Source organism: Urocitellus parryii, chromosome 2, assembly GCF_045843805.1.
Source record: "Urocitellus parryii isolate mUroPar1 chromosome 2, mUroPar1.hap1, whole genome shotgun sequence".
NCBI classification, from domain to species: Eukaryota; Metazoa; Chordata; class Mammalia; order Rodentia; family Sciuridae; genus Urocitellus; species Urocitellus parryii.
Genome location: NC_135532.1, coordinates 86,572,316 through 86,638,259, shown reverse-complemented (window position 1 = coordinate 86,638,259; position 65,944 = coordinate 86,572,316). Strand labels below are relative to the sequence as shown.

The following is a 65,944-nucleotide window of genomic DNA, read 5'->3' as shown; positions in this document are numbered from 1 at the left end:
GATTGTTTCTTTTGCTAAGAAGAAACTTTTTAGTTTGAGTCCATCCCATTTATTGATTCTTGGTTTTAATTCTTGCACTATAGGATTCTATTAAGGAAGTTGGGGCCTAATCCCACATGATAGAGATTAGGCCCTACTTCTTCTTCCAATAGACGCAGAGTGTCTGGTTTTATTCCTAGGTCCTTGACCATATTGAGTTGAGTTTTGTGCATGGTGAGAGATAGGGGTTTAATTTCATTGTGTTGCATAGGGATTTCCAGTTTTCCCAGAACAATTTCTTAAAGAGGCTCTTTTCTCCAATTGGCACCTTTGTCAAATATTGTACTTTTGTGGGTTAGTCTCTGTGTTCCATTGGTCTATCAGTCTGTTTGGGGGCAAATACAATGCTGTTTTTGTTACTATTGTTCTGGTAGTATTGTTTGAGGTCTGGTATAGTGATAGCACCTGCTTCACTCTTCTATTCTGGATCTCTTATTTTTCCATATGAATTTCATGACTGCTTTTTTTTGTTTATTTCTGTGAGGAATGCCATACGGTTTTGATTGGAATTGCATTAAACCTGTACAGTGCTTTTGGTATTATGGTCATTTTGATAATATTAATTTGTCCTATCCAAGAGCAAGGTAGATCTTTCCATCTTTTAAGGTCTTTTTTAATTTCTTTTTTTAGGGTTCTGTAGTTTTCATTGTATAGGTCTTTCAACACTTTCCTTGATTCCCAAGTATTTTATTTCTTTTAAGGCTATTGTAAATGAGACAGTTTTCCTCATTTCTCTTCTGAGGATTTGTCACTGATATACATAAATGCCTTTGACTTATGATGTTGATTTTATATCTTGCTACTTTGCTGAGTTCATTGAGTTCATTTACTAGTTTTAGAAGTTTGCTGGTGGAATTGGGGGGGTCTTCTAGGTATAGAATCATATCATCAGCAAATAGTGCTGATTTCAGTTCTTCTTTTTCTATGTGTATCACTTTAATCTCTTTCATCTGTCTGATTTCTCTGGCCAGTGTTTCAAGACCTATATTAAATAGAAGTGGTGAAAGAAGGCATCCCTCTCTTGTTCCAGTTTTTCAAGGGAATACCTTCAATTTTTCTCCATTTAGAATTATATTGGCCTGTAGCTTAGCATAGGTAGCCTTTACAATGTTGAGATATGTTCCTGTTATCCCTAATTTTTCTAGTGTTTTGAACATGAAGAGGTGATGTATTTTGTCAAATGCTTTTACTGTGTCTATTGAGATGATCCTATAATTCTTATATTTAAGTCTCTTGATGTGGTGAATTATGTTTATTGATTTCCACATGTTGAACCACACTTGCATCCCTGGGATGAAACCCACTTGATCATGGTATACTATCTCTTTGATATGTTTTTGTATTCAAATTTTATTGAGATTTTTTGCATCTATGTTCAATAGAGCTATTGGTCAGAAGTTTTCTTTTTTTGATGTATCTTTTCCTGGTTTTGGAAACAGGGTAATATTGGCCTTATAGAATGAGTTTGTAAGTGCTGCCTCTTTTTCTATTTCCTGGTGTAAATTGAAAAGCATTGGTATTAGTTCTTCTTTAAAGGTCTTCTAGAACTTGGCAGGGTATCCACTGGGTCCTGGGCTTTTCTTGGTTGGTACACTTCTGGGATGGCATCTTCTATTTCCTTGCTTGAAATTGATCTGTTTAAATTGTGTATGTCATCCTGATTCAATTTATGCAAATCATGTTTCTAGAAATTTGTCGATGCCTTCAATATTTTCTATTTTATTGTAGTACAAGTGTTTGAAATAATTTCTAATTCTCTTCTGAATTTCTGTAGTGTCTGTTGTGATATTTCCTTTTTAATTACATATGTTAGTAATTTGAGTTTTCTCTTTCCTTCTCCTCATAAGCATGGCTAAGGGCCTGTCAGTTTTACTTATTTTTCAAAGAACCAACTTTTTGTTCTGTCAATTTTTTCAGTTTTTTGTTTCAATTTCATTGATTTCAGTTATGATTTTAATTATTTCCTGTCTTCTACTGCTTGTGGTGTTAATTTGTTGTTCTTTTTCTAGGGCTTTGAAATTTAATGTTAAGTAATTTATTCATTGACTTTTTTCATCTTTTAAGCTATGAATTCCATGCAGGAATGAATGATGTAGAAGGTTTGAACCCTACGAACCAATCTAACTTAGTTGATGTGAATATACTGGACTCTCAAACTGTGGAATGCACATTCTTTTAATTTCCCATGGAACTTCACCAATATGGAACATATGCTAGGCTGTAAAATAATAAGTTTTAAAAAGATTACTATATAGAATATGATGATAATGGAATAATAATAGTTTTAGATGATTCTCAATTATTGGAAAGTCAAGCAGTATCTTTTTACTCACTGTGTCAACGAAGAATTCAAAACAGAAATTAGATATTATTTCTAGTGGTAATTAAACACAAAATATCAGTGTATTTGTGAGATTTTGTTAAATGTTTAGAGGGAAATTTGTAGCTTTAAATGCTTATATTCAAAAATAAAGATCTAATATCATATGCACTTTGTTCATGTGAACTCTTAGTGTTGCTGAACAATATTGATATAATTTCTTAGTTTTGTTATTCTTATCAGAGTGCTTATTTCATATCTTCTCCTTAATCCTGTACTACCCCACATTGATGGCCACTCTGCTTATTTTATTGGTAAAACAAAAGCAATCAGGAAATCTTGACATCTGTGTTTTGACATATCAACCCACTATGAGGGCTGTGTACTGGTGTATCCTGCTCACCCTCCTTTAATGATAACTTGTTCCTACTCCTATCCAAACCATCTCTTTCACTTGAGCACTGGATCCCACACCCTTGTGCTCACTCTAGGACTACATTTACCTTACTTCCATCTTCTCTGCATCTTCCCCCAACCCCCACTTATATATATCCTTCCTATTAAATATAACATGTAGGGAATCTCCCAGCTTAAACCACAGATTGTCCTCTCCCTGTTGTCCTATTTCTTGCTTCCTTTCACAGCAATAGTCCTTCAAAAAACTATTTATTTCTCCAATATCTCTGCTTTCATTATTGTCGTTGTCCCAGTTAAAGTTTTATCCTTCCCACTCTTTTGAAACTGTGCTTGTCAACATTATTCGTGCCCTTCAAGTTGCTGACTCTAGCAATCAATTGCAGTCCTATAACTTAATCTGTTAGTAGCATTGGACTATTGATAACTTTCTGCTTTTGAAGAGACATTTTTCATCTGGCTTCTGAACTACCTCACTTTGCTGTTCTTTGTGCCTTACAGCTATTTGATATTACTTTCCTTTGTTGGTTGATCTTCCCAACCCCTCTAAGTTGGTGTGCTCCAGAGGTCAGTCATGGAAATTCCTCTCTGTCTGTTCCCATTCAACTAGGCAAGCTCTTCGAGTGTCATGGCTTGAGATACCATCTTTATGCTATGACTTCCAAATGTACATGTTCATTTCTGATCTCTCCCCTAGACTTCAAAGTCACATATACAGCTACCCATTTGATAGCATCTTGGATTTCTAATGGGCATCTCAGATTCAACTTGTCCAAAACTAAATTTATCTTTCTTTTCCTTTCCTTTTCCCCAACCCTTCTGTCTTAGCAAATGAGCACTCTACCAGTTGCTTTTGGATTGTCTCTTCTGTCTCTTAGAACAGATATCAAATCCAATAGCAAATGAGATCAGTTATATTCAAAATATTTGTCAATCTGTACACCTGCTGCCTGTCTCACTGCTACTATTCTAGTCTAAGTCACCATCACCTCTCACCTGCTAGTCAGGATCCTCCCAGATGGTCTCTTTACTCCCACTGTAGTCACCCACCCCTCAAAGGGGAGGGCATTTATTTTTCTTCTCCACCACTCACTGGCTTCCAGCCACATTGGCCACCTTGATATTGCTCACACATAAGCATGTTTCTGTCTTCTGCCTGGAAGATTCTTCCCCTGTATACTCCTATAGAATATCTTCTACCACTCTCTAGTCTCCTGCTGTTTTCTTCAGGGTGTTTGTTATCAGCTGTCACATTATCTGTTTAATTGTCTGTTTCCCCCAACTGTAATATGTGCTTCATGGGACTTTGACTGTGTTCACTGCTGTGTTTCTTCAGTCCACTGATATAATGTCTCTCACATAGTGTGTGCTTGATGAATGTTTGTTGAATAACTGAGTATGTTTAATAACCAGTGTTCATTAACTTCTTATAAAATGCTTAGAAAGAATATTGTTGAAATCCATGCAACATTTTTATGTGGGGGTAATTGGAACATAGATTTCTCAAGCTGGAAACAAGTTCATATGGTATGAATAACTCCAGAATTGTAACCTTTGCCAGTAATGAATGAGTAAATTATATTTCCCTCAGTATGGTTGCTAATTCAATCCAGAATTATTTTAGTTTAACTATTAATGGACTTGCCATTGAAAGAGTGAGTTAGGATTCTGCCTTTAAAAACTGTTGCTCTTTGCAAAAATGAAGACTATAATTGCAACACTTTATTCTTGTTCATCAAAAAATGCAACTTTTTCCATTTCCTTCCTCTTAGTCACTTGTCAGCTTTCGGCAGCTGGCAAAATATTAATTATACAAGTGTTTAATTTCTGTGTTTCTCTATAAATCAAGAGCTTCCAAGTGGAACTATAGTATCAATTGCCTGCTTTTCAAATAGAGCTATGCATTGATAGGAGAGGGCACATGTTACTTATCCGCTTCTGCTTATATAGCATCTAGCAGAGAGTACAGAGAGTTTTTCTCAATAATAGTCACAATTCTTTGCAAATGCTGTTATAACTCTTGCAAGAGGCTGTGACATACACCCCCATCTTTTTGGAGATCTATGTTCTCCCTCTAAATTAGTCTTCTGTGTAGTTAAAGGGGAAAGGACAGGAGATTGTGAGATTGCACTGAAATATATATGTATATATTTATATAAAATATGTAATGAATTATGAATTGTCAAGTAGGAAAACAAAAATTAGTTTCACCTGACTATGCCACATATTCAAAAATAAAGAACTAACCACTGGATACGAAAGCATTTGGAACATGTGCTCATCTGCAAGGCACCCAGCATTTACCAAGAGAGCAGTTCTGAGAGATGTGACTAGGTGTTTCTAAGCCAGGTCACTTTGAAAGCATGATATGCTAGAATCCTCTTGCAGATTCCCAGCACATGCACATATTAGCCTGTTAAAGATTTTGAGATGCCCTAAGGGATAGGAACATGTTTAATCTGTTTAGCTCAGCATTTTCCAAACTTCAAGCAGAGAACATTAGCTGGCTGTGTACTTGTTAACAAGAAGACACTGGTTTAGATCACTGTTTTTGCTCAGTGACAGAGAGTTTTTGCTCAGTGAAAGCAATATAGAGGTCAAGAGCTTAACTAATGCCCTCAAAGAGCTTAGGGAAGTAAAGACTAGAGTTATGAGAGTCATGGGATTGAGGTAGGATTAGAGTATTGTGGGAGCCCAGAGAAGATATCTATTCTTACAGACCCTAGTCTGCATCCTGAAGGGTCAGTTTTAAATTAACTGGGTGATGACTCAGTCAATGCATTTTTATTCATATATTCCAAAATATTTTCTGAAAACCTATGATCAAGGTGTGCTGTAGCCACAGGGGATTGATAGAGCAGTGCACAAAACTGAGGAGAATTCTTGTCTTTGTGGATCATATGTTTTAGTGGGGAAGACAGATGATAAATTGTGAGAACACATAAAAGTACCATACTTGATTGCATAGTAATAAGCACTAAAGAGAAAACTCCAGCAGTGAGGAGATGAGGGAGGGTGTGTGATGATGTATGTGATGAGGTGATACAGTTAGCTAGGGTTGCTAAAAAGTCTCACTTAGAAGGTGACATTTGAACATACAGCTGGATGAAGTGAGAGAGCTAAGCAGAAATGACCTGGGCAGAAGGAATAGGAAATGCAAAAGACTAGGAAGAAGGAGTAAACTGGCATGTCTGAGAAGCAGTGAGGAAGCCAGTGTATGGGCATGGAATGTGCGCGCAAAGGGGTATGGGAGATGAGGCCAGGAGAGTAAGTGGAGCCAGATCATGGAGAACAGTATGTCATTTCATGATCTGTGGCTTTTAGTCTAAGTGAGATGGCAAGGAACAGAAGGGACTTAAGAATGCAGAAAAGAACCAGGATCTAACTTAAGGTTAATAAGATGACTCTGCTGCTCTATAGGAAGTGATCTGAAGGGGGCATGTGTCTGGGTGAATAATGGGAAGTGAATTCCTTGGCAGTAAGTGACATCCAGAGGAAAGGTGAGTGTGACCTTGATCAGGGCGGGATTCAGTGAGGTGGTGCAGGATATTCAGGTTCTGGGTCTATTCTGCAAAAGTATGCTTGGGGAGGGTTTGCTGGAGAGTCAACAGATGGGAGAGAACAAGGTGAGTCAAGGATGACCCCTAAGGCTGTGGCATGAGTAACAAGAAGGATGCAGTTGTCACTTTTCAAGCATAGAAGATGATGAAAGGAGCAGGCTTGGGAAGGAAAATGAGAAATTCTGTTCTGGAACATGAGTTTGGATTGTTCATTAGACACCCAGGTGATGTTGTTCAGTAGAAGTGTAATATATGAGTGTGCCTTTCAGGCAGAGGGCACTCTGAAATAGAAGTGAGGAGTTATAAGCACTGAGAGAGTATTTAAAGCCATTAGACTGGATTAGATGCCCAAGCAAATGTTGACAGGAAAGGGAGGAGATTGAAGTATTTGACATGGAGATCTATTTTTGTCAGTAGTTTTTTTTTTTTTCCAAATTTTTTGGTAGTTGTAGATGGACATAATGCCTTTATTGTTTATTTTTATGTGGTGCTGAGGATCGAACCTAGTGCCTCATGCATGCTAGTCAAGTGCTCTGCCACTGAGCTATAGCCCCAGCCCCTGTCAGTAGATTTTAAGAGCAAAGTTCTTGGAAATATTGAAACAGTAGGTTTAAGCACAAATAACTTTTTTTTCTTTTGCCAAATAGCAAAAAGAATTTCTATTAAATAAAAGTAAACCACCAAGACCCTGAGCCATTGGTTTATATAAAGAAGTTTCTAGTCTGGGCAGGGGAGGAAGCGGAGGAGAAGCCAACAGATAGGATTTAGATGTGAGGCAGGCAAGTGAGCAGACTTGGCAAAGGGGGACATGGCAACCATGGACCAGATAAGGCCCAGAGTTGGCCCTTGACTCAAAAAGGAAGTGGTCTTCTGAGGCAGGAGAACTGTTTAATAGAGTGGTAGGGCAAAAATGCCAGGAAGAATGGGGAAAGGGACTTGGATAGAACATAAGCCACTCAGTATCATCTGGCAAGTCCTATGACAAAATTTCTGCTTGATATTTGTTCTATCAATACAACATTGTTCTTGCAGTCCTTAAACCCATTTGCTTCCTCCCACCATATCTGTGCCTTTTGTGCAAGCCCCCTTGTCAACTACCTTCACTCTCTTTCTTAAACTAATCACTAGCATTACAATGCACGCAGTGGCAGCCCAAAATCTAAGCACTTTACCTGCTTTTTCTTTTCTTACAAATCTGCTGTGATTTTAGTCATCTTAAAAATAACTGGAATCTCTCTCACCACCTTATACCCTACTATCAAACTAAATAAACAAGAGATGGGGTTGTAGCTCATTGGTGAAGTGCTTGCCTAGCACGTGAGAGGCATTGTCTTTGATCCTCAGCACCACATTAAAAAAAAAAAGAAATAAAAACCATAATGTTTGGGTTGTTATTTGGAATCTTTACTGCCGAAGAAACAGAGAAAGAGGCTGTTAACAGTTCAGAGTAAAGAGGGGAAGAGAGGTTTGTTTCAGTGTAGAATCCTTAATTTTTATGATTTTCTTCTGAAACTTTTAAATTTTTCATCTAAAATTTTTTTTTAGTTGTCAATGGACCTTTATTTTATTTATTTATACACGGTGCTGAGAATCAAACCCAGGGCCTCACACATGCTAGGCAAGCGCTCTACCACTGAGCCACAACCCCAGCCCAAATTTTCATTTTTAATAGTGATAAAATATGCATAACTCAAAATTTACCATCTTAATCATTTTAGGTGTACACTTCAATACTGTGGGAATGTTCAAATTGTGCAGTAGATCTTGAGAATTTTTTTAACTTGTGGAAGAACTGAACTCTGTTCCCATTAAACAACTCCCATTCCCTTCTTTCCCCAACCCCTAGCAAGTACCATTCTTCTTTCTGTTTGTAAGAATTTAACTTCTCTAAGTACTTCATCTCAGTAAAATCACAGTATTTATCTTTTTGTGACTATTTCCCTTGTTATCAAGGTTCATCCATGTTGTATCATGTGTCAGAATTTCTACCTTTTGAATGCTCAATATTTCATTTGTTTATACTTTCACCTGTTGATGGTCATATGGGTTGCTTCCACCTCTTGGTTGTTGTGACTAACACTTCAATGAACCTAAGTGTACAAGTATTTCTCAAGTCCCTGTTTTCACTTGTTTTGGACATGTACCCAGAACTGAAATTGCTGGATCATACAGGTATTCTATGTTTAATGTTTTGAGGATCTGCCATATTCTTTTGTATTTTGTGTCCAAGGAGATTCAGTGAAGTAAACGATAAAAGCATATATCTAAAAGTTAGTAGACCATGATTTTGTTTCATCTGCTTTTGCCACTTGCCAGTCAAGAGATTTAGAAAGATTAGTTTTCTGATCCTCAGTTTAATTACCTGGAAAATGAAAAACAGTAATTCCCTGATAGCTTCTGGGCCTCACTCATTTACTTGTTGAAGGGGTATGTGTGTGGGAAGCCTTGCTCTAGGACTGGGCTGCAACATTGAGCAGACAGACAAGGTTCTTGCTCTTTGGAAGTTCACAGTCTGATGGATTTTAGCACTGAAAACAGAAACTGGCTATAAGAGTGCTCAGTAAACTGTAAATCACCAAGAAAATATTAGTGTTATGCTTGCTCCATTGAAGTTTTCTTCTGGAATGTTTGGGTTGTTATTTGAGCAATAAATTGATGGAAAAAGAAAATAAAAAGAAATAATAGGTATCTCTGTCATAGAAGTTAAGTCCTTACATGAAATAGGCAGATATTAAACATTTGTTGAATGTGTAAAGGAAGGTATTGGGATTTGGAAATTCAGTGTAAGTAGATCTAAGTTTTATGTCTCTTTGTTAAATCTTCGGAAATATGAAATCTACTTTAAGAAAAGTTGAGAGTTATATCTAGCACTCAAGGGAACATAGAGTTGACCATACAGAAAAAAAATTAACTCAAAATTCAAAATACTGATTTTTAGAGAGTGTAAAATCACACATCACTGTCTCTAGATTTCCAAATATAAATTAGAAGAACTTAATGCCATTGTAAAGAGCCAACCAGGGCGGGGGTTATAGCTGCTTAGCATGTGAGAGGCACTGATTTTGGTCCCAGCAAGCACCACATAAAAAATAAAATAAAGGCATTGTGTCCATCTAAAACTAAAAATATTTTTTTAAAAAAACAACAGGACCAAATGTCTAATGTTTCTCATTGTGAATGAGGTAAATTTAAGGTCAAATATGATTTATTGAATTATTTTGAGGGGTAAAAGGGAAGTTTAGTTCCTGAAATTGTATTTATACTTAAAACATACAAAATGAGAATTTTTTTCTTCCTTAAAGAAGTCACATTTAGCAGGACACAACTTGAGTGATCACTCAGGCAGTGATGAAGATTCTGTATTATCTATTTTAGAATTCTGCCACTTTTCATCAACTTTTCAATTATATAAATATCTAATAAATTCCAAAAGTTCTAAGGCCGTGGACTGTGATACTTCATTTTTACACTCATTTGCACAGGACCCTGGGTGTTGACACTGATAAGCACTGGTGTGGCTGTGCAGGGGCAGCTCAATAGCTCCTTAGCAGATGGCTTTCTCCATTTCTTCTCCTCTACAGGCAAACATGCTGAAGACATATTTGGTGAGTTGTTTAATGAGGCTAACAACTTCTACATCAGAGGAAATTCTCTTCAAGACAGAATTGATCGCCTTGCTGTCAAAAAGTTACCCAATTGGATTCCACAGTCAAAGAGGGTAGGTAATTGCATGAAAGCAGTGAGCTAGAAGTGATGTTGACAAGATGGTAGTAATTAATTGCAGTGTAATTGCTGCTTTTTCCTTGAGGTAGTATGTTGACATTTCATCTCATCGTTTCCTAGAAGAATAGTGAGGAAAACCCTACAACATTGGGTCAATTAGTGATGAAAAGATTCATATCTTGTTTATCTCATACACCATGCATTTGTTATTATATATATATATATATATAATATATATATAAATAAATAAAATATATATATATATATATATATATAAATACTACAATTATATATAAAAATAGTATTTGTTCTAAAGGCTTCTTCAAATATATTCAGTAGTACAAGTCCTAATATAGGTTAATGGTAGTTATTTTGAAAATACATTCTTGCCTAAAACAGAACCATCCAAAGAGATAGTCCAACCAAGAGGGAGGGTCATAGGTGTATCATGCCAAAGAGCAAAACCTTTAGCCTAATTGTTAGGGTTGATGCTTATGAATAATCTTGGTGATTCTGCCAATTTAAAAAATGTTATTAATCTCAGAAATAGCAGTTACCAAAGGCCTTTAAGCTCAGGTTTTAAAATAACATTAACCAAACACTATGTAAGTTAACTGAAAATCATTTTGATTATATTTCATTTTGATTATATTTCCTAAAATTGTGGCAGTTGCAATAAAATTTAGACCATCAGTAATTCCATTTTAAAAATTTCATTTTCAGTATTTTTTGAATGAAAGACTGAGATTAGACTGGAATAAATTTGCTAAAAAATTGCAAGATACACCATTCATATTTGCTTTGAGAAAAACATTCAAGTTACAAATTATTTTTAGAATTTCTAAATTATTTTAGAATTTCTCTCATTGTTTTAAAATGATCCCAGCATTTGATTTTTGTATTATACCTATTTATAGTAGTATCAATAAAACAAGCTGTAAATTAAAAAAAAACATAGTTTATTTGTGAAATTTATCCCTCATTATTTTAAAAAGTATATTTGTTCATGCTCAAGGGTAAAATTAAATTAGTATCAATATCCATTATGAATGTTCTGACTTTTCCAACAATAGGAAGCTAAAAACATGCTCTTTTAAATCAGAGTTTTGAATTTTATTTTCTAGTTAAAAATAAAAAATTAGGGCTGGGGTTATGGTTCAGTGGTAGAGTGCTTGCCTAGAATGTGTGAGGCACTGGGTTCGATTCTCAGCACCTCATATAAATAAGTAAATAAAATAAAGGTCTATCAACAACTAATAAAAAATATTAAAAAATAAAAATAAAAATTTAAATGGCAATTTTGTCAGTTGAGATAAGGAATTCATAACATCTTAAATCTATTATTCAGTTTTAAAATTGATAGCACAGGTGATTGTTTTTTTATAATTTAGCTCCAGCCCAGCATAGGTGATTTTTAATATTCAACTTTATTAGATTTTTATGTTGGCTTTTTGAATTGAAATTATTATGATAAACTTTATGCTGGAAAAGGTTAATCTCTAGATGAAATTTTATGACATTTTATAGTATGTGTCATGTCTTTACAATCCCTTTTCAATTAATATTTTACCTTATTATTTTCCTTGATATGGATATGAGAGTGGAAGAGATATTTGACTGAAATATAGGAAATATAGCTCACCTTTTTTTTTTCCTCGGGGGTGAAGGCTGGAAGATGTTGTAAGTGTCACATAACAACCTGAATTAGTTTCAGTGGCCAAGCTGGTGGGTTAATAGGACCAGTGCACTCTCCACAAAAAGTTTATATCAAGGTCAGATGAGTGAACAAATAAAATGTAAATGCTGTACAGACACAAGAAAGAAATATATCTAGCACTGATATTTTGGCTCCTTTGTATAGTTTTTGTTTCATAAGTCAAGCTACTCAATTTCTAGGACTTTATGTTAAGAAATTTTTGTTGTCTTTCCTTAATGTCAGTGTTGTAAAAGCTTAATGTGTTATTTACATTTGTGCGATTTTTGCACAAGTATAAGGTATTATACTTAAACTACTATTAACTGAGGTTTTCCCCTAGGATGCCGAAATCTATGTATTTACATGCCTTTTATACTCACAACTTTATTCCCATGTGGTTTCTGAGAAGGACTGTTTAAAGAATCTGAAGCTCTACTACTTAGGTCCAGTGAAAAATTTGATCTCTACAGAGGAAGAAAAGCCATAATTTGACCATATTTTAGAGAAAGCTGTTATCTCTAAGCTAGGAGGGACGGTCATTTTCTTTAAGCATGGTTTTAAATGAACAATTTAAAAAAACCATCATTTGGTTATTGCAGGAGATGTTTACTGTAGTGGGTCAATTGATACTTATTCCTAAATGGTTAAAAATTCTATATAATTTTATATATTATATATATGTATATATCTATCTATATATATAGATAGATAGATAGATATATACATATATACTTATATAATTTAACTTGGGGGACTTTTCTCTAAACAGTGTCACTACAGGACATCAACATGAAAAAAGCTTTCAAAAGTTCTACAGTTCAAGATCAGCAGGTGGTTTCAAAGAACAGCATTCCTAATCCTGTTGCTGACATTTACAACCAGAGTGATAAACCTCCACCTCTGAACATCCTGACACCTTACAGGTATGGCTTCCCACATCCTCAAAGTGTTTTTAGTCATTGTGGATGGAGAGTTAGACAGTGTTGGAAACACACTATGTACTGGATGTATCCTGGATAGCTCATTTGGGTTAAAAGAATTCTTTCAAACTTTCAAAACAATAATGCTCTTGAAATTAGTCCCTGGCGCTGGATTACTAAAGTTCTGGTATTTCAGAATACATACCACTAACCAGGAGAAGTTTGAACTCTGATTTTAACTCTTAGACTTGGATCTTTTAAGTGGAAGTGGGCATTTTATATAATGGCTTTATGTGTGATTATCTTGTTGTTACTTATGTTCAAAGCCACTTCAAAAGCAGCAGCACAGTTTATTTATAATGCAGCAAAATATCTGTCTCAGCGCTTTAGCACTGCAGAGACATTTATTATTAATTCAGAAAAATGTATTCTACGTGTTAGGGGTTTTTAAGGGTGAAAATAGAGTCACAAAATTAACTTTCTGTTATTGTTAAGATGGTAAAATACATTATAAAGACCAAATTTCTAAGAAAAAGGACAGAAAAATTTTAAAGGCTTCTTCCTCTGTCCATCTTTGTTCCCTGTGTTAGTCAGCTTTTTGTTGTAGTGACCAAAATACTTGATAAGAACAAGTTGGAGGAGGAAAGGTTTATTTCGGCTCATGGTTTCAGAGGTTTGAGTCCATGATGAGCCTTCCATTTCGTTGGACCTGAAGTGAGGCAGAGGATTGTGATGGATGGGCATGGCCAAGGAATGCTGCTCAGTTCATGGATACCAGGAAGCAAAGAGAGAAAGGAAGGGACTGGGGGGAAGATAAAGGCACACCCACAATGACCTGCTTCCTCCAACTAGGTACCACCTCCCAAAAGTTCATTTAACCATCAGTGGATTAGTCCACCTATGTGGTCAGACCCCTCATGATCCAGTCACTTCTCAAAAACCCCACCTCTGGATACTGCTATATTGGAAACACAAGACACTGGGGGACATTCTGGATTCAAACTACAACACTCTTCTCTTTGGAGGCCACTTGTTTCACCTCTGCCCAGCACAGATTGTGGAAATCAGTGGCCCTAGAGTCAGTGCTGCCAGCTGATGCTCCCACAAGGGCCTTGGAGAATACTGTGTGTTCTTTGTATGTGTCACTGCCTTGACATTCCTGCCTGCAGGGCCTCCTCAGGGAGAGCTTAGAGTTTCCCCAGTCTCATTTTCCATCCTTTCTTGGATCAACAAGGCTTGGAGATACCTTTTATCACAGCTCTATCAGGATAGGGCAGTTGAAACTGAGTCCCTTTTTTCCTACATAGACAGAAAAGATTCTCTCAAAACAAATGTAAGAGCTCCCTATAAACTGATGGGAGATGAGGAGGATTCCCCCCTAAGAAGTTTGTATAAAAATGGAACAAGTATGCTTGCTGGAGGTTATAGGGTGCAAATTTTAAAAATATATGATACATATGAATAAAAGCATGGTAATCCTGGTGTATTGGTCAACTTTTGCATTCCTATGACCAAAAGACTGGACAGGAAAAACTTAAGTGGAGGAAACGTTTACTTTGGCTCATGATTTCTGAGATTTAATCCATGGTCGGCCATCTGCATAGCTCTGGGCCCAAGATGAAGCAGAACATCATGGCATAATGGCATGGTGGAAGGACATGGAAACCAGGAAAGAGAGAGAACTGTACTCACCAAGGACAAAATATAAACCCCAAAGGTACACTCCCAGTGACCTACGTCTTCCAGTCACCTACTTGCCTACAGTTACTGCCTAGTTAATCCATTCCAATGGATTAATCCACGATTAGGTTATGTCTCCCATAACCCTAAACATTCTTGCATTGTTTCACACATGAGCTTTTGGGGAACACCTGATATCTAAACCACCACACCTAGTATTTTTGTCACTGCTTTCATTTTTTTAAATTATATTTTGTAGTTAAGATGGGCAGAATGCCTTTATTTGTTTATTTTTATGTGGTGCTAAGTATCAAACCCAGGCCTCACACATATCAGGCAAGTCCTCTTCCACTGAACTATAACCCCAGCCCCTTGTGACTGCTTTCATTTGATAAATGTTTTTCCAGGACAATTTCAGTTTTATTTAGCACTGGCAGCCCCACTATAAACACTGTAGTGTGAGGGCTTGCTTATTAGAATTCTCCTACCTGATATTATTAAGGAAGCTCACTAAAAATTCTGTGTTAAAGAAAATAATCCAGAATATCCAGTGAACCACATGTATTTGACTAATCAAGATCAAGATCATGATTAAATATTTGTAGTGATTTAAATTTTAATTGCATAAAATGATTTTATATATTATTATAATGTACATAAAATACATAATGTGTACATATTCAGTCTTTTGGAAAATAAAGCATGTCTTTTATTTTAACAATGTGTTTTAAGATTAGCAGTGGCAGCCCAAATGTACTTTTCATTCACAAAACAATAATTGAGATATATAAAACATAAAATTATGCATTTGAATTAAATGTGTCACTGTGACATGATGAAAAGTGGTTAGATGATGATAAACATTAGACATATCTGCTTTTAGTCTTAAGTCAGGATTGGCATTTGTTTACTTCATTGAGCTTCTATCTTCATTAGAGTATTAACTGCATTTCTAAAAGCAAGAATGTGCATTTTAGACATCTTTAACTTTTCAGCAAGTTCCGCAGTTTTCCTATAATTCTATATTCAAGGCCTTAGTGTCTTAGGGAACCAAATTTGCTTTTTCACAATTATGTTACTAATAAAATCTCTATCATGCAAGCTGCTTACAAATTGGGAAACTAGAAGAAAGGAAGGATGTTAAATAATCCATGGTTAAAGTGTATATAGAAAGAGTTGCACTGGTTTGTTAGTGATCTTCAGACACAGTGACTAGAATAGCCATGGTAGGAACATGGGCCTTAGCATTTTATAGTGAGAAGCCTGCAAGAGATGATGTAGCAGGAACTTTAAGGATAGACTTTTTCCATTTTTTCTTCTTGTGTTAGCTTTCTTTTCTTGGGCATAAGCTCTTTCCTGTCTATACTCATTTAACTGATTTTGCATCTCAGTACCTTAAATGACTTACTGAAATATTAGTATGTAGTATGAATGTACTGCTTCCTCTTGGGAAATCTACAGGCCACATGCTTTTTAAAAACGTTAGTGTTATAGAGAGTTTACTTTGCATCATGATTTTTTGAACATTCCTATTGATTTATATTACACTTTGGATTCATATTGGCTACATTGTTCTTGGTTGCATGATAAGTGAGTAATTTTTTATGAGGCCTTTGAAATATTCCTAAGATCACAGTATTTGAAGAAGTACTTGACACTAAAATGACCACAAGTAAATGAACTTACTTTGAAAATATATAGTTTATTTCTTTTTTTCCTAGTTACAGTTATATTCCAATTTTCTTTGCTGATTGAATTTACAGATAATGGGCAACCTGGTTGAGAAGAAAAGACAGCACTTTATAGTTTTTATTCTAATAATATTGAAGCTCAGAGTAGAAGTAAATGTATCTGTATAAGAGTCCATTCATCCCTGTGTATACCTCCTTGTTGGAATAAACAAAATATTTCCTGAAATATTAACACTCAGTATTCATGAGCTTCATTGTGATTCTTTTTTTTTTAAAGAGAGAGTGAGAGAGGAGAGGACAGAGAGAGAGAGAGAGAGAATTTTTAATATTTATTTTTTTAGTTCTCGGCAGACACAACATCTTTGTTGGTATGTGGTGCTGAGGATCGAACCCGGGCCACACGCATGCCAGGCGAGCGCGCTACCGCTTGAGCCACATCCCCAGCCCCTTCATTGTGATTCTTACAGAGCAATTTTCTATTCTTAATTCTTAGTGTGCAAGAATACTTTTGTTAATCTGGAACAAGTTGCTGTTTGTACATTTTTCCACATTTTTTCAAAAGGAAATTTAGAGAATTAATAAAGTATAGGATAGTTAAGATGTCCTCTGCAAATGTTACAATGCCATGAGTTAAAATTAAATTCACATTAACATGCATATGAAAGTATCTAATAATCTTTTTCCCCCTTACTTATAATACCTTGATTCATAGAGATGATAAGAAGGATGGGCTGAAGTTCTATACTGATCCTTCCTATTTCTTTGACCTATGGAAAGAAAAAATGCTACAGGATACAGAAGACAAAAGAAAAGAGAAATGGCGCCAAAAGGTAAATAATCCCACTGTGGGAAAGCTGCATATCACTGTGGATTTGGGATTCTTGTTTAGAAGTAAGTAAATCACTAAGTGCTTTATTTAAATGGTTGAGTTGTTTGATTTAGTACTCAAGGTTTTTATAGAGGGTAAAGAAGATCCTGACAATTCAATGTAACACAGTCATACTATTTTTCAATAACTACTGATTTGTTTTCCAGCACTGGCTTTGCTTTAATAATAGTAGTGACTAAAATTTCAGTTTTCTTGGTAACCATGTTTTATAGCTTCTCTCCTTCTGATCCCTCAATTTTTCATAAAGCAGTCAGCCTTCCATATCAGATACAAGGATGTACTTCTGTCTATTTAAATTTTTTGGTGTCATAAATGTGACACCTTGGTGAAATGTGCATAGTGGACTGGGAAGCATGTGTAATCTGGGTTCAGGGATGGTATTTACTGAAAATGAGCTTCTGTTTGTGGGTAGCCATAGGCAAGAGAATTGCAAGTCAGAATGTTGAGAAACACCTGCCTTACAGGCAGTCATGCAAGCATAATTCTGCTTGCTCAAGTTAAGGAACTTCTGCTTTGAAAATTACCCCTTTGGGGCCCAGAACTCAGACTAAGCCACCTAGGAGAGTACTTCTTTGAGGACAAGATTTTGCTAATATTTTTATATGTAACCTGTGTTTAAAAGTGATGTATAATAAGAATTGTAAAGCATTTCACTGTCATTTATTTTTTTAAAAAAAATCAATTAAAAAAGTGACCACCCAGTTTGTTGACAAATATTACAGTGCATTATTTAGGAGAAACATTTAGCATTCTGTGGATTGGCCTTTAGGTTTTGGCTCATGTAGGTATATTTGTTCAGTTGGAGAAAGAAGAACTTGAGGTTTTAAAACAGAATTTTTAAAAAGAGAAGATATGGAGCTAAGGATGTAGTTCAGTGGTAGAGTACTTCCCTAGCATGTGGAGGTCTTGGGTACCAGCCCTAGTACTACAAAAGAACAGAGGGAGAGAGCAGGGGGAAAAGGAGGAAAGTAAAGAAACTGGACTCTGGAAAAAGATTCAAAAGCTGTGAATTATTTGAATACTCAATTACAATAAATTTTGCTCATGTCTTAGAAAGATTTAATTGGGAATTTTGAAAGAACTGCTGAAGTTATTCAAAGTATTCAACCAAAGAATAAATGGAAAAGAAACAAGTATGTGTTTATCTCAATCCCTATACTTTTTGACAGTAACTGGGCAAAACCCTAGGACTTTTGAGAGTACCTTCTTTTAAAACTTTCTGTCCTTTTAAAAGGCAGTTTACCTTCTCAATGATTCTTTTGGGAAGAATATTTAATTTTGTGACTTTTTTATTTTGAAGGGAAAATCATCTTTTATGTAAGATTATTGTGTCTTCAAAATCATTTGTCATTTCATTAGTTATTTTTTCTCGTTTTATATTCCTCAAACACATACAATTCTGATCAAAATTCCTGATTCATTCATTTATGTAATAATTTTTGTTAAATGCTGGGTAAGCAATGATGGAGAAAACAAGACTGTCACACACCTGGTTTACAACACAGTGAGGATCCCTGGCCTTATGCTATCATGAGCCTGGAGCTCATACAGAGAGAGAAGTTCAACAGTGTCAATGCCAAAGTGCTTCACAGTGGAATAAAAAGAAAATGAAGCATGGTAGCCTTCATTTACAAGGACTTTAGACACCAAGTCATGTTCTATTTTCTTTTGACAAACTTGAAGGAAGAAACTAATTTAGAAAATTTGGGAATAAAAACAATCCATTGTTTCTGTATTTCAAGTTTCCTCTATTTTTGATACTTTTAAACCCTAAAAATTCTGTAAATAAATATGAAGTGTTTTGTTTTGTTTTGTTTTGTTTTTGAGGGTACCAGGGATTAAACCCAGAGGGGCATTAATATACCCTCAGCCCCCTTTTTAAATTTTTTTTAATTTTTTTTTTTATTTTGAGACAGATTCTTGTTAAATTGTTGAAGCTGTCTTTGAACTTGTGATCCTCCTGTCTCAGCCTCTCAGATTATTGGGATTACAGGCATGCACCACCATTCCTGGCCAAATATGAAGTTGTTTTATTTGTTTGTTTGTTTATACCAGGGATTGGACTCAGGGGTGCTTAACCACCAAGCCACATCCCCAACCCTTTTTATTTTTTGTTTTGAGAGATGGTCTCACTAAGTTGCTGAGTCTGGCTTTGTATTTTGGATCCTCCTGCCTCAGGCTTCAGAGCTACTGGGATTACAAGTATGGGCCACCATATCTGTACATAGTTACACTGCTGCCAAGTATTATAAAGTACAGAGTTTTATGGGTGAGATGACAAGTAAGGTGGCAGCATACATGCAGAGGAGTGTCAAGGAAGACCTTTGTAAGGAAGTGTTACTCAAGCTGAGGTCTAAAGAATAGATAGCTTTGCAGAGTAAGGGTATGGGTGAGGCATAGATAGTATGGAGGGGCAGAGGGCAGATGAGGCCAGTGTATTTTAGAATCAAGGGACCTGCTAGGCAGAAATAAGAGTATCCTGGAGTAGGGAACAGGATTTTATTGTAGGCCAGTGTTGTTCATATTTGTGGTTGATTCTTGTGCGTGTGTGTATGTTGGTGTGTGTCCATCTTGCATGCATCTTAGGTAGAATTTAAGATATTTGAAGAAAATAACACACTTAATTCCTGAATATTTCAGCATACATCTCTTAAAAAATAAGAGTAATAGTTATTAATTATTTTAACACAGTGGTTCCTCATTGGAATAACATTGAAACCCCCCCACACACATACTTTGTTTTTTTAATATGTAGACAATATATGCTGGCTATAAAATGCTCAACTAGCACTGAAGGAAATAAAGGCATGCCCTTCCCTGAGAGGAGCTAAATATGGTTTACAGTTTGGTGTGCATTTTTCAAATCTTGTAAGCACATATAAATACATGCATACACATTTAATAGTATTCTGTATACATAAAATTGTGCTACATGATTTGTACACATTACTGACATTGTTAAAAATGTACTTTATTCTCAATAGTTGTGTAGTATTCTGAAATATAAATGCTCTATCAGTTATTGACTTATTGCTATATTAACAAATATAAAAAGTTTCTAAATTGTTGCTTTAATTTAAAAATACTGCAGTGAGTAATCCAGTATCCATGTGCAGGTATTTCTTTAAATTTGTAGAAGTCAAATTGATGTTAATGAAAAGAATGTTAGTTTTGAGATTTGAAAGATGCTATCATATTTCCCCTGACCCTTAAAAGACAGAAGAACTAGTTTGTACTAACAGGTCCCCAGTCCCAAATACTATTTTATTGAATGAGCGCCCATTCCCTATCACATATTGTATACATCTTTTCATATTCTTATTTGCCATTTCTGTATCTTCTGTGAAATTCATGTGTATATACTATGCCACTACATTGCCAAAGTTTTTTGGTCCCCCCCATCCCCCTCCCAGGGATTGAACTCAGGGATGCTCAACCACTGAGTCACACCCTGGCCCTTTTTTACTTTTTGTTTTGAGACAGGATCTCACTAAGTTGCTGAGGCTGGCTTTGAACTTAGGATCTTTGAATAACACTAAAAATAACCCAGTTCTCTAACTTGAGCCACCTGCCATCATCTAACTTCAGCCACCTTAGTAGCTTTCTAACCCTGCATTTCTTTTTAATCTGTTCTCCACAATGTAGAGGTCTTTTCAAATGCCTCCTCAAGTCAGCCCCTGCCTTCTCGTTTTTTGGAGATTTTAGTTTAGCTTCTGGTTTTTTTTCTCCTAATGCAGTGCTCTCGCTCTTCCTCAGTGGCCTCTTTTGCTGTGCAGTGGTCCATGATGTCTGTAGAATTAATGTCTACTCATGCTGCAAATCTGATCCCTAAGTCCCAGCAGGATACCTCCTGTCTTTCAGACTGGAAGGTGTTAGAGATATATGTACATATATTTAAACATATAAATACCTGTATATATCAAAATATAAGTATGTAAATATAAAATATGTATATGTAATATGCATTTTATATAAAATATGTTTTAAAAATATACACACATTTATATTTCATCATATTTTATAATGATACATTTATTTGTGTCATCTTGTAGGCTTTCTTGCTGGACTGCAAGCTCCTTGAGAGCAGAGACCCTTATTGTTCTTTCTTTCTTTGCCATTTGTGTCAGTCGAGCCTGGCACAGCGCCTGGAATGCAGTAAGCTTTAGAAGCTCATTCTTAAAGCATGGATTTGATCATTTAGCCAGTATTTATTGAGTGTGTACTCATATGTTGAGGTCCCTAAGAGGGAAGCATAGGAGGTAAGAGCACATAGTTCTTGTCCTTAAAGATCATATAATCTTATGAGGGAAGCAGCAGGAACTCATAGATATATCCATAGAAGTAACTGTCCTCGCCACTTAAAGAAGGACCTGCATAGGACTTAAGTGTTTATTCAGTACATTTTGCTGTCAGGTAGGGATTGAGCAAGAATGACTCTATGGGCAGGTAAGTTTTTATTTTGTTTTGTGTTAAGCTAGTTTCAGTGTTAAATATTCTATATTAATCTTTTAGGAATTGGGAATAGAAAATTCTGAATTGTTTTCTTTGAAAGATAATTGCATGGTAACAATCTAAGCGAACTTGTTCAGTTGTGGGAAGTGATTTTTCTGAAGGGTATTGCCAGTATTTTACGTGTGTGGTACATTTAAAACAGGCTACCAGCCTAGTGAAGTGCACATTCTTTACCAAAAATCATAGTAAGCAACTCTAGCAGTTGTAGCACAGTAACATTTTTTTAAAAATTTAGATTAAAGAACTAAGTCTCAGTTACTTTCTGTTGAGTCTGTTGGGAACAAGTATGATGCTTTAGAATTTTCTTAACAGTAGGGTAATCAAAATGTGAATGTCTCTTGTGTGTGCGCCAAGCTTGTTTCCTATGCATTGTAACTGCATTTAACCTGCTGTTTTCCTTTCCCTTCTGTCTTGGCATGCTTTCTTTCTTTTCCTGGACGTCAGGAGCAAAAGAGTTCAGATGGCACCACCCATGAGGTGAAAAAGGTTAGAAAAGCCAGAAACAGGCGCCAGGAGTGGAATATGATGGCATATGACAAAGAGCATAGACCCGACAACAGGTTGTCTCAGAGTGTGCACCACGGAGCATCTTCCGAGGGATCTCTGTCCCCAGACACTAGGTGTGTGTGTGTCACAGCCCCCTACCCCATGCTTGGGGCCACTGTATGCTACCTGGTTTTGTTACAGTTGGAAATATACCAGCAGTTTGGGGTTTATATGACCCACAATATGTTTCAAAACTCTCCTGAAAACTTACTTATGTATATTTTGATTATTATTACCTTAAGGCAATATTAATTTAAATTGGGTTGCTTTATCTGATTTTTTAAAAAATCTCTTTGATTTAAACTTACTCTTCAGTTAATCTAGAGATAGTTAACATTAATTCAAAATTTGGAGTAACTGCCAATGACTTCAATTTTACTTTAATAATAACTTAGTCCTTTATTTTTGGCTTTGAGTTTTGAATTTCCTTTGGTAACTTGTTATCTAAAACTGATCAGCAAGTGGTAATTACTGTGACTCAGGAATACCTTCTTGAGCATTTTGATAATCCTCTGGAAGAATGATGAAGAAAAATGATTTCCTACTTTAGATAACTAATTTTGTATATTCTAATTTCAGGAGAAAATTTCTGGTGGAGTTTATTTTAAAATTTTAGTGATTAAGAACAAATGTTTCTTTCAGGTGTGAATTAGTAGGTCACATTTGACACAAAAGGGAGTCATTGGAAGAGAAGATAAAAACTGATTAGCCAATTTTAACCTTCTGACTTAATTTCCTCCTTCTGGTTTTTCTGGTTTTGTTAAGTTGTAGTTTTCCATTTGCATAGACTCTAAAAGTCATCAACATTTAAAGTTTTGAATAGAAAATTCTTATGTGATTCAGGAATATATCAAAAACAGCAGTAACCTGGATCTTGTGTTTTATCTGTGTCCTTTTTCTTCTTCTTTTTATCTTTGTGGCTTGTCTTAGCAGACTTTAATGTGTAGAAGGTGTTAACTGAATATTTGCTGCCGAGATTTATTTGGTAGATAGAGTGGCATAAATATTCCTACTGAAGTAGATCTGTGTTTCATTGGTAGGATATGAGGAAAGATTGAGGTCCCCCCACTTCTCTCCCCCTCCCCCTCCCTCTCCCTCTCTTTCTCTCTCTCTCCCCTGTTTTTGGTCCTGGGAATTAAACCCAGTACCAAATCATTTAGACCAGCCCTTTTTTATATATTTTATTTTGAGAAATGAAGTTGCTTAAGCCCACACTAGGTTGCTGAATCTGGCTTTGAACTTGAGATCCTCCTGCCTCAGCTTCCTAAGTCTGCGGGGTTTATAGGCATGTAGCTTTTACAGCTGACATCTATTAAATATTAGAGAATTGTTGGAGCTTTCACTAACTTCCAGCCCTATATTTAAATATTTATGTGTTTATTTCTGTCAAAAGTTAAAATGATGCTATAGTTCTGCTTCTAGTTCTTTGGGGTAGGGAAGAATATGTGAATTTAATATCTCCCATTGATGTCAGTTTGCATTTTTCTTTTCCCAAATAATACAGTTGTTATTATTTATTCATGAAGAATTAATACTTTGTTTTTCCCACATATAATCTTTTTTAACAGATGCAAATAGAAAAATGATGATTTTTTTAAATCCTCAGTTGAATGATTGATACTCGTTCTAGCATCTGAGATGAGATTATTCCAAAGATTATTATTCTTTGTTGGGCACAAAGCTGATGGTTATTTGAATTATTTAGTATCTGCCTTTGTATTTGTGTTGCTTAGATAAGTCTTCATTTCTCTTATTTTTCAAAAAGCAAATAGAAGTGTTCATTTTATTTCTTCAGAATTTCTTTTTGTCTCATACTATTTCCCATGGCCTCTCACTTTTTGTATACATTATTTACGAAGAGATAAAGAAGTTATATAATTCATCATTGAACTTGGAATATATCTCTTAAATTAATTTTAAAACTTTTATATTTTTATTTTACTGAGTGTTAAACTTTTTCCTTATTATGAAATGAGATACACTAATTATACCTGGAAATTATGGAAACGATATTAAAATTATAAATAACCATAATTTGATCAGCCAGAAAAAACAATGTTTCCCATTTTGGTGTGTCTCTCCTTAGTCTTCTTTTGTTCTGGTGCATATTTTTTTCTTTTACAAAATTGAAGTCACCATTTTTTAACTTTTAAAAAATGATATTTTATGTCTTAAGTGTTATTTAGAAACATGACTTTTTAATGGTTGTATCCTCATCAATGTATTGAATATTCAATATCATGATATTGAATATCATGATAACATGATATCAAGTTTCATGATGTGTAGGAGCCATTAATGTAACTAAAATACTTTAGCCTAGTTCACATAAGCTGATCTTAAGTTTTTGCCCTCTCTCTGAACAATGTCAGACATGTTTTATTTCTAAGTATGAATTTAAGATCTGAGCATTGATGAAATGCTTGCACTCCTGATAACCAGCTTTCTTTCCTTTCTTTCAGTGTACTCAGGAAGCATTACACCTTCATGTGTAACATCTTTGTTTTCTCTCATCAATTCTGGGCCCTGTTATTGGTGCTCTGACCCTGTGTACCTTAAAAACCCTGGAAATTTATTGGATTTTCCCACCATGCTGGACTGACTTCTTCCTGTTTCTTTATTATCTTCACCCATCAGTTTTCTTTTCTGCAGCAGATGGTTGCTGATGATCAGAGAGCTTCAGAACCACTCGACTCACCTCCATATTGACATCATAGCTCCTACCCGACTTCCACCTTCCCACCTGAGTTAGTCTCCTATTCTTCCAGGCTACTATCCTCTCCCTGTTCCCTGATCTTTCACTCTTCAGCTGACCAATCCCTTCTGCTCCTCTCATCCTGTCCTTGCAGTAGCCATTCTTCACTGAAGTACTGCCCTGTAGAAATCTTCTGCTCTCATTTCTCCTTCAAACATTTGTTTCTTCTGCTTTTATGTCTGTCCATCTGGTTAACCCCCTTTTCTTGGCTTCATTTGGCTCTACATTGCAAAACAACTTTGCCAGAATAGCACTTTCAATTATGCCACAACATTTACAATTTCTTGCCATGCATCTCATAAGAAGCACTTACACTCCATTATTATTATTATTATTATTATTATTATTATTATTATTATTGCTGGATGACTATTTCCTTTAAAAAAAAAGGTGCACATAGTCACTGACACAGTTCCTTAGCATGAATCATCAATGACCCCAGAATTTTAGGTATTTATGTTTTTTAAATGTACTAAGTCTAAATATAGGACAGATTCCATTCCCATTAAAAATATTTTTAATGCATTTTCTTGAAGTTTGCAGAGTTCAGAAGACATCCTCACGTGCACACCATAATCTAGAATTCATACTGCAGTTAAGGAAGAAAAATGAGTTGTTGGTTATTATTATATCACAATTAGGGAAGGAAAGCTGGGGCAGACTTTTTGATTTAGCAAGTTTTCCTATGCCACACAGAATTCCAGTTAGCAGAAGCTTCTGTCTAAAATCCTAGAGATGGAATTTCAGCTTGTATCGTCTTCCCTCTTTCCTTCACATTCCCAATGTGTTTGCCTGTTTCCTTCAGAGAGAGAAACACAAGCTGAATCCTAACAGGAACCAGCAAGTACATGTGAGAAAAGTCAGAACATGAAAAGAAGAGTGGGAGAGAAGGAAAATGGGCATTGAATTTATGAGTGATGCAAGGAAACTGGAACAGGCAGGGAGCACGAAAGAGGACAGGATGCCCAGAGGGTTTGTCATTTTCTTTCTTTGGATTCCCAATTCCAGACCACCCCCTGCTTCAGTGTCATGAGAGGATGTGCAGTCCCTACTCACACGTGTCCAGTAACCCAGGCCAGGAGTGTGTGACTGTTACTAATGCCTTTGGCCAAGCTGCTGCCATACATGCAAGTCCATCCTCTCCTTCTGGGGCTTAGCCAGCGTCCAGCACCTGGCATCTTTCTGAACTCTTCTCACTAATATGTGATTTCCATTTTCAGAGTTTTACCCTTGACTATGTGTTCAAAGAAAGCAAGAAGGCCTTTCCATAGTGTACCACATTGCTTCTTTCTCTTTGGATTAAATAATTGCTTCTGTTATGAAAAACATGGTTCACTCTGTTATACATTCTGCATTTCTCTTTCTGTTCTTATTGTTAATATTTACCCAGTTCACCTGCCATTTGGTATTTTCTAATTATATACATCAGTTTCATTGCCACCAAAATCCTGTCTGAGATGCTGTTTCTAAATGAAATGAGATTCATCTTGTAGTCTTGTCTCTTAGAAAAGAAGTACATGAAATACTGTGAAAATGAGGCTCTGCTGGTTCCTGCTTGCTGGTCTGTCTGACTTATTCACTTCAAAGCTGTGAATCTGAATCCATGTAACACTGGGGCTTGTGCTAAGATAGTAATTATGTTGTTGCTTGGAAGCTCTCATGGGACTAGACCTAGTTGATAGTTAAAGAAATGAATTTCTGATTTCTTTGCCGTGGCAATGTTGTTATTCATATATATGCTTCTGCCTGATAAGGGAAATTTTTTAAACAATTTAAATTTCTTTCATTCCTTTTTCTCCAAAGTCAGATCCCATGCATCAGATGTTACAGATTACTCTTATCCGGCTACACCCAACCATTCTCTGCATCCCCAGCCGGTCACCCCTTCCTACACTGCCGGTGATGCACCACCACATGGGGCTGCAAACCAGGCCCCTGAACACGAGTACCGGCCCCCCTCTGCCTCGGTGAGGCACATGGCCCTAAACAGACCTCAGCAGCCGCCACCACCACCACCACCCCAGGCCCCAGAGGGGTCCCAGGCCTCTGCACCAATGGCTCCAGCAGATTATGGGTAAATCAGTATTCCTTGTACTTTAGTTGCTACTTGTTTTTGCATTTGAATCTTAATGTATGGTGAAAGAATTTTAACCTCGATATTGTAGATACCAGAATATAGTCAAGACTAATTGGATGTAGACACTTCAGTGGTGTCCTACACTGTTAAATAAAGTAGGTTTGCTACTGACCCTACCTTATTACAGCTAAATTCCAGGTTGACAGCTGTGTTCCTGTATATGTGTTCTCTTTGCATACATACTTACATGTGTTTGAAAGTATCTTTAAATTGGGTATTGATAAAGGATGACATGCTGTTTTGTGAAACTGTTCAAATTCTCAAATTTCTCTACAAATCCTGGGTGAACCGTAGAGAATGCTTATCACGGATGACTGAATCCTGTAACATCACTTCTCACGCTTGGCTCTACAAACTTTCTTGACCTCTGGGCCCTTAGATTGTTCTTCCCCAGGCCCTCTCCTTTTCTGTCTGGGTTAGAATTCTAATACCTCTTTAAAAAGACCTTCCTTTTCACATGTTCATCAAATCAAGCTCCCTCCTTGACTTTAATAGGGTTTCTTTAGCTCTGTTTTTGTCTTAACCCTCAGAGTCAGTACCCAGAGAAGTTGAATATATGCTTCTGTAATGTGTGTTCTTTACGCAGAGCACTGGTGTCACTTTCTAAATGTACATTCTCAGCCCTCAAAGGGGAGACCACACAGACTTGGCTATTCTTTTTGTGCCCTGGTGGAACCAGGAATCCCAGAGTGCTGCTTTCAGGCACAGAGAGGGCCTGTGGTCCAGTTGACTGGGAAAACCCTTGACTGAGCAGAAATCAGCTGATTTCTTGGCTTAGAACTTTTCAAAGCCTTTGACACGCTACTGGGTGCTGTGGTCCCAGGGCTTCCATAGAACTGGGCTAGAGAATATAGGATTTTCCTCATCTGGTTGGCCATGCAGCCCTCAGGAGACAAGTTTCTGAGCCCTTTGAGATGCCCAGGATGAAGGACGCCATTGCTCTTCTGCAGCAACTACATTATTTTAGTATTCACAGAAGGTGCTTTCCTCTTCAGTGATTGTGTGTGTGTGTGTGTGTGTGTGTGTGTTTCAATAAGTCTTGCATTCATCATAATGAATAATGTAGGACTGTAAAATGACAGAACCACAGAGTGGGCATGTGCTTTCTGCAGTGACTGAAGTCTGGCTGGTAGGGGGCATTGTGTCTGGGGGAACTTGTTTGATTAGGCATACTAGAACTCGGGGACATGGCCCTTTATTGTTACATTGGTGACTCTGTTTCATCTCTTTATTAGGATGCTCCCGGCACAGATAATTGAGTATTACAACCCTTCAGGACCACCTCCTCCTCCACCTCCACCCATGATTCCTTCAGCACAAACTGCTTTTGTCAGCCCTCTCCAGATCCCCATGCTGCCCCCCTTTCCTGCATCAGCTGGTTCCACATATGCAGCTCCTCCTCATCCACCCTCAGCTGGGCTCCTCATCACAGCACCACCGCCTCCAGGTCCACCACCTCCCCCACCAGGCCCTCCTGGCCCCGGCTCTTCTCTTTCATCCTCCCCAATGCATGGTCCCCCTGTAGCTGAGGCAAAGCGTCCTGAGCCTGCACAGCCCCCGATAAGTGATGCTCGAAGTGACCTCCTTGCTGCCATCAGGATGGGTAAGTGGAGCACCCCACATACACAGCCTTCCTTATAGAGAGGTTTCTTTAGGTCTCTAGCAAACTTCAACCTTGTTGCCTTCAAATGATAGCTCTACACATTAAATGATTTTTTGGAGTCAAAGAATGCTTGTTTGATTTTTTTTTAATATTAGGAGTTTTTTTTGTAGTTGTCAGGTATGCATATCACGATAAAGAATTGAGAAGAGACTAGTGGCAGGCATATGAAACAGTGTGGCTCTAGAACTTTCCATTGAGGTGTTCATGTGCACCTTAGTCACAACTAATCTTCTTAAAATGGACTTTACACACTCTTTTCTCCCTTCACATTTCTAAAATTTTGTCCTTAAACTTAGTAGAAAAACCAAGTCCAGTAGTCCTGTTCAGTCTTCTTTCCTTTTGGAGCAATCAGAACATTTTAATTCTCACCCCTATGTCATGTCTCTAGGAATTCAGCTGAAAAAGGTGCTGGAGCAACGTGAGCAAGAGGCCAAGCAGGAGCCTGTTGGAAACCACATGGCCACAATCCTGTCCAGACACATTGCTGTAGAGTACAGCGACTCCAATTACGACTCTGAGTTTGATGAGAATGACTGGTCTGACTAAGGCCATACAGGGACAGTGGCAGGTGGACCACCAGTACAGTGTGTGTGGAAGTTCACTGGGGATTTCAGGTGGTTTTAGCACCCAAATAGTCGTATTATAATCCTGTAGCTTATCACCTTTTGTATTAATAATGTGATATTGCTTCTGCACATCTAAAATTTCTGGGTTTTTTTCAGTATTTACTGTGTAATACTTAAGTGCCACTAAGTATAGTACATCGTGCTGCACACAAGGAGATATGCTGTAACTATTGCATTGTTCTGAAAACACATCTTGCTTCCCTCTTAGCCATGAAAGTATTTACTTTACCCTTATTGATCATTAAGATTCTGTAGACTTGCTGTGTGTCTGTGAGCTGCCTGGTGTTAGGTCTTGGCAAGATTAATGACTATGTCAAGAGTGATGTCTTCCAATCAGTAAGTGACACTGTTTTGCCTTTTTTTTTTTTTTCATTTTTACTATGTGTTTCAGAAGAAGTTGGTTGTAGAGGGAAAGGTCTAACAACAGGAGAATCAAATATTTCTTCATTCAGTTTCTTGATTTGGTAGCTACTGAGTGAATTCAAATGTTCTAGTGAATAATTTCATTGCCTTTTCATGCAATTGTCAAATGTGAAATTGGAAGGGCCCTTTTCAGGCAGGTTTCCTGTGGATATTCACTTAATAAATGCTTGTTGGTGATTTTTGTATGAAGTTTCAGTGGCTCAGTAGTAATGCAAATGAACACAAGGTCCTTTTCCCTTTTAGGGACCATTGGGTTCACACTTAAAATATGGGCTAGCCCTAATGGCTTGGGCACCAGGCAGCCAGAACAGCTGTGAGCCATCTAGGAGTATAGCCCCCAGCTAGACAGAGCTACCACATGTGGCCCTGTGTGCAAAGGCAACCCACTCCATTTGGCCAGAATTTTAAAAGCTTACATTTAAGTGAAAAATAGTGACAGCTATTTACTTCTCAAGGTGCTGTGGCAGATTGGGGGTTAGCCCCATGCAGGGCCTTTGCCCTGTCCTAGAAGCACACAGTTCTCTTCTTTCATAGTGTTGTTAGCACATTACATTTTAAAAAATGTACCTCACAAGATTACCTTGATTTGATCCCTAGTGGTGGCAAAGCACCTTGCTTTCACCTTCACTCACCCTATTCCCCTTTCCACATGGTGATCCCATAGACCTGGCTCAGGCATACTACCAGGGAGACTCAAGAATGACAGCTTCTACTTTGTAATTCTAGATAAGGACAAATGCTTGTTTAGAATAAATAATTGTCCTAGGCTTTGGTTGTAGATAGGAAAAATATGCTAAGGTCCTTCACTTGCTGTGGAGTTGTGCCTATCTGCAGTACTTCCAATAGGTTGCAGGTGCTAGGAACTCAGCTCCAACAAAGGAAAGAATCTTGAGCTGGGGCTGAGATGTGTGAGTTGATGGGAGAATGTTGTAACAAATGATTTTTGTTCATGAATTCTGGGGAAATCAGCCAGCTGCCCACATCACCCTGTGTCTCTGTGTGGATACCTCTTAACTTGGGGCAGCTGTTTATGATACCTGCCTGCACACTGGGTTTTGGTCACATAGATTTTGAAACTGCAAAGTCTTGTGTCTATACCCACTTTCCAAGGCCCTCCTTTGGCTGTGCATTCAAGTCCTCTCTGCTGCACAGCTACTTGGTGTGTTTCTCCTGAGCAGGCCCTACTTGGCTGTCACTATGATTTTTTTTAATATTAGTAACTATTAGTGAATTTCTAAATTTCTCTTTTTTTCCAATGCAGAGACCTACTGTGTTGGCATTACTCTTGATACTTTTACCAGTTTTAGTCTTATTTTGTGTTTATTGTAATAGTTTGCCTTCATTGTTACTGTTGGGTTAGGAGTATTCTGTATAATCAGAAACCTGGATTTAGCAATGCTTCTTTGTTTTCTGGCCATTCTCCTCTCTGGATGGAGGGAGCACCGTCAGCTACTATTCACTTCAGAATTTCTTCTATTTATATCCTACTACAATAAAATTAGTGGCACTTTATTCATAAATATTCATGAGCCTATTAATTACTAGTTGTCTTCCTGTATTTTAAATAAAAAAGTTATTTTTAATTTGTTTTTATGACTAGTGAGAAAGCTTTTGCCCTCTTGTGTTCTATTACCTATAAGAGAATGGAAAATGACTAAAATCCAGTCTAGATTATTTTAGAGTATCTTCAACAAATCTGGTTTGGTCTAAATTTAAATCTTCTAATATGGTATTCCCTACAAAAAACAAAGTGAAGAGTTTGAATTTTCCGTTTCCATTTTTAAAAAGTATTTACCAAAACAAATGGAGAAAATCATTTAATAGTATATTTTATTTCTATAAATTTTACATTTTAAATTATAGTTATAATTTTAAGATTATTTTAAATTCTCCCCAGTTGTATTGCTCCATGTGTGTTAAGTTGAATATCTCATAAGCATTATCCTCATGGCACAGACTCAGGCAGACAGGCTAGAAAGATGCCCGAATCCACATGTCACTGCACAAGCATGATGTGGCTAAACAGCAGGCAAGTGATTTTTGCATTGTTAGCCCCAAACCATATGATTTGGTACACTTATGATTTTCTTTACATAGGATCCTATTAGAAAATTAATGTTTTCATTTCAGTAAATTTTTAGCACATCGAAATCTTTTATGAGCACCAAGTGGCTAGGTTGTAAAAGTTTTGTAATGATTTGCAACTAAAATACATGATACATTTTAATCCGTTACAGACTAGTGGGAATGTATCAGCCAGAGTAGCAAGTAATTTTTGTTTTATGAAGCAGAATATCTATCATCTTGCAGTATTACCAATGCTGTTGTAAATTGAATTTAAAGTGATATTAAAAAGATCCTGTCAAACAATTTTTATCTGTTTGTATATCTTACTATAGATTATGTACAAGTAACATCTAAATAAAATTACACTTTTAACCCTACAAGGTTCTGTTGTATGTTTGACTCTTAGGAGATAGTTGGAAGTTGTATAAGATATTTATGTACCATGTTCATTATCAGATAACAGAAGATTCTACAATGATTCCACTTAAATTTCTGCATAATTTTTGTGTGACTGTAAGTCCAGATTGAATTCTGTGAGTGCCACAAGGAAGCACTAGTATAGTTAGGAGAAGCCATTCTGGGAACAGAAGCAACATGTTCAGAAGTTAAAGGCTGGGGCAACAAGGGTCTTGGCCACATTTGCTCTGATAATAATAATGACTAGTACTCTGTAGTATCCATTGCTTGTGAATATTCATTGCTTTCCCCTTAAAATCTTTTAAGATGGGCATTCTATTTCACATATGAGAAAACTAGGGGACCATGCATGATATGAAACTCAACCTGGGGAAGGAATTTCATGTTGGGAGTAATGAGAATCCAGATTGGGTAGGTATGTTTGGTCTTGTTAGGAAAGACAGACTGGAACTTAATTCTTTGTAACAACTGCCTTGGACTGATGATGCAAGCAGTAGATATGTTTGCCCTAACACACGTCACATGACATTGTTAGTTCTTTGTGTAACCTCCCACCAGACTGTGCTTTGTGTCATTCTTACTTGTCTTGCATCTGAGAGCCCCAGCACAGTGTCCAGTTAACTAGGCAATGAGCAACTCCTTGTTAAGTGATAAGATAATGGATGGATTTCCAAGTTACTTTTTAAACAAAAGGTAAATTGTGTGCAAATTTTAAGAACATGGAGTATTTTACCACATACCTCACATATCCTTACTTTCTCTTTATTTCGGTGTATGGCCCATCAGACTGAGCTCGGTGAAGAAGGCAGAGAACTCTGATTTACTCTGTTCTGTTTATTGCATGCAGTGCCTGGCATTAAATATTAACAAATATTTTTGAGTAATTGTCATTTCTAGAACAAAATCAAAGGCTTCAACAAATATTTGAGGGACTAATAGGAGTTAAAATGCATGAATCTGTAAAAGCACTCAGAAGAGTGCCTGACATCTAGCACACTCAGTGAATGTGAGCTGTTACTATCATCTGCAGGTCACTTGATGGGGAAGAGTGAGCAGGCCAGTCCCTGCTTTTGTGGAGCTTCTTGTCTCATGAGAAGCATAGTCACAAAATTGTGAATGCTCCCTGACTTACAGTGAGGTCATATGCCAGTAAACCCATCATAAATTGAAAATGTCTTAACTTGAAAATGCATTAATTCATCTGAACTACTGTACATCCCAGTTTAGCAACACAGCATGCTATAGGCTATCAGTTCTTGCCTGCTGTGATTGCAAGGCAAGCAAGAAGCTGCAGTCACTGCCATAGCCAGCATCAAGAGAAGGAATTGGACTACATATTACTAGCCTGAAAAAAGATCCAAATACAAATTTTGAACGATGATTTCTACTTAATGAGGATTGTTTTTGCACCAACATAAAGTTAAATTAAAAAAATCTTAAGTTGAAGTATATCATAAGGACATTCCATATTGCCAAATAAATAATGTCGATCACTTTACATGTACTCTAATTGGGAGTGAGGTAGAAAGTGGACTAAGTCTAGTCTGTGGACCAATGGAAGCTAAGACTTAAGAATGAGCAGAAGTTAGGGGCAAAGAGAAGGGAAAGGAGTTTCTCAATAGAGGGATGGCATTTACTTTCCTTAAGGAGGAAAGGACAATGTATGGTGATCATGCAAAAATATTAAAATATGAGTGAGATGGAAGGACCCAGAGGAAGAAGGTACCACAAGAGGGACAGAAACGAGATGGTGGGAACCTCTCCTGCCCCTTAGTTAAGCCAATGAATGCTGCCACAATAATATGTCTACCATAACTAAAATGTACAGAGAATCTATTTATAGCCTGTTGACTTTTCATTAATGTCAATATCTTGATGCTTTAGACAATACTCATATATATAAAGGATCTTAGGTATATTGTGTTCATATATTTAGAAGACATCTTAGTGGTAATCCAGCTGCCTCATATTAAAGATGGGAAAAGGCCATTGCTTGCGTTGCTAGTTGCTCAAAGCTCTTCGGTCTCTTAACTCTTATATTTTCAAACTGGTCCTCCTGTTTCACAGTGGGCCTTCAAGAATTACTTAACATTCTTCTTTACCCAACATTTTATTGTGCAAAAATTGAAACCTACTAGAAAGATGTTCAATAAACTTCCATCTGTTCATATCTATTCATCTCATGTTTTTCTTGGGGGGGGGTGCTTGGGATTGAACTCAGGACCTTGTGCATGTGAGGCAAGCACTCTACCAACTGAGCTATATCCCCAGCCCTATCATCTCATTTTTTATGCATTTCAAGGTAACTTACAGTTTGCTCCTGAACACTTCAGTGTACATATCATTATATTAGAGTTTAATGTTTTTATTTAACGTTTTAGTAAAACATACTTCAGAGTAAAATGAACACATCTTCATATATACCATTCAGTGAATGTTAGCAGTGCATAGTTACATAATGCAAATCCAGATGCACAGTATTACTGTGGCCTCAGCAAATTCCTTCATACCCTTTTGAAGCTGGTTCTCCATTTCCGGTGTCAGGACAACCTACTGAATTTTTTTACTGTAGATTAATTTAGCCTGCTTTAGATTTTCATATGGAGGAAAAAGTGGCATGTACTCTTTTGCATTTGGATGCTTTGGATGATAATGTTTCTGATATTCATGTTTTACTTGTATAAAATAGTTATAATTTTAATCACTTAGTCATGTTCTAGTGTAGGAACACAATGGGTTTATCTGTTCTCTTGGGTAAGATTTATATGAGTCTTTTCTGGACCTCCCTATCATATATCTTGGATAAATATATCATATCATGTAATTGTCACTTTTTTTTCAAAAAAGTGAAATGTGACCATTATGTGAAACTTTCAAAAAAATTGTGCTAGAATTACTTTAAAATGATTTATTACTTCACAATTTTTGGTGCAAGATTAGGATACAAAGAATACTTATAAATACATATTAATGCAGTGGTAATGATTATGATTCCAAATACAGTACTAACAGTGAAATTGCTTGTTGTGTTGGGTGTTATGTTGAGTTTTATAACAACTAGATTTTTTCCCCTGCTATATACTAGTAGTGTTGCTCCACATCTATAAATGTGGTTTGTGTGTTTTGGGGGGAGGGGGGCAGGTCTGCTTGAGGTTCACTGAACTGTAATCTGTAAATCAGTGTGTCTTACATAAAATTTAGGAAATATTTGGACATTTTTAATTCAATTTTGTGTCCCATTCTTTCTGTCTTCTCCTTATATTCTTGTTTCATGTTTGTTAAACCTTTTGATATTGGCTCAAGTACTTGAGGCAATTTCAATTTAATTGTTTTCTCTCTGTTCTGCAGATTGGGTAATTTTTATTAATGTTTCTTTAGGCTCACTGACTATTATCTACAATTTAGTCCTTTTTTTTAATGGTGCTGGGGATTGAACCCAGGGCCTTGTGCATGCAGGGCAAGCTCTCCACCAACTGAACTATATCTCTAGCCCTACAATTTGATCTTAAGCACATCTAGTAAATTTGTTATTTCAAACATTGTTCTTTTTCTACTCTAGGATTTCTTATTGGTTCTTCTTTTTTTTAATAGTTCTCTGCTGAGATTTCCTACTTGTTCATTTATTATAAACTTATTTTCCTTTACATCTTTCAGCACAGGCCAGCTCTTTTAATATTATTGCCTGATAATTCCAACATTTGGTCACTTTTATGTTCAATATGTTTATTGGTTCTTCTCTTGAGTGCATACTTAGTAGTTTGGGGCTATATTTAAAATTTAGATGCATTTTAGAGACTCTGGATTCTGTTATATTCCTTTGAAACATGCTCATTTTTCTTTAAGGAAGTCAGTTAACATGGCCAGAATTAAGCACTGACCTCTTTGTCCTTATACACTCTGCTAGGGATAGCAGCAGAAAGTTTTCAAGTACTTTTAGTCTTAAGCTGCTAGGATTTGGCCTTGGAAGAGTTGTACACAGAACGTTTGGATCCCCCTTATGGTTCTCTTTTCTGAGGTCCTCTATCACTTTATATCTGCTCTAGTCCCTCCAAACTTGGTCCTGTTTATTTTTGGTTGTTTGTTTTATTGTTAGTTTTTAAGCCAGCAAAATGTGGGTTAAGCCAGAAAGACTGAAGATTTTCTATTGAAGCTTAGCCATCTTGCTTGGCAGGATGAGATTTGCCTTCAGTCAAAAAGCAACCCAAATCTGGAAACACACCCAAAGATTTTCCTTCTTCCAAGCATCAACTCCCCTCTAGTGTCTATTTTTACTTCTATTTAATAATACCACCAATAGTTATGAAGTATATTTTCTTCAGTTTATAACTGTAGAGAGTTGATTTGGAATAGATTAGACCTCAGTCCCAGAAAGCTCATTTCATATATACTGTATACAATGTTTACTTTTATATGTAATTTTAAAATGCAGGCTGGTGTTGAATACAAATCATAAAAGATAACTAGCAGTTTAATCTTTCTGCCAGGTGCTCTTGTTTCTGCCAGGACCCCAGATAAAAGCTTTTAAGATCTTTATTAAGTGGAATCCAAGGGTAGCATGGTGTACTGTGAAACACTTGCTGTTTGTATCTCCTTATTTCTGTGAATCAGAATGTTTTCTGAGACATGCAAGTAAAACCATGTATGTTAATAATTAGAGAGTTGAGACATTTTTAAAAGGTGTCAGCTTTAACTCCAGTCTCAATTTTTATGTTCACTGAATAATCATTAATATTTTCACTGAGTGCTATAAATTTAGATTGTATAACATAAGTTATACAAATAAAATACTTCCCTTTTTTCTTTTTTTTTCTTTTGAAACTGTTAGGGGATGGAACTCAGAACCATGCATATTAGGTAGGTGCTCTGACACTGAGCTACACTACCCACACCCCTAAAATACTTAAATTTTCTTATTAGGGTTAATTTGCAAAAAGGGTTCCACTACCTAAAAGCTTGAAAAGCACTATGTGATGTCCTTGCTACATGATTATTTTAGCTTTAGAGTAGAAAGAATTCACATGGTTACAGCACCTCATACTATATAATTTTGTATTCTGAAAAGAGTGCTAACAGGTGTGTCAAAGCTTGAGATGCTATATTTAATTTGGAGTGTATGGGTAACTTGTAGAGGGATCCCAATAGGGACTTCAGTGCTAAAGAGATTTTCCTTCAAAGCATACTCTTCTCCCCCTCCCCCTGCCCCATAGCTGACACCTGTAACATATATTTGCCAAACACAATAGGGCTGTCCTGTGAATATTTGCATAGGTAGCCTTTTAAGTTCCCCACTGAATTTACCCTGTGCACTTGAGATGTGAATAATTAGCTTCAAATACAGCACTATTATTAGCTAGGGGTGGTAGGTTGATAGAAGATTTACCATGAGGAAAAATTAAGAAAATATGCCAGTTGAGAGTGGTACTTACCACAAAGTGACATTTAAAGTATTTAATATTCTAAGATGTGCTTCAGCTGTGCTGGCCTAAAACCAATTCAAATAGAAGCCAAACAGTTTAAGCATATGTTGCATACATGTCCTAAAAGTGTGAATGCCTTTGTCATTACAAGACAGTGCCATTTGTGATGTATGTGACAGTGGCTCAAAATGCACCTTCAACCCTTTGAAAATCCAGATACGAGGATCTTGATCATTCACCCTCAGCTCATTTCAAAGACTTGGGCATTGATTTGGTGCAATTTAGTTTTAGTGAGATGTGTGCCGAGGTCTAGGTCAGAAAGTAACACAGTGAATCACCCTAGACAATTTGCCATCAAGGGCCCCTGGATTGTTCCCCATCTGGGGGCACCCATGTTGTTGACAACCATTCTGTATCAATGCAGTTCACTGTGTTGCATTTGAATGAGGTCACAGCTCTAGCAACCCTGTGTCCCTCTTTTCCCCATTTCTGAGTGGCTCACCATGTCACTCTATAAGCCTCCCTCCACCTGCACATCGCTCATTATACAGGCTCCATCCTCACTCTGGCCAGTGGTCCTTATGGTCTCTGCACATCACCATGGCTCCTGCCATCCTTCATCTCTCCTGAGTTATCAGTGTGTGGCTCTATATTCTCTCCTCCCAAGCCTTCCATTTCTATTCTGGTGCAACTTTGGGAGTACAGAAACCCTAGAAAATAACTAAAGGACCAAACCTTCCCTGAAGTGGTTATAATGTTGTGTTTGAGCTGAGATGCTGCTGAATACCAGGGAAGGAGCCAGGTCCTCTTTGTTGCTAAGCTGAAACTTGAGTTTTCTCCAAGGCTGGTTTCCACAACCCCTACATCAAAATTACCTGGGATATGGGTTAAAATGCAGAATTCTGAGCCCTATCTCAAAACTATTAGTCAAAACCTTGCACATGGGACCTTGGCAGTCACAGTGTATCCAGTACCCCAAAGTGATACTTATTAGGTGCTCTGAAGTTCAAGAGACTCTGCTGTTAAATAATATGAGCCCAAGGGTGCCACCAGTGGTGACCTGAGATGTGGGTCAGATGACTGATGGTGCCACATGGACTTGGGGTTGGTCCAGCATCCCCACTCCCCCTGGGTCCATCAGACTGTCCAGAGCTCGGCTTCCTGCTTGGTAGAAGACAGGGCCTTCCCCACATGGTTGAGCTAATGACTTGTTCATTTTCACCTTCAGACCTCAGGCACAGGGGTGCAGAACTGCCATTCTAATGCCACATCTTGTTTTCCAATTTAATACTTTTTCAAAACAACTCATGCTTCTCATATGTTTTGGGGTTTTTTTGTTTTGTTTTGTTTTGGGGTTTTTTTGTTTTGTTTTTGATGAGTTTTGGCTTCACAAAACACATGGGAGAGTTCATGGTCCTTTTCTTAATTAATTTTGTGCAGCTATTACGAGATACCTGAGATGGGGTATTTATCATGAACAGAAAACGTACTGGCTTACAGTTTTAGGGGCCACAAAGTCCAATATCAGAGTGCAGATATTTGGTGAAGACCTACTTGCTGCATCATCCCATGGTGGAAGGCAGAAGGACAAAGGGATGATGAGAGATTTAAAAAGAGCCTGAACTTTTTGTTTATTATCTTTTGTAATAAACCAGCTCCTACAATAATGAGATCACTGCCATTATGGATAACATGGATAACAGCAATAATCCATTCATTCTGCCCTCATAGCTTACTCACCTCTCAACACTATTCTATTGGAGATTACATTTCCAACACAAGCTCTTTGGGGAATACATTTCAAACCATAGCAGACCTGGAACAGATCATTTAGGAAGCCATTTCATCTCTGGTCATCCTACCTGGGGAAAAGAGTTGTGACCTTTGCCCAAGGGCTGGGCCCATCATGTCAATCACTGGATGGGCCTTCCCTAACTGGAGCATTATTCTCTACTCTATTTCTATCACTGTGGTTCTTGCAGCAGAAATATTGGCTGGTGTGCCTCAGACAGGCAGTTGCAAGTCAGTACCATTTTCCAGTCTCCCAGGGCTTCTCTCATGAACTCCCTGACCACAACACTCTCATGCCTTCTTTGTCTTCTATCCTGGCCCATATTTCCTTCCCCCTGATTTCTTCCCTCTTCTATTCATTTCATGGATCTCCCTCCCCATGCAGTCAGCTCCCGACTGCATGAAAGTTCCCTCTTGCAGCAAGCCGTGGAGATGGGAGAGGCAATGAATAACAGTGGCAGGAACTCCAGCCCTTGGCCCCTACTGGGACAGCAGTATCAAAGGACACATTAAATGAAACAGAGGCCTGCATTGATTTTCTCTGGGTCAGGCATTTCACAAAGATGCTTTTGTTGGGGGCTGGCTATGGTCTGACACACTGAGCAGGGAGGTGAAAAGGGGAGTTTTTCTCTCCTTCAAGTGCAATCAGACTGACCCTGCTTCCCTGGGCACCAACTGAAAGGTACTGAAGGGGCCCTACCCAGGGATTGGCTTTCCCATTCAGCTCATTGATTTAAAATGGGAAATGGAATAATTGTTCTTGATTATCTGCCCTCTGCTAAGACAAATGGCAGAGACCCATTTACACCCTGATGGACCCTCGACCTCGCTCTGAAAAAGGCCCTCATCTGTGTTCACCCTGGTGGCCCAGGATGTTACAGGGAGTTGGTGGCCAAGCAGATCACTCTGAAGAAGGAAGTTGGTGTCAGCCTGAGACCTTAGCTGCTTTGCTGCAGCTGCCTGGAAACTCTGAGCTACGCTGCTGCATTGAAGGTGACAGGCTGAGACCCCACTGGAATCCCAGAAGTGGTGTACTCCAAGAAGGGGACAACATAGCCTCTTTCAATGTCAGGCTGCTGAGCTAGCTCAAGAGGCCATCCTGCTCCAAATCTGGCCTCAAAACCGATTGTTCAGCTTCCAGAGTGTGGTGTTGCTGCCCTGGCCTGACTTTTGGTCCTTCCAGGAGTTTCACCCTGATTGCAATGGTTGACTTCCAACATCCCAGAGAAAGACAGGTCGGGGATATGGGTCCTTCTCACTTGATCTTTTAGAAATCGTGCAGGATGGAATCCTCCTGCCATTAAGTTGCACTCTGGAAGTGCCCTGCTTTGCTCTGACAGGCGCGTCTGAACCCCCTGGGGGAATACCTGGAGCATAGGAGAGTGAAGTGTTGGAGAACAGGCTGTCAAGAGACAGGCAGCAGTGGACAGAGACGCTCCGTGGGTCAGCCAGGTGGGAGCCCTGAGGATGGGGAAATCTTGCTTGATCCCTTCCCCCACTCCTGGGATGTCCCACTCAGGCTCCTCTGACCTCCCAGGACAGGGAGGAGGAGTTGGTCCAGCTTTGCGAGTGCGGCAGGGGATGATGGAGAAGGGGCTGCCACTCAAAGACCACCGGACCCACCTCCTCTCCCCCTGCAGAGCAGCCAGCATCTCTGGTTTACCCAGGGCTGCGGTGGAGTGTGGGCATTCATGGGCTTAAAACTAAAACCGTTTGGAAACCTACCTTTGGAAGAATTGCAGCAGGGCCTCCTGGCCCCTGCTTGACCGACAGGTCGCCTGTGGTTTCCCCAAAAAAGGATTTTATCCAAGGGGCAAGGGCCCACTGTCAAAAGCAAAAGAAACGGTAAGCTGCCATTTCTGCCTTCCCTTTAATAGTATATTAAGGCATCCAAGTTAGGGATAATGATCCCTAACTCGAATGTTGGGGAGTTGTTTTTTTTTTTTTTTTTTCTTCCTTCCCCTCCAAAGTCACTGAAGTGCTTCAAGCCTTTCAGAGGGACTCCCTGCGCTTCCGTAGGGCAACATTGCCCTCCTGTGTCCAGGTGACAGAAGTGCGTCCTCAGAAGAACAGCTTCATAATTAGTCATTCAACTTGTTCCCTCGCCCAGTCCTCTCTGTCCAATCCTCCTCTGTGCCTTCATTAAACAATATGTATTTCTCATATGTTGCTGTTGGAAGTGAATTGGTACAATTTAATTGGAGGGCAGTTTAGGAAACCTCTATTAGCATTAAAACTGTACATATCCAAGGCCACGCAATTTCATTTCTAGAAATATTCCCGAGGTGGACTGGATTGTTCCAAAATGGTGACAGCAGTATTCTTGGACTTACATTCTCTTCCAGAATCTTGTTTCTCCTTATCAAAATGTGGACTCTGTTTCCCTCTCCTGGAAACCTTTTGAACTGCTTCCTGAACAGCTGAAACCCTGAAAGAAGAGGAAGCTTTTTCTTTTGGAATGCCATTTCTGCACTGCAGCCCTTGCCTGTCTAGGAAGCGGAGGTCACCATAATTTAGTCACATATGAGGGTCTCCTGCCAGCTAAGGTCTTGGCTGGGGAGCCAGCCAGCATCCCCTGCTAAACCAGTGGTAAGCAAGCCTCAGGGTCAGATACCACTCAGCTCACTGAGTTCTGCTGGTGGAAGTGGAAGATCCATGAGCAGAAATAAGTGTGGTTAACTGCAACAGACATGTATTTGCACAAGCACAAAATGACATTCACCTCAGCATTATTTGAAATAACAAGACTGGAGACATTCCACTGTTCTAGCAGCAAAATATTGATTAAATCATACTCTACACAGTGGGATTGCAATTGTAAAAAGAACAAGGAGGTTTTCAATTAATCAGCATGATCTTCAGGATTTATTTTATTTTACTTTATTGGTATCAGGGATTGAATCCAGGGGTGCTTAACCACTGAACCACTTCCCCAGCCCTTTTTATTTTTATTTTTTTATTTTGAGACAGCAGCTTGCCAAGTTGCTCAGGACCTTGATAAATTGCTGAGGCTGGTTTTGAACTCGATCCTCCTACCTTAGCCTCCTGAGTCATTGGGATTACAGGCATGCATCCCCATAACCTGGCTCAGGATATAGTTTTAAAGTGAAAAAAGGAGTGGAAAATATGTTTATATGCTCTTTGTTTTTTTAAAGAATATAGTAACCAGAGATATATTCTGAAAATTGTGTTATTATGTAATATCTTTGTTGTGTGAATATCCTAGGGTGCATTTACACAAACCTAGATGTTCTAGGTCAATCATAAGACCAAGACATAACCTCTGAATGCAATCAAGACACAAGGTGTGAAGTATTGTTGGTCAGTAGAGTTCTGTGGATGATAAATATTGTTTTCAGTAACATTTTTTAAAAGTAGAAGTAGTATATTCTAAAATAATGATAAAAGGTTTAGGTTATCAAATACTTAGAACAGTAATACTATCACTCATGATTATCAAGTATTATGTTCATAGCTGTATATTCTACACTTTTTAAAGACTGGCAGCAGTTTACCTCTGCATGACCACAAATACATGAAGAAAATCTTGCTCTGGGACATCATGATGGTAGCAATGTCACTAGGCAATGGGGACTTTTCGGCTCCACTGGGATCTTTTGGAACTGCTGTTGCACACACAATGACCAAAATGTCATTTTGTGGCATGTAACCTCAAGGGAGGCCACCTATGTATCTCAGGGGACAAGACTGAAGGAAAATCTCTCCTGAAGGCCTTTTCAGTACCTTTAACCTTGTGAATGTTTACTTATCTGAATGTTTTTCTAATTACTTTTAAATGTAAAAAGTTTCTTTAATTTACTCAAAATGATAATATAGAGATGAAAGACATAGTTCCTGCTCACCATCATATCCTGTTTCCCCATGGGGGCTGTATTACTAAGGGTTCTCCAGAGACACAGACAATATATCTACATATATCTCCATGTCTATCATCTATCTATCTATAGGTTTATACAAGGAATTAGGTCATACAATTTTATGGAGACCAAGAAGCCCCATGTTCTGCTGTCTGCAAGCTGGAGACACAGGAATATAATATAATTCCAGTCCCAAGGGCAGGAGAAGATGAAGTGAGTTCTATATCCCTGTGCAAACAAGCAGGCAAGAAGCAAATAGGGCAACTTTCTCCTTTTTCTCTACTCATGCCTTCATCCTATTAGACAATGCCCACTAACATTGAGAAGGGCCATTTGCCTTGCTAAGTCCACCAGTTTAAGTGGATTGCTCAGTGGACATACCCAGCAAGTGTTTAGCCTGGTATCTTAGTCTGTTTCCTGTTGCCATAATGAAATTCTGGAGAAGTTCTTTATAAAGAACAGACATTCATTTGGTTTCCAGTTCTGGAGGCTGGAAGTCCAAGAGCATGATGCTGCTCTCCAGCGATGGCCTTCTTGGAGCATCATAACATGGTGCAGGGTACTATATGTGAGACAACACACATGCTAGCTCAGGTCTCTCTTCCTCTTCTTATAAAGGCACTCATGCAACATTGTGACCCACCCTCATGGCCTCACCTTCCTAAAGGTCTCACCTCTCCAAAAGCCATTCACATGTGAATTTGAGGATTAAGTTTCCAACACATGTACATTTGGGGAACATATTCAATAGTGTTGATCCTTTGAATATATTGAGCCTTCCTTCTTAGTTTTATATACAAACCATATTTGTGACTGTTTTGTGTGTACTTGAAGGCAATGGATGTTTTTCTCTGATTAAATGAGCTTATTAGGCATATTATTCAAAACTTCCATGCCTTTGGTTATTATTTGCTTGCTTGATTAACAGTTACAAAAAGAATATATTAAAATCTCTAACTCAATTTTTAATTTTCTTTTTAAAAATAATATTCTCTTATTTCTGATTTTTCAAGTTTTGGGCTTAAAATTACCTTGATACTAAAATGATGTACAGTTTTCTCTTGGTTTATATTTGCCTGGGATATGTTCAAACACATTTTTTTAAAAAAATTTCTATATTCTTTTATGTTAAATATTCTTTGCATACTCATGTACATGTATCCACACTCATATATGTATGGTGAATAATTCTATATCTTTTGAAATGTTTCTTCTTTTCTAGTCTTTATTTTAAAACCTTCATAATGTTAATAAAGTTCCCTTATGTTTTTAAATCATAAATAGATGTTGAATTTTGTAAATGTAGTTCTGTGTTTACTTAGATGTTCATGTGATCTTTCCCCTTAATCTGTCAACTACAGACTGCATTATTTTGTTAATATTTTTCTTAGAAATTTTGTATTTATGCCCATGTATGAGATTAGTCTACAATTTTCCTTTCTTAAATTATTATCAGATTTTGAAGTTCTAAATTTAAGGTTTGGAGAAACTCAAGAGTGAAGCCCTCTAAGTTCAGACTTTTCTTTGTAGAAAGGTTTTTTTGATGCTGATTGGATTTCTTTAGTATTATAGGACACCTCAGGTTTTCTATTTCTTCTTGACTCATTTCTGGGAAGTTACAGTTCTCTAGACATTAGATGGCTTGTGATGGTCTCCAAAATTTAGTTGAAACCTATCTGGATTGCAGCAATGTTTAGGTGGGGCCTGTGGGGGAGTGATTAAGTCCTGAGGGCTGAATAGGATTAGTTCTTATAGATAAGGTTGAGGGGAGCTGCCTTCTCCCCCTGCCTCATGAGGCTACAGCATCTGCATCTTCGGTCATAAGAGGACCCAGAAACAAGGCCCCATCTGTGGAGCAAAGAGCAGCCCTTGATGGCACCAAATCATGCTTGAACTTTCCAGCCTCCGGAACTTCGAGACATAAATTTCTATTATTTATAAATTGCTCAGCTATTTCTTCCAAATTTTGGCAGGGGCAGGGGAGTTGTTTATAACAGCTTCTAATTATCTTTTTGAATTCCAGCAACAACTCTAGTGACCTCTGTTTGTTTCATTACTGAAAAAGGTTTGTTTCTTCTCTTTCTCCCTAATCAGTCTTACTGGAAGCTTCTCAATTTTATTAGGTTTTTTTTTTTTTTTTTTTTGCCAAAAGAAGTTTTGGCTTTGTTGATTTCTATTATATTTGTTTTAAATTTCATTTATTTCTGTTCAGAATTTTATTATTTCCTTCTTCAGGTTTTTTTTTTCCATTCTTTTTCTAGTTTCATGAGATGGAGGCTTGGTTCATTATTCTTAATTTTTCTTTTTCTCTTCAAGTATAGACATTTTATGGCTATAACCTTCAAAAATTTCTGCTTAATTGAATTCTGTAAGTTGTAACATGCAGTGTTTTAATTAATATTCAGTTCAAGATAGTTTCTAATTTGCATCTGTGAATTATTTATTCAGAAGCATGTTCTTACTTTCCAAATATGAGGATTTTCTGCTTATGTCTTTATTTTTGATTTCTAGCTTTATTGCAGTGAATAACATGCTTGACATCATTTCAAACATGTGTTGTATGAAATTTGATGAGATTTACTTTAAGATCCAGTATATGGCCAATTTTAGAAAATAGCGTAAGTGGAATTTTTGGATGTACTGTTTTATATCAGTGTATTTATTAAGGGTCTTGGGTTTTTTTGTTTTTTTTTTTTTTTGTATTGCTGTATTTTAAATCCTTACTGATTTTTTTTAAATCACTAAAAGAATGTATCCAAACACATGCACGCACATTAAGAATTTTGACAAGTATTTCTTCACATGTATATTCTGTCAACCTTTGCCTCACATATTTTGTTGTCTGTTATTAGCCTTGTTAATTAATGACCTATTTATATGATGTATATGCTATATATACATACTAAACCCTAATTATAATGCTTACTGTGTCAATCAGCTTTCAGTTACTGAAACAAAATTCCTAAGTCAATCAGCTTATGAGAAGGAAAGCTTTCTTTTGGCTCATGGTGTCAGAGGTTTTAATCCACGGTAACTTGCTCTCATTATTCTGAACCTATAGCAAGGAGGCACATCATGATTGTAACATGGGTAGAGGAAGTGCTCACCTGATGTAGGCCAGGAATTAAAAAGAAAGAAGGAACAGGGTTCCACAATCCCTTTCAGGGCCATTCCCTCCAGTAACTTAACTTCCTCCCACTAGGCCACACCTCCTAAAAGTTCCACCAATTCCCAATAGCAACACAGACTGACAACCAGGCCTTTAGCACATAGGCCTTTGGGGAACATTCAAGATTCAAGCCATAACATCCATGCAAATATTTACTGGGTCTAATTTAAGAAATGCTCACTGTGTACACATACCAGGCATTGTTCTGGTAAGCTTCAATACGTATTAACTCAGTTATATCCTGACAACCAGCCTAAAAAGTAGGTACTATCATTTTCCTTTTTTACATGTAAGGAATTTGTTGAAGATATCAAATATTACAAGCAAAGCTGGGATTTGAACAGCTAGGCTGTCTGAAGTCTGTTCTTTTAACCTAATTAGTACATATTTCTGGTGGATAACCTTTTATCATGATGACATTAGTTTCTTTCTAGTACTTTCCCTGCCTTAAATCTATTTTGTCTAATGTTATTAATGCACCCTCTTTCTCTTAATTAACATTGTCTTGGTGTGTTTTTCTTTTCTGGTATTTACAACACTCTGTGTCCATATGTTTTAGATATTTTCTCTTGTTAACAACGATTCAGATTTGTTCTTCATTCTGACAGCTTTTATGTTTTCATGGGAAATATTCAAGTTTAATATGAAATATATTTTGTTCTCAGATAACAATTTAGGTTGTGCTTTCTCTTTGCTTCATCATTTTCTTCCTTTCTTACCTTTTTTAAAAATCCATGCAAATTCTTCTTTCAAAAAATCAGGACCTTATACAATGCTCCTTTTTTTACTCAGAGGTTTTCAACACATTTTATTTTGCAGACCACTGACATCTATATAAATTCCATAAAACATCTGTATCGACAGTATAATGCTTCTTTTAAAAAAATATTTAAAAATTACAGTATGGAAACTTAATTTATCAAAGTCTAAAGTTAATCAATTATTTATTCTGGGGCAATTGAAAATGTTTGTTAATAGCCAGTGTAGCTCACACATGAACCAACTGGAACACATACTGCCACTTCTGTGATGTATGAGACATCCTGCCTGGATAAAGGCCCTGTCTTTTCTTTGAGATAACATGAGGGCCTTCACTTCCTTTGCCTCTATCTTAGTCTGCTCAGGCTCAAGGACAACATACCACAGTCTGGGACTTAAGAAACCCACGCATATTTTCTCACAGTTATAAAAGTTAGAATCCTGCAAACAAAGTGCAAATAATTCCATGTCTGGTGAGGACTCTCTTTCTGGCTTGTAGACAGCTACTTTCCCTCTATGTCCTCACCTGCCAGAGAGTGTGAGCACTCTCTGATGGCTCCTCTTATAAGGACACTAATTTCATCATAGATGTCCTACCCCCTTCCAAAGGCCCCATGGTGAAAACTTCAATATCCTTTTTGTGGCTTTTTGAAACCTACAGTACATTGTTGTTATTCATATCATTCACTGGGCAATAGCACACTGGAGCTTCTTGCTCTTAATTGTAACTCAGGACCCATTGATCAACCTCTCCTGTTATGTTTGGATCTGAAATGTCCCCAAAGGCTCATGTCCCCAGTGCAGAAAGGTTGAGAGTTGGACGTTTGGGAAGGGATGAATCATGAGGACTCTGACCCCACAGTGGATTAATCCATCCATAGCTGAATGTACCATAGGGAAGTGGTGGAAAACTCTAGGTAGGTGGGGCCTAGTTGGAGGTAGTAGATCACTGGGGACCTGCCCTTGGGGACTGTATCTCACCCCTGCCCTTTCTTCTCTCCCTCTCTCTCTGTTTCCTGGCTGTCATGAGCTGAGCAGCTATTCTCCCCAGCACCCTTCTGCCATGATATTTCTGTTTTACAGTCAGTCAATCATGACAGAACCTCCAAAACAATGAGCCCAAATAATATTTCCCTCCTTTAAGTTGTTCTTAATAGGTATTTTGGTCATGGTGACAAATAGCTCACTAATAAAATTCCTCACCTCTCCTTCTGACTTAATGGTTTTTTTTTTTTTTGTTGTTGTTGACTTCATAAGATAGAACTGTTTCATGCAGTCGATATTCTTTTATATTTAGCCCAATATTTATCATCATTTTTGCTAAATGTTTCTGTGATTCTCATACCTCCCATTTAGGATCATTTTCTTTTCTCATGAAGTATTTTATTCTGAAATTTTCTATAATAGGGTTCTGCTGATAGCGAACTCATGTTCATCTGAATTATCCTGATCAATTCTCTATTATCAGCCCTCAAGATAGTGATTATCTCTCAGCTCCAAATGCCCCTTTCCACATTCTGCTTTATAAAACAGACCTGGGACTCCAGCAGCTGCATTCCTGGTGTACTCAGCATCTCCTTGTTCTGCTAAACTAATAGGGAGCTTGAACAGTCAGGGTCTAATGAAGAGACAGAAACTACACAAGTTATTTGAATAGGAATATGTATGTAAGTAGGATACATATGAATATATCAATATATGTGCAGATATATATCTATATGCATATATGTATACACATAGATATATATAATTTTAGGGCTATTTATTTATTTATTTTTAGTTGTAGTTGGACACAATACCTTTATTTATTTATTTATTTTTACGTGGTGCTGAGGATTGAACCCAGGGTCTCACACGTGCGAGGTGAATGCTTTACCACTGAGCCACAACCCAAGCCCTAATTTTAGGTTTTTATTGAATCATAGTAGTTGTACATATTAGTGAGAAACAGTGTGATATTTCAAAACATGTATACAATGACCCAGTCATATTTTCAAATGTTATGATCATTCAATCAGGTTATCTGGCATATCAGTAACCTCAAACATTTATCATATCTTGATGTTGGGAACTGTGTTAGCTTTCTGTTGCTGTGTCAAAATACCTGAGAGAATCAACTTAATGGAGGAAAGATATATTCCAGCTCACAGTTTTAGTCCATGATTACTGGGCTTTGTTGGTTCTGGGCCTGAAGTAAGATTAAACATCATGGTGTGGAGCACAAGTCACAGATAGGAGAATAAAAACCTCCCAAACATGCATCTGATGAAGGAATTGTGAGATATTGGGCAGTTACACTTGCAATGTGTGTTAGTGCAGTATTTAAAACTCTGTTTTCCATGGTGGCCATTGGTCCAGGGACATTGCTGGTTAGACTTCAGCTTCTTTGATGTATGGCACCAAAGTTTCATTGTTGTTCTTCTCTCACTTGGATTTTGGTGCTTTTCTCCCAGGTGTTCTGCCTGCCTGCCTTCCACAAATGTCTCTTCAGTGTTTGCTATGTTCCTGACACTATGTTAAGCAGGATGGATACTCCCATGAGCAGGGCTTACAGAGGGCTATGAATGATCTTGCATTGTGGGGAAGATGATTAGGATTCTGCACTCTCTCCCTGGGCTGATGAAGGTCTGGGGAGCCTTGATGATCCAGCACAGAGGGAAGGGCAGTCTTTTACCACTGCTGCACAGCTTCTCCTGAAGGTAAGGAAGCTGTATGACAGTGTTATCAGTCATTTCCATTTTGACAGCTACTGGCAAAAGTTTGCATTGGCTTTCATGCTCTGGGTCACAAATTTGCTAAAGAGAAAAAGTCATATTTCCTAGGGGAGAAAATAGGCTTCTGGGGCCTGGCACAAGGCCACTCAGAGAAAAGAGTTCAAAGACTCAAGTTTTATAAATAAATGTGTAAGCCTGGAGTGCATGCGTGTTTGTGAATGTGTGTATGTATGCATATGTGTGAGCCTATGGGCAGGTATGTGGTTCCTGCATGTGTGTGCATACATGTGACTGTGTGTGTGTGTGTGTGTGTGTGTGTGTGTGTGTGTGTGCTGGTGCATGCACATACATGTGTGTGTTTCAGCCATTTGTCACTTAGCACAGAGGCTCAGCCTGCATCCTGAGACAGAGGCTGTGGAGGTGGTATGAGAGAAAAAAGGGACCCTGACTGGTCATGTGTCTGCTCCTCTGCGTGGCCCTGTGTGTAGATCCCCACTATTTCTTTTTGGGTGTCTTATCTGTTAAGTGGTGAAAAAATTATCTATCCCCTTATTTGTGGTGGTGAACATTAATGAACCTAAATTTAATGACAAATGAGGCCTCCTCCTGGGCTAAATGGGGGGCTAGAGAGCAAATACAGGCATGGTTTTGTTACCATGATGCTAGTTACTGTGAGGTTAGATCACACTGCCAGCCCTTCTGGGAAGTTTACAGAGAAGTTCAAAGACTCTCCACAAGGTGTCAGTGGTACTTCAGGGTGGCTTGGAGGCATCCCTGTGTCTAAATATGACTGCAAGGACTAACATGAGGGACTGCAGGTATTAGGGTCCAGGACATAGGTCTTCCAGGACCAGGCCTCTTCAACACTCTGTGCCACTTCACCTGCCTCTCCCGCTCCTGCCTTCAAGTTACCTGGTGGCCTAAATCCTCAGGTGGGCACCAACACTGAAAACCCCAGGGCCTCTATTCACCTGTCACCTCATTGAAGGGCACATAATTAGAGTGATTCTGCCTCAAACTGCTGCTCCCCCAAGCCCATCTCTTTAAAAATCAGGTGCTTCCTTCCAATGGAATGTTTATTTTTTTATGTGGCACTGAGGGTACAACCTAGGGCCTCACACGTGCAAGACAAGCCCTCTACCACTGAGCCACAACCCCAGGCCCCCCAAATGGAATAAATTTGGTGGAACCTGGGAAAGGGAAGTTGGGTGGAGGTGGGGTGGGTGGGGTAGGGAATAAACTCTGGTTCCAGGTACTTCTGTTGTTGTGGGCCAGGCTGTATGGGCAATGATCAAACAGACTCCATTTTGCTCTGAGACTCTACGTCATATAAGAAATACTTCTTCCATGGAAAGCCCCACTTCTGTACCCATCGACAGTTGCTTAGCATAGCATGTTTGGCAACACAAAATGGCAATTCTTATAAATGTGAACATGTTCTGTCTTTGGTTCCCGTTTTTCTTGGACAATGTACCCTGTCAGAGAATGATTGGCTAGATGTTAGTGACCCTTCTCTAATTTGTACTCAACTAGGGACATTTTGGCCCACTTCCTTTTCTTCTTATGATTTTAGATATCATGACTTTGGTTATGGTTTGAATTATAGCAATAGCAACTTATGCTTTAACATGATTAGAGGGAGTTAAGATGGTTTTGGACTATAAAAGGTGTACTCAAACCCTGGGAGAGGGTTGAAGGGTGTAGACTTGCAGCCTGCCCCTTGGCCTGTTAGCTGGTGGATCTGGTCCGCCAGCTGGTGAATAAAGTTTCTATCTCCTGCTTTAAGATCAACTCTGTGATTTATTGCAACCTTCCGTTAACACTATTCTACCTGGCTCTTCACTCCAAAGGAACAGGTGTTTAACTCATGGTCCCCTTCCCTCTGAAAGGTGCTTACTTTTAGGTTTAGATGCAGCCCAACAGGCTGGGATCCAATGCCTTGACCTCCTCCACAAAGTGCCCATCTAGAGTCAAATGCAGTTTTTTCACTGGGTGGCCCTGGCAAATTGGCCTCAGAGGTGTGACCAAAGATATTTAGTGCCACATCTTAAGTAGAAACAAAAAATTACAAAATCCTTGAATTGTAATGCTCATCAATTTGTACAATGTTAAGACTCCATGGTGACAGATTTCCTGCCATTTCCAAATGTGGAATGCAATAGACAGGCATTCAGTGGACCTGATGCTGCCTTGATTTCCTCATAATGAAAATGGAAATAAAAGTCATACCTTGTCCTCAAGGTGAGTGTGAAGAGGAAAGTGTTTATTCATATAAAGTGCCTGGAACAATACTGGGCAGTTATTAATTGCAGAGTAAATGTTGACTATTGTTTCTTAACTTACCACAACCACTTCCACCTCTACTCTAGTCCTGGGTAGAATTTCTCCTCATCCCACCCCTCTTTTTTTTCCATCTTTGTCTTCCATCCTTGTTTGCAGGATCATCTCCTGCCCATGTCAGGGTAGGTAAGGGTGATGGGCTCTGGAGCCAGGATCACCTGGGTTTGGACCCAGCTCTGCCATGGACTATTTGGGTAAAGTTGGGAAGTTACTCAACCCTTATGTCTTCATTCTGCAAAATGAGCTTACATAGCACGCGCTTAATAGTGCTAATATGAGAATCACAAGTGCCACATCTACAATACTTAGAATTAAGGCAAGTGTAACTAGACTGTAGATGACACTTCAGAAGCAGGAGATGGCCCCCCAAACCCCACCAGGGTATTATGTGGCACTCAGTCAGTGCCCTCTAAGGCTTTCGGACTAAACAAAAGCACAAACTGCAAAATCTTGAAGATGTAGGGATTGAGTGGGATCCCAGGCATGGCTCTCTGACAATAGGTAAGTGAATAAGCAGACCCAGCATGAGAGGGTAAGATCACAAAGGGCTTCAACTCCAGCTTCTTTCAAAAACAACCCATGGGAAACCTTGCTGGTTGCCTTCTTTCCTGAACATAAAATTCTGATTTTTCCAGGTATGGAAGTTATATGCTCAGAGAATGGTGCTCCTTCTTGGAGCTTCAAGGAATGAAGCCCATTACTTATACCAGTAGTAGTATGGCATTGGATCAAAGGTTTAGCACTAGAGGTATGAGTTAACTTTGAAACAAAGGTTTAGAGGTAGAGTGATGGTTTAGCAAATGGAATCTGGAAGAAGTGGTCTTGGAGCTTTCAAGGATAAGGCAATAAAATGAGTGAGTAGTGGCAGACATTTCAAGTCTACGCTGATTTCACAGTAGAGGTCTGATGCTTGGTCACCTGATAAAAAGCATTGAGTTGCTTGAAGAGAGATATTAATAATTCATGTACTTTGTCATTACCCAAAACTATATATCAGTTCTTCAGCTCTGTATCACTACGTAGCCTGTCTTCCTTCAACTCTAGATATCATTTGAAGGCAGGAGCTCAGGCAACCAGAATCCATGAAAATGTGTTAGACTAACTAATGAAATTGCAAGTAGGATTAAGTATCAGACCCTCTGCAGTACTCAACAGGAAGTTGGTATTTATGGAACCACTGAATTCACATATCCTCTCTCCGAATTACTTACTATGCATGATGACAAATGTTCTTACAATTTAAGCCTCTCTCATCTGGGGGATTTTCTTTATCTGCAGCCAAAACACATCTGTGGAAAATATAGCAGATACACTCAGCTGCCTCCATGTCTGATCCCTGAACACTTTTGCAGAAGCTGGAAAACTAAAGCCTGCACTTGCCTAGAGGTCAGATTTTGTATCTCCAAGAGCAAACTGTTGCTTAACCTCTCACCCCCAAAGAGAATAACAATGGATCTGATGGTACCTATGACTTTGGTTTTTCATGGCTGTGGGGTGAAGTGGGAGTGGAGGTGGAGAAGTGACCAGGACATCTTGCTCCATCCTTCACTTTAACTCCATATTTGATTGTTATATCCCCCATACTGATGTACTGGTCAGTATTTAGTTGTAAACAACAGAATCCACTCTCACTTCCTACCAGTCAGTGGTACCCTTCAGAGCTAAGATGAGGGCCCACTCTGGCAGGGATCCCAACACCTCCTCAGGCTGCATAACCACCTAAAGTCCACGTGTGGCCAGAGGGTCTTGCCTAGGGTGGGTCTAACACTAACATCTTGTTGATCCTTGACCAGGAGAGTATCTATGTGTTTTTCCCAGTCTCGCCACTCCTGAGGAACATTTTACACAAAGAGCTTTGATGTATCCTCTGAAATCTGTCATTGGCTACTCCCATCATGAGTATCAGATGGGTCTGTGAGTGTCAAGGTGCCAGCTGTAGATGAAGACTGAGACTATGTTCCACCTACTACATCCAGTCAAACACATTCCACAATCCAGGGCTATAGAGGAAATCGATGCAGGAAACAAATCACAGCAGGAATAAGGAGGCAACCCCATTAGTATCAGACTTAGTATCTAGAATGTTGTAATCACTAGACAATTGTATTGAAATTAGATAATACGAAAAATCTACAATGAAGAATTTCATTAGTTATATGGACCTGTTGTTCTAACTAACACAAAGTTTTTTTTTTTTTTTTTTAGGCCAGACAAAAACACAACATGGCTATATGGTTTTCAGAAGAGACACATCTAAAATAGGGAAGGGACAGAAAATTTTATATAAAGAAATTCAAAAGATGTAGCATAAAAACACCAAAAGTAAACTAATGTTGCTCTATTAATATTAGAAATATTATTCTTTAAGATGAAATGCATAATCAATACTATCATCAAGAGCAACACTTCATAACATAAAAGGTTTAACTTTCCAGGAAGATATAATAATGCTTAAATTAGGCACAGAAAACAACATAGCTTAAAAATAGATAAAGCAAAATTTTATAGACTGAAATGGAGAAAAGAACAAGATCACAGTTGTTTTGGGAGATTTTAACATTCTTTTCTCAGATATTGGTAAAACAAAGAGATTTTAAAATTAGTAAGAATATAGAAAGTGTGAACAACAATTAGCCAAATTGTCCTAAAAATCATGTGGAGCATTGCACACTCAATAACTGTGGAACATACCGTCTTATTGAGGACTCAGTGACACATTGATGATATGCTGAAGTATCCAAAATTTCAAAGTATTAAAATCAAACAGGGGAAATTTTTCACCTCAATATAATTGTGCTAAAATCACCAAATAAACAGATAAGCAGAAACTTTTTTTTTAAATTTTATGTTTTTTATTGGTTGTTCACAACATTACAAAGCTCTTGACATATCATATTTCATACATTAGATTGAAGTAGGTTATGAACTCCCAATTTTACCCCAAATGCAGATTGCAGAATCACGTCGGTTACACATCCACAATTTTACATAATGCCCAATTAGTAACTGTTGTATTCTGCTACCTTTCCTATCCCCTATTATCCCCCCTCCCCTCCCCTCCCATCTTCTCTCTCAACCCCATCTACTGTAGTTCATTTCTCTCCTTGTTTATTTTCCCATTCCCCTCACAACCTCTTATATGTAATTTTGTATAGTAATGAGGGTCTCCCTTCATTTCCATGCAATTTCCCTTTTCTCTCCCTTTCCCTCCCATCTCATGTCTCTGTTTAATGTTAATCTTTTCTTCCAAGCAGAAACTTTTGTTTGAAAATTAAGTAGTATTTTTCAGGGCAACAGAGAAATCATAATGGAAATTAGTAAATGCTTAAAAATTAATTATGATGAAATATTTTGTACCAAACCTTTAGATCTCAGCTAGTCATGTTTGGAAAAAATTTGATAACCTTGAAAGCTTAAATCAGAAAAGAATAAAGACTATAAATCAATGAGCTGAGTCTCTCTAAAGAGGTTTAAAAATGAACAGGAAAAGAAAGCTAAAGAAAGCAGAAGTTAAGATGAAACCCAGAATTAAAGCTAAAACTAATGACTTAGAAAAGTAAACATACCAAAGAGGATCAAGAATCCAAAGATCAACTATCTGAGAAGACTAATAAAACACACAATTACCTGGAAAGACTGCTAAAGAAAAAAGATTAAAAAAGGAAGGAAGGAACACAAATGTCAGGAATTATGGGGGAGAATTTTTGCTAAACATCTTACCATCATTAAAAAACTAATATTCAAACCATGCCAATGCATTTGAAAATTTAGGTGCAATGAATAAAGTGAGATTCACAATGTGGGTTCTGCATTTTGTGTAGATTGAGATCATAACTTGTTATGTACCACATTGTTCATTTCATGGTATACTCTGGAACTGGATCTTGGCAATGGGAAAGTGATGGGTTTTACAGAGAGAACGATCTTGGTGCAAAATTCAAACGATAAGATGGATATAGTCACTGACTGACAAAATTCTCAGGAAGTTTAGAGGCAAGAAGAGGAGTCTTTTCTGCCATTTAAGGCCTTATTGGCAACATCTGCCTTTCCCTGACATGGGGCACTGGGAAGGTGGAACCTATCTAAACTCAGTTTATAGAAGGAGGGAAATTGCCTAGAACAACACAAATTCAACCTGGGATACATTTTCATGAGGCACGTATTCCTAGAGACAAGGGCTTTAGCTTTACCTTCAGACTATTTAGCAGCACAGTCCCCCTCATGGTGGTGGCTTCAGATTTTTCCAGAAGGTAGCCTCCTATGCAATGCCAGCTTGCAGAGTACTTGACCGAAAGACTGGGTAGTGTTTCTCCAAAGGGCAGGTCATGCTGGGGCAATGAACTCTTTCAGTTCTGCAAAAACCAAATATTCAAAACAGTCGCTGAGATTTCATCCTGACAGTTATGAGCATCCTTTTTGTCCTGGACTGATCTCCAACAGACCAGGTGCTTTGGTGGGAGTGGAGGAGGCACTTGCTTGGTAGGGCTGCTGGTTGGAGCCCCAGATAGTTTCAAATTGCTCTTTCCTTATCTGATGTTTTCAGAAATGTAGCAGACCATGTCCTAGCAGTCTTAGTCCATGTGGGCTGCAACTGGCAAGGCTGTAGGAACAGAGCTGCTGAAGCATTTTGAGGTGCATATATTATTACCACATGCCACAGATGCTTGACCTGAGCTGCCATATGTAATGTTTGGCCTGCTGGGTTTCTGTTTTGCTTTGTTCCCATCCCTTCTTTCTATACCATAGTCCCCTCTTTTTTTTTCCTCTAGTTATGCTCCACCTGACTATATTTAACATCTAGTCGGTCCATGCAGACCAGAATGGACTGATTAAGTTAGGGCTCTCACAATCAAATCATTTTAGCTCCAAATATTCCTACATCAACAGGAGTTTTTTTTTTTGTGTGTGTGTGTGTGCATGTGTGGTGGGGAGGAATCCTCATATCCAAACCATAATAGATTGTTCTCTGATTGTCCAATACCTGGTTCTGAATAGTTTATAAAAGGAAGGCAATATTCCAGACTGCAGAAATCTGATAAAAAGGGGCAGACAGGAATATTTATTTAGGACTGATTGGTTTTCATATCAAAGGCATGATCACAGGTAAGTTATTTCTTTTTCTAGGAATTCATAAACCATGTGAAGGGAAATTTTGCTTCCTAAGAACACAATATTCCAATGTCAAAGTATCATAAAATATTGACGTAAAATATGACAACCACTATTAAGATGATAGTTGTAAGACATTCTGATTTTATTCTTTATTCCTCAAATGACTAATGATTTGAACATTTCATGTATTTTTTGCATTTGTATATGTTATTTAGTGAAGTCTATTCAAACACTTCACCCTCTTTAAGTTTGCTTGCCTTGTTATTTCATTGAACGCATTCTTTATGTGCTATAGGCTAAAGTTCTTTATGAGCTATGGGTTTTTTAAAAAATTATTTTTAGTTATAGTTGGGCATAATACCTTTATTTTATTTGTTTATTTGTATGTGGTGCTGAAGATCAAACCTAGCAATTCACATGTGCTAGGTGAGTGCTCTACCTCTGAGCCACAAACCCAGCCCAGAGCTATATGTTTTAAAAATTCATATACAACATGCTTTTCTAATTTGAACAGCAGTTTACTTTTCTTTTTCGTTTTGATGAATTACAATTTATTATTTCTTCTCTGAGTAATGCTCTTTATGTTGTGTTTCAGAAATCATTGCCAACCCAGACACTTTCTGTGTTGTTCTAAAAGTTTATGTGGTTTTCCTTTGTGTCATGTTCTAAAAGTTATATAATTTATGACATTACATGAAGTCTCCCATTGAAGTTGTCTACATTTTTACATTGTGTACAATGTGGACCAAGTCTCCCCCGCCCCATGTATATTCCAGTATTCTTTTCTCCACAAAAGTACTTTAACTTTTTTTTTTTTTTTGATAATCAATTGGCCATATAAATGTGGGTCTACTCTGGACTCTCAATGTTTTCCACTACATTGATTTATGTGTCTTTATGGAAATAGGGTTGTTTTGATCAGTATAAACTAACAGCATATTGGGAAGCATAAGTCCTTTTTCTTTCTTCTATTTTTTCACACTTTTCCCCTAAATTCCTTGCATTTGCACACAGACTTTAGAATTTGTAGATTTCTACATAAAATCCTCAGGATATTATGCAGAAAAAAGGGATATCTGAAGTCTATTGAAGAATGAGGAAGGTATGACTAACAGCAATGAAAGAAGTGTCTGCTAGTTCCAGCAGCCAAGTGGCAAAGACTGCAGTGCAGCCTGCTCCGTGGGCCATCTGGGGTGGTCCTCCTCTGCTGGGAGGGAGAGTTGGGGGTGGGGATAGGTCTTGTGGACACCCATGGTCTGGCAGCTTTTGCCCACTGGCCGCCAGGCGAGGCCCTCCCGCTTGAGGACCCCATGGCAGCGGCCTGTGGGGACCCAGACTCTGCGTGCGGCTTGGTCTCCAGACCCTATCTGTCCCCTCAGGAAGGACTTGGCGTGGTGAGGAAAGTGGCAGGGGCTGCCCAGGAGCCCTTGGAGCCCGTGGAGGCCGCACATCCTGGCCCTGCGGGACCTTGCTGGGCCCACAACCGCGAGTCAAGGCCTTCAGGGTCCCGGAAGGTGAGGAAGCCCTGGTCCATGGCAGTGGGTCTCGGTTCTACCAAAAGAGAAAAGGTGAGGGACTCGCCAAATGTGCCGCCTGCAAGGGTCCACCACCCTGTGGAAGACTTCCTGCCCATTTGTTGAAGGCCCTGCCTCTATACCATCAGCAAAACAAAACCAAAGAAACCCACCTCTGCCCTCAACTTCCCCCACCTTCTAGGAGAAGAGGACAAAGGGAACAGGGAGCCTGAGAGGAAGGTCTTGCGCCAGACCGCGGGTGGGTGAGTCCTCTGACAACGCTGGGCACGCAGGGGCACGCTGGAGTCCTTATTGAGAATATCTAGTGTTCTAGACGCTCAGAAGTGTACAGAGTATGTTAATAGTAGAGCATTTTACAGATAAAAAAGACATTTGATCATGAATATGGCATTTATTCAACATATTTAGGCATTTGTTTTATCTGAGGAACATTTTATGGATTTTCTTACATAAATCATTCATGTTTTATAAATGCATTCCCCGTATATTGTTATAAAAGGTGTTTCTTATTTTAGTTTGTGAATTTCATTGCTACTCAAGAAGAATAAAATTATTTTATGTATGTGGATCACACATCTTTCGATATTATGAATTGCACGTAGATTTTATAACTTTTTGTAGGATGCTAAAAATTATATACTGAGTCAATTATGTTTTGTCTGTTTTAAAACTTATTTGCCTTTATTATTGTGTTTTTGGCTAATCCCTACAGCAGAGATGTTGGATAGAAGTAGGGTAGATAGCTTTGCTTTGTTTCTGAGCTTAAGGGGAAATTGTCTATTCCTTCACCACAAAATGTTGTGTTATGTTCTCTTGAGGCACAATATGGTTCAAAAGTTTCCAAGTTTTGTATGCCAAGAGTTTTAAATATGACTTGACATGAGATTTTTGTCATTATATTGCCTTCATGGAGATTATTTCTTGGTTTCTTTTCATAAACATCTTAATATTGTGAATTACTTTGACTGATTTTCAAATGTTAAATCAACTTTGCATTCCAGGCTAAATTCCCAGCTGTTCTGGCGCATTATTTGTACACATTATTAAGATAGGCTTTCCAAAATTGTATGAAGAATTTTTGCATCCATTTTCATTTGGGTGTTGATCTGCATATTTCTTACATTGTTTTATAGACATTTTGATAAACATGATAATTATGATTTCAGATTTGAGAATTTTTCACATCTCTTTAATTTTCTGGAAATGTTTGCATGGAATTCTGATATATTTTTCTTTAAGTGTGATTTTTACCAATGAAACTATCTCAGCTTCCTAAAAAAATGCCTTTGAAGTACCATTACATATTGCAATGTAATTCCAAACTTTTATGTTCCAGATCATAATCCTGTATCAGATTAATACCTTGCCATGTTATTTCTGTTGCATCTTAATAGACTGTGATATTTATTTCACAAAATAACTCCATTTACTCTCACCTTGGTCATCAAATGCAACTTTGATATTTGTTTCCATTGTGTGTGTGTGTGTGTGTGTGTGTGTATATTTTTTTCCCACATTTGTTATTGGTGCATTATAGTGATGGGATTTGTTATGTGATTGTGCATGCATACAGTATAATTTGAACATTAGCATTCCCCAGTATTTCTCTTTTCCCTCCTCACCTTCCTTCCCTGCTCCCTTTTTTTTGACTCTATTGATCTTCCTTTGATTCTCAGGATATTCCTGCACAACACCCTGCCCCTGCTTTTCTTTTTCTTTTGCTTCAATAGCTTCCACATTTGAAAGAAAACTTGAAGTACTGAGTTTGGCTTATTTCCTTTAACATAATAGTCTCAACCTATCCATTTTCTTGCAAATGACATACTTTTTGTTTTTCTTTATGGCTGAATGAATCTCCATTTTGTGTGTGTGTGTGTGTGTGTGTGTGTGTGTGTGTGTGTATCACATTTTTTTTCTTAGTAGGATCATTGTTTTTTTTTAGTGATTTTTTTAAATACACGACAGCGGAATGCATTACAATTTTATTACACAGATAAAACACAATTTTTCATATATTTGTATATAAAGTATGTTCACGCCAACTCATGTTTTTATACATGTACTTTTTGCATTACAATTCTTATTACACATATATACCACAATTTTTGGTATTTCTGTATATAAAGTAGGTTGACACCCAATTTGTGTCTTTATACATGAACTTTGGATAATGATGTCCATCACATTCCACCATCCTTGCTAATTCCCTGCCTCCTCCCTTTCCTTCCCACCTCTTTTCCTTATCTAGAATTCATCTATTCCTCCCATGTTCCCTCTCCCTACCCCCACCATGAGTCAGCCTCCTTATATCAGAGAAAACATTCAACATTTGTTTTTTTGGGTTGGCTAACTTCACTTAGCATTATCTTCTCCAATGCCATCCATTTACCTGCAAATGATTTTATTTTTTTTTATTGCTGAGTAATATTCCATTGTGTATATATGCAACTTTTTTTATCCATTCATCTACTGAAGGGCATCTAGGTTGGATCCACATTTTAGCTATTGTGAATTGTGCTGCTATAAACATTAATGTGGTTGTGTCCCTGTAGTATGCTGTTTTTAAATCCTTTGGTAAAGTCAAAGGAGAGGGATAGTTGGGTCAAATGGTGGTTCCATTCCCATATTTCCAAGGAATATCCATACTACTTTCCAATTGGCTGCACCAATTTGCAGCAATGTATGAGAGTGTACTTTTCCCCCCACATCCTTGCCAACATTTACTGTTGTTTGTCTTCATAATAGCTGCCATTCTGACTGGAGTAAGATGATATCTTGGAGTGATTTTGATTTGCATTTCTCTGATTGCTAGAGATGGTGAGCCTTTTTCATATATTTGTTGATTGATTGTATATCCTTTTCTGTGAAGTGTCTGTTCAAGTCCTTGGCCTATTTGTTGATTGGGTTATTTATTTATTATTATTATTTTGGTGCTTAGCTTTTTGTATTCAATATATACCCTAGAGATTTGTGCTCTATCTGATGTGTGAGGGGTAAAGATTTGCTCCCAGGAAGTTTCTTTTCCTGAGAAGAAACTTTTTAGTTTGATTCCATCCCATTTATTGATTCTTGGTTTTAATTCTTGCACTATAGGAGTCTTATTAAGGAAGTTGGGGCCTAATCTCACATGATGAAGATTAAGGCCTACTTTTTCTTATTTAGACGCAGAGTCTCTGGTTTAATTCCTATGTCCTTTATCCATTTTGAGTTAAGTTTTGTGCATGGGGAGAGATATGGGTTTAATTTCATTTTGTTGCATATGGACTTCCAGTTTTCATAGCACCATTTGTTGAAGATGCTTTCTTTTTTCCAATGCATGTTTTTGGCATCTTTGTCTAATGTAAGATAATTGTAATTTTGTGGGTTAGTCTCTGTGTCCTCTATTCTGTACCTTGGTCTACCAGTCTGTCTTGCTGCCAATACAATGCTGTTTTTGTTACTATTGCTCTGTAGTATAGTTTAAGGTCTTGTATAGTGATCCCACTTAGAGCAGGATGGACAAGAGGGCAGAAAGGAAGTGAGGGTCAAAGATTTTCCCTGGTGTTCTTATTTGGTGGAAATGGAGAAAAGGAAAAAGAGATTGAGAAGATAGGGCCAAATAATTAGGAAGCCATATGGAAAGAAAGGAGCATGAAGCCTACTTTAAAAGTACATCAAGTGAAGTCAGCCAATCCCAAAGGAACAAATACCAAAGGAACAAATGACCAATGTGATTCTACAATATGCATACTGAGAAAAATGAGAAATTATATCCCATCTATGTGTGATATAGCAAAGTATATAAGTGCATTCTATTGTCATGTATAACTAATTAAAACAATTTTTTTTAAAAAAGTACATCAAGAGGGTAGAGAGTTTAAGGAAGTCAGAATAGTGCCAAATACTTTTATCTGTCAAGTAAGTTAAGAACCAAAATTACCCCTGTGATTTACTGACCAAGAAGACAGTCTCTGGGTGAAGGCAGTTTCAGTGGGGTGGTACAGATGGAAACCAGACTGCTGTGGGAGGAAGATGAAGCGAGGAATATAATATACACATACAAATATATGTGTATGACCTGTCATCCATCATCAAAACATATGCTAATCTCTATTTGCCTATAGGTTTAAATTTAATGATTCAATATATAATGTGAACTAATTTAAATTATACAATTAGAAGATGAATAGGATTATCATCATTTAATATTTTAGTGAACACTTTTAAATAAAGCTGGATCATGAAAATAATAATATTCAATGTCAAAGAATCATTGAATTATTGTTTTACATTTTAAAATATTTTAGGTAAATATTATTTTGTCAACTAAAACATTAAAGAATACAATACTGCTTAAAAGAGGAAGTCTTTCCCCACTGCTTACATTTTCCATGTTATGTATTTTTTATAAATAGGATAATTATTACCAGGTTCCCATTTAACTCTCAAGGTGTCTGAAATGTGTCTTGTCTTGGCTTTTGTCTTATTGTTGTGATGCTAAGTATTTTTTTAGAATAGGATTTGTATAATGAGGGTTAACATTCATGGAACAGCAGAGCTCTCTCATCATGTGCAATAACTTCTGGCCTTATAAAACAAAAAAGCTTTCACTATTTAAAAAGAAAATATCATCTATGATAGAATGAATGATGTCATTGTATGATTATGCTCTCAACCATCTTTCAGGTGATTTATTTATTCATTAATTCATTTATCACATAACACTTAGCATCATCTGAGTCTTTTAGGTGCCAGGCACTGTTTAGATGCTAGGAGAGGCATCAAAACAACATATAAAATCCCTTACTTTTGTAGTCTCCAGATTTCTAAATCACAAATAAGATACCTAACTCTAGATTCTGCAAGGATGCCTTGAATACTCAACTCAAGCTCTGATGCCCCACAACATGCTGCTCCCACCAGTGTCTGGCACCTCACACTGAATTATGATGTCCTTTTCCATAGGGATACTGTCAAGGAAAGGCATTGTAAGTCAAATGAAAGTTAAAATCTTACTTAGGGGCTGGGGATGTGGCTCAAGCGGTAGTGCACTCGCCTGGCATGCATGCGGCCCGGGTTCCATCCTCAGCACCACATATAAACAAAGATGTTGTGTCCGCCGAAAACTAAAAATAAATATTAAAAATTCTCTCTTTTTTTTTAAAAAAATCTTATTTAGCTGGTGTACATCAGGAAAAACTTGAAGATCAAGTAACTCCTCTCACAAAGCAGGATAGGAGTTTCAGGGTGCAAGGGAAGGAGAGGTGTATTGTACTTGTGAGTCTAGCCCAGCTTGAGGTAATCTTCATCTTTAACTTCTGCCTAACTTCCAGGCAAGTTGATTGGAGATTGTCCTCACTTTCATGCTTCTTGCTTGGGATGGACCTTAAAAAAATTCTATCCCTCTGTCAGAACACTGCTTTCAAGAGCTTTTTAAATTTTTTTTAATCTTTGCTGTTTTTCAAGGTTGGTTGGGCAGCAAGCTAAACAGTGGAAGAAGGAAAAAGGAAAAGAGGAAGAGAAAACAGCAGATGAGGTTGAAGCAAGCAAAGCAGGGGTCTGTTTTGATTCTCTTACCAGCTCTCTTCACATTGGTGAAGATACAGTTTGGAATATTACTCAACAATAAAAGAGAATAAAACGATGGCATTTGCAGGTAAATGGATGGAGTTAGAGAAGTTAATGTAAGTGAAGTTAGCCAATCTCAAAAAATCAAGTGCTGAATGAATGTTTTCCCTGATATAAGGAGGCTGATTCATAGTAGGGTATGGAGAGGTAGCATGGGAGGAATAGACGGACTCTAGATAGGGCAGAGGGGTAGGAAAGGAAGGAAGGAGGCATGGGGTTAGAAATGATGGTGGAATGTGATGGACATTATTACCAAAGTACATGTATAAAGACACGAATTGGTGTGAATATACTATGTATACAGCCAGAGATATGAAAAGTTGTGCTGTATATGTGTAATAAGAATTGTAATGCATTCTACTGTCATATATAAATAAAAAGTTAATTAAAATGTGATTGTAACAAAACACATGTATGAAACCTTTTTATATATGAAACCCGATTTTTATATTTAAATAACAACTTCTTTCTTAAAAAAAAGGGTCACAGAAAGAATAATAGTTTTAAGGACAGCATTTGATAAGTAGCTGTCTTGTAATTCTAGGACATTTTAGACTTTTCTCATATTGAAATGTTGAATGTAATAACTACCAAGTGGGGGTAAATTTAGAAAATGATCTTAGTTTATAAACAAATATTGTGAATTTCATAGGAAATCCCTCTATAAAAATGGTGTAGTGCACAGTAAAATATATTTTCTATGAAAAGGTCAATGACATGCCAACAGTGTACCACTGAAGAGGAATTGTATCAGGGGCACCTTGGATCATTGAAGGATCATTGAATTAGTACCCAGAACAAAAATATAACTAATAGCCTGTTTTTGTCAATAGTGTGTCTGTTTCTGTTTTGCAGTGCTGGGGTTGAAACCCAGGCTTCATTAATGCTAAGTGAGCACTCTCCCACTGAGCACTCTACCACTATCCCCTGGCAGATACCGCTTAACAAGAGAATCAAAGTCAGTAGCAGCCAGGCATGGAATCAAGTAATAATATACACTTCATATCTGTGTGCCTGAGCCCCCCAGTTTTGCTCAGTCTTGCTGGAGGTTAACTCTAGGTCTTAGGGAAAGCCTGCCCTTCCTAGAGGCTGTTCACCCAGTTCTTAGTCTGTGAACTTCCTCCATGTCAAGCCAGGAGGGTCTGTCAGTGCAGCTGAAATCTACTGCATTGGAAGAACTCAGTATCATATACATGACTTTCCTGCCAATGGCACATCCTGCACCCGGTCATGAGGCAACATCACCTGATCCCAAACTGAAGACAAAGCTACAAAACTGACATGTACCATTCAACAACTTAAATGTCAGCAACAAGTTAGAAGCACAGCAAGACTCAGGAACTGTCCCAGACTAGAGGAGACTAAAGAAACAGGACCACTGGACACAATGAATTATGGATTTAAAAACAGCCCCAAGCTAGGTTTTATTTTGGTTATAAAGGGCATTGTTGAAATAATTAGCAAATTATGAATAAGTTTTGTAGATTACATATTAGCATTTAACACAATTTGATGTTTTTGATTTTGGTCTTTATGCTATAGTT

At 37.7% G+C, this 65,944-nt stretch overlaps 1 protein-coding gene across 1 annotated transcript; it reads left to right on the top strand.

Annotated features, from left to right (window-relative positions):
• The first annotated feature begins 8,471 nt into the window (after positions 1-8,471).
• Positions 8,472-29,091, top strand: LOC144253377 (actin-binding protein WASF3-like). The gene is given in 9 exon segments (XM_077795483.1): positions 8,472-8,505; positions 9,915-10,015; positions 10,018-10,051; positions 12,522-12,675; positions 16,756-16,873; positions 21,889-22,064; positions 26,553-26,819; positions 28,118-28,485; positions 28,934-29,091. Coding segments are annotated over 9 exon segments (1,410 nt in total).
• Positions 29,092-65,944: the final 36,853 nt, after the last annotated feature.